General features: G+C 40.3%; 2 protein-coding genes across 3 annotated transcripts; one reads left to right on the top strand and one right to left on the bottom strand.

Annotated features, from left to right (window-relative positions):
* Positions 1–23,859: 23,859 nt before the first annotated feature.
* spp1 (secreted phosphoprotein 1) lies at positions 23,860–36,484 on the top strand. 2 transcript variants are annotated; one of them, XM_012877478.3, is made up of 8 exons: positions 23,860–23,990; positions 26,708–26,784; positions 26,903–26,947; positions 27,041–27,106; positions 31,494–31,556; positions 31,640–31,750; positions 33,373–33,699; positions 35,218–36,484. In XM_012877478.3, exons 2-8 carry the CDS (start codon positions 26,731–26,733, stop codon positions 35,626–35,628), a joined length of 1,077 nt encoding a protein of 358 aa, XP_012732932.2. In that variant the 5' UTR covers positions 23,860–23,990; positions 26,708–26,730; the 3' UTR covers positions 35,629–36,484. The 2 variants fall into 2 exon arrangements, with proteins under 2 accessions (XP_012732932.2, XP_012732931.2); XM_012877477.3 differs by having other exon boundaries at positions 33,373–33,705.
* Positions 36,485–47,738: 11,254 nt separating this feature from the next.
* Positions 47,739–50,194, bottom strand: LOC105936592 (ran GTPase-activating protein). Its single transcript, XM_012877503.3, has 3 exons — positions 50,157–50,194; positions 49,915–49,996; positions 47,739–48,289 (listed from the first exon to the last, which is right to left on the bottom strand). Exons 2-3 carry the CDS (start codon positions 49,975–49,977, stop codon positions 47,876–47,878), a joined length of 477 nt encoding a protein of 158 aa, XP_012732957.2. The 5' UTR covers positions 49,978–49,996; positions 50,157–50,194; the 3' UTR covers positions 47,739–47,875.
* Positions 50,195–72,089: the final 21,895 nt, after the last annotated feature.

Raw genomic sequence — 72,089 nt, 5'->3', positions numbered from 1 at the left:
AATCTGTCCTCGGCACAAGCTGCATAAAAACAAACACGACGAGAACTAAACATGTTTACAAAGCTGAAAGGTGCGTATTTCTCACTGGTTACTGATGTTTTTTTGGAAAGCATGACAAAAACCCACCAAAGGAAAAGAGTCGTAGACACACTGGAGCTGTGTGGAGGTTTTCTGAAGGCCGGTGAATCGGTTTGTGGCTCAAAACAAGGCAGAAATACGAGGAAATAACAGAAAAACAGCGAGTTTGTAATTGCTCAGGGGAACTATTGCTAGCTGTGGATGCTCAAATTTGATTTTCTAGTAGATTTTCTCCAATTCACACAAGATCAGTTTCTGTTTATCAACTTTTAAGCATTCCCAAGTGGACAAGCCAACACTTTTTTATCCTTAGATGACACAACCATTGAGGTATTTGGCCACAACAAGAGGAAAAGGTTTCCATATCCAAGAATACTAAGCCAAGCCAAGCATGGTGATGGCAGCATCATGTTGGGGGGGGGGGGATGTTTCATTTTATCTTGAAAAGTATTTGATGCAGTGTGTTCTTCCCTAATTCCACCAAATCAGCAATCACTTTTAATGACTGATGTTTTATTAACGTGAAATGTATCCACAAGACATAAATATGTTTACAATACCCGTGTGTCCATCAACGTTTTAATGAATGCAAATTTTGAAGTATTGCATTAGAAAAGGTTGATGGAAATTACAAATTTCTAAATAAATTCCTCAGTTTTGCAAAAAGAAAAAGTTTTTATACTCGCTGGGGTGCTTTTTGGCTTTTCTGAAAAAATAACGAAAGTGCAAAACAGGAGCTGGAAACACATTTTCCCAGATATGTCATGTTTACACATTCCCTGATTGACCCAGAAGGTTTTTGTTTGGACTTTTCTGGACTGAATATTGTTCCACTCGTCTCAACGACCGGCCACCATCCAACCAGCTCCACCTGCTGCAGGTAATTAAGTGCTCACCTGTCTCTCTGCCTAGTTATACCTGCGTCACTCATCCACTCCCTGCCGGAACGTCTCGTCTTGTTCACCTTCCTGCAGGTGTTGTTTGCTCCAGCGGGTTCCCATCGTGTGTTCCTGTTTGTTCCCCAGAGTCAGTCCTCGCTAGTTTACCTGCTAGCGGTTCTGTGCACCGCCTAAAGGTGTGAGATTCTGCTATTCGCTCTGCTTATGCTGGAAACACATTGAATATAAAATAAATAAAAAAATAAATAAATAAATAAATAAATAAAAAACAAAATAAAAGCATAAAATAAAAATATAATAAATAAATAATAATAATTAAAAAGGAAACACATCGGTGGCAAAAAAAAAAAGTAAAATAAAATTAAAATTAAAATGAAAAATAAACAAAAATAAAAAATATATATAATAAATAAATAATAATTACAAAGGAAACACATTGGTAGCTTAAAATAACAAAAAATTAAAAAACCAACTAAATAAATAAAAAACAAAATAAAAACATAAAATAAAAATATAATAAATAAATAATAATAATTAAAAAGGAAACACATCGGTGGCTTAAAAAAAACAAACAAAAAAAGTAAAAAAATAAATAAAAATTAAAATAAAAAATAAACAAACTAAAAAAATATATATATAATAAATAAATAATAATAATTACAAAGGAAACACATTGGTGGCTTAAAATAACAAGAAAAATTAAAAAACAAAATAAATAAATCAACAAATTAAAAAAAATCTAATAAATAAATAATAAGAGTCAAAAAAAGGAAACACATTGGTGGCTTCAAGTCAGATTATTGCAGATACCTGCAGTTTCTGGACTGCAGCCCATTCCTGCCTGCCTCCCTCTTTGCCTAGTGTTCTCTCTTTTTTTCTTCAACAAACCTTTTAAAATGTAAACTCTAGTGTTTGGCTGGAATATCGTGTTCTCTAAACACTTTGCTTTACAGAGCGCAGTACAGTGAAAACGATTTATTGAGGTCTGGGATGAAGTGGGAATCGGATCGGGGGTTGGCTAACTGGGAAAGCTTTGGTGGCAGAATGTGAGGATAGGAGTGAGCGAGATCTTGTGGCGGAGGCTGACCCACAGATTGGGTGATGAGCCAGAGAGAACGATGCAGGTAGCGATCACTGCGGGTTGACTGGGACGTGGCTGAGAGAGGAACAAGGGATTAGGCGATGGGAAACAAGCAACAAAGCAACAAAGGAGAAACTCAGAGCTAGGATCTGATCAGACGCCGTCTCCAGCCGCCGTAAAACGCTCGTCCTAATCGAAGCAGATCTAAAACTGTCACACCCAGGTGGAAAAAAGATAGGAACACATCACACCTCCACAGCACAGACAGGATAAACCCATAACGCTCATAGAGATGCATTTTTTTTCTCTTCGTCTCTGGACAGCATGTAACATTTCTATTATTATAAATTACAACGTGCCAGATAGCAACACATTCCTGAAAAACTCTCTCCCATTTGTCTCCCAGGTCATCATGCAAGTTTGCAAACTCTGCTTTCTGTTTATTGCAACCATGCGTAGCTAAATTCTGTTTTGCGTAGCCTGGTTAATGCGCCCAATAATGGCGTACCGCTAGCGAGCTATTTTTAGAAACGTAACGTCACGATGACGTCACATCACGTGGTACGCAGTGGGACAAGCTCGCATAGTCCGTCGCTGTTTTGCTGTAAAAGAGACGTGCGTTACCCTTGGTTTTACTCGGTAAACGACTGCTTTTTCCAAATCTAAGACCATGGTTTTTAAACATTGTTGCTATGGAACGTGCAACAGCGACTCGAGGTACGCTGATCGGCCGCATATGAAGGATGTTTTCTTCAAGACTGCCAAGGAGAAATGTGTGCGCTGGGACCGGGGCGGTCGGCCTACACAACAGTTCAACCCGGAAAAAGTTACCAAATTCAAGTACATATGTAGCAAGCATTTTGTCGGAGGAAAGGGCCCAACCGAAGAACATCCTGACCCAATTCCAGCGACATCAAGTAGTGAACAGGTAAGAGTTTTTTGGTGTTCTATTGAAGCTTAAATCTGATCATACGTCGAACAGCTCACGACGAAACGAGCCATCCTTTGTTACACTTTTGTCATGTCTGCGTGTCTATCCTGTCTCGCGATATTGGCTTAGGTCCCTAAGTTGACCACGATTGTTTGTTTTGTCATCATTTCAGTCAATTTCTTAAGGGAAAGATTCTGAGATGTAAACAGTTGTTTTGTAGCTACCTATTGGCAACATATACCGATCCCTGGACGGTGATTACAAACAGAAAAAAACGGCCGACGACGCCACGACCGCCGCGCAGGAAAAAAAAACCAAAGCTTACCGTTCGATCAACTCGGCCAGTTTTCCAGTCTTTTTAAGCCCTCGAACCTCAAGCCATCGTTTGAGCTGAAGGTTGGTGTGTTCTTCGACAGTGCGACCAGTAATCCGTGCGCCTGGAACATCGTCTTGCGAAGGTTTAACAGCTGCAAAGTCGGTCATATCGCTGTTTCTGTTGCGCGTGTAATAGCTGGTGGCTACGGCGTTCTCTACCTGTATGCCCTACCTAAGCGGCAAAAGGGGCGTTGCTCTTGAGATAGTGACGTCACGTGCGCGGTACGCTATTCACATTTTCTCTTTTGCAACATTTTTAAAAGTTTGCTCAGAATTTGCACGACAGCCGAACGGAAACACAGCCTGAGACTAAACGAAGCTGCTAGGCACTCATCTCCCACCTGTCCGCTCTTCCAGGGGTTTTCTGAATGAAGATCAGCGCCAGCGGTACAAAACACAACGGAGACTTCTTGAAGGAGGCACCGCCAAAGTGGAGCCGCAGACAAAAGCTAAGTGCAGCATCTTTAAAAAAAGCAGTTAAACCTCAACATACACAGAGACAATTGTCCCGTCAAATCACTGTCGCGCTATTGTCTTCACCCCGCAGTTTGTTCACAGCCTCCCAACCTGCTGATTGTACAAAGAAGGGGGTTTCCGACTGTATGGAATAGAGTTTACATTGCCGGGTCGCAGGACAATGGCTGGGGACCTGTGGCTGGCGTAGAATATCCCACAATGACTGTGGATCGCTCCCCACAGTGAAACTGTGTCTGTTCTGCCAGGTTCATTTAAGCCACAGCCAAAGCAGAGAGGCTTGTGGGAATAACGTTCACCAGATGAGGTTTTGTGTTGCGCTGATGTCTTTACTGTAAGCAAAGCCTCGGTTTTTGATTTTTTGGACCTACAAAAGATCAAAGAAACTCTTAGAAAGATGTTATAAAAGTTGCAGGAGTCCAATTTAGTTTGTAACCTTGTTTGTGCTCCATGAGCAACATTTTAAGGCAAATGCTCCACCTATTTTTTTGCTTCTCGTTGCCTTTTTATTTCCCTCCTCATTTGTTCTCATTTTTACACCTGCCTACATCTTCTCTGACGACAAACTGTCTGGTCGGATCAGAGGGTGACCGCAACACGGCCACAGGCACGGGCAAAAATAGCCCATGTGGCTCCACCCTGGGACAAATATAGCGCCGAAAAGCCACAGGCAAAGAACGGGAGGTCTAGGTTAATTCCCCGTTTTACTGCGCTGTATTCCTACAGTCACCGGTAATAAGAAAGTACATCCTCTTTTGATTCTTGGCTTTTTGGGAATCTGGGAATGATAACAACATCAACAACAGTGAATTTCCCTTATAGAGCAGCTTTTAACCAACCTGTCTGGGTGATTTGATTGAATGGACTTTGCAAAGAGCCATGAGACGACATGCGGTTAATTGGCACAATAGAAATAAACTGAACTGAACTGACTTGAACATCTCATGTCCTGATCTGAAAAATAAATAAATAAAGAACAGACGAGAAACAAAGGCAGTGACGTCCATCAGTCTGGAAAGCGTAACAAAGACTTTTCTGAGGCAAAACAATTCAAAACAAGTGCATCGTATCTAAAATCTAACATGGTGAAGGTCTGGGGCTGATTTGTTGTTGTTGATGGACCATGAATTATGAGTGGCCAAAATGCCTCCACAGTGATGTAAAAGCCTCATTGCCAGCTATCCCAAATGCTGGCTGCTTCGCTGTTGTCAAGGGTGGAACAAGCATTTTTTTTTTTAGCTTTAATCACCGAATAAATGTGACACAAAAACAGAAAAAAACGGTAAGCAGATCCTCTTTCCCAGGTCCATAAGTTCCTCGAGTCACGACTGTATCTAGACTCCAAGGACAATCATGCATCTAAAGTTTGTCATCTCTACTTGTGCAAGAGACGTTTTTCTCACTTCGCTGCTGCTCGGAAAAATGACGCTTTTTATCTGTGAGCAGAAACGATTAAAAACATCCATGAACCGGCTGCAAGAAAGTAGCAAACATGACATGAACACTGCCATCATGAACCGAATGATGCGCCAACCCCTGACTGCGCAGAAGGATGGATGAGATGAGTGTGGTGGTCAGAGCTTTTTCTGGCTTTTCAGCTGAACCACCACAGAGGCCTGTGATGAGTTTTCAGCCAATCCCGTGTTTCTAGCAGGCAACCACAACACAAACCACCCTGCAGACACAGCCTGAACCCCACATTAACTGCTGTGAGAGCATACACCAAGGGAGGGCAAGAATGCTTCCCATGAGACCAGTTTAACCTGAGCAAAGTCATTTAAGGAAACACGGACGCTCCGCTTAGGTTAAATGGCAGCTTGCAACTCTTGGATGACTGCTGTTGGCATTTATCACGTATCAAACTCACGGCCCGCGGACCGAATGCGGCCCGTCAAGGCAATTTATCCGGCCCTCAAGAGCCAAAAAAGGCACATAATGTCATAAAGTAGAAGCATATCTCCTTTTAAAGTGTATAAAGTGTCTAAAACTGGGCCTCCTGTAGCGAATGTTAATTTTGTTCAACTGTGTAGTAACAGCATCCTGCCACTAGAGGTCAGTTTTCCCACAACACATTATACCAAGCCAGAAATGTCCAACAAGAGAAAAAGTGATGCAGAATAATGAGTTTAAAGTGTAACTCACCCTAATATCAACTTTCTTTTGCAGATAAACTGCATAAAATGGGCCTAAGTTGCTACTTTTATGTTACTGTGCATTTTTTTTTATATTTCTATGTGAACTGAAAAGAAATTCTGAAATCAAAAGTATAATCTATACACGAGCAACCGGCCCTTTTAATGACTTCATGATGCCAAAGTGGCCCAATATACACAATAGTTTGACACCCCTGGTGTATATGATGCATTGATCCTTTAACTGGCGTGCTTTATGGATGCCAACAACTGAGATATCACCACCAGTTCTTTAGGGGGGCTGTGTGTCGTTTTGTCTGTCCTAGGTTTTTAAATTGTCATGGACAGGCGCTAAACTAAACAGGAACAGTAAAAACAAAGAATATTTAATCATCCTGAATGCATTTAACTTCTGAAACAGTAACAATACGAGTGATTTAACATTAAAAAGTTAAAGGAAAGCTTAAAAAAAAATCAGGCAAGCAGGAACAATGGAAAACATGAGGGCACAGAGCAGAGTACAGACAAATCGGAGGAACCAGCAAAGAATCAGTGGCAATCAAATAGTGTATGGCAAACCCCAAATGGCAAAAATAACTGAATAAAACAAGACCTATGGAACATAATAAGCGACTAGGAATGTGCCAAAAAAACTGTGTCCAAGTCCTGCATGTTTCAGGCGTTTGCCTGGTTCTGCACACCTGAATCCAATAAATGATTTGGTGCCAGGCCTCTGCAGAGTTTGAGGACATACTGAGGAGGTAGTCCGACTTACTGAATCAACTGTCTGCAGGAACACATGCAAAGCATGTTGGCCCTTGAGGATCGAAGCTGGACACCTCTGCTTTAGCCCTTTCCATGCCTTTGAGCTTTCACAAGAGAAGTGTTGGTGGTTGTGTTGGATTTGGACTTAAATCCAAGCCTGATGAAGGTAATCTTGCGATATAGGTGATTTGAGTAAATAAAGAAACTTACAGGCATGGCTAGACAACACAAAGAAAAGTCCTGGATATTGCTGATTGAAGCTACGACTGGGTGAAACGGCCAGTCACTGTGGTGAACTGAAACACACAGGCTCCATCCGAATACCTCTAATTACAGCTGCTATCTCCTGCTCTTTGCTCCTGTTTCTTCACTTTTCATGCAGGCAACAGTAACAACTCTATCATAGAGATGAAAGGAGCTTCAGGCTGCTGTGCCGATTTCGGACGCTCTTCCGCTTTGGCCGAAGAGTCCTTACCCAATAAGGATATTCGAATGGAGCCAAATCAACATTTAGAGAGGCATTCTGGTTTAATAAGTAGGTTCCAATAAATGTACAGACCTGCTCTGGCACCTTTCCCAAACCTGAGGTGACCAATCTCTAGAGCCAGATTATTATACCCAAAACACCCCAAAAGCTTTAAAAGTGAAAGGTGAAAAGCTTTCTTTAGAAAGAAGAGTGTTGATGTCTAAATATGGTGGAAAGTAATCTGTTCTACATCTAATGTAGAACAGATGTAGATCAATGTGTGCTTCTGGGCTTTTTTGTCTCTCTTGCTGTGTTTCTGCTCTGTCTTCTGTAACCCCAGTCGGTCGAGGCAGATGACCGTTCATACTGAGCCCGGTTCTGCCGGAGGTTTTTCCATCCCGCTAATGGGGAGTTTTTCTTTCCACTGTTGCTTCATGTATGAGGGATTGCTGCAAAGCCATGTACAATGCAGACGACTGTCCCTGTAGCTCTACGCTTCTCCAGGAGTGATTGCTGCTTGGCGGGACTTTGATGCAATCAACTGGTTCCCTTATATAGGACATTTTTAATCAATTTGTATAATATGACTGATTTTGACTTTGTAAAGTGCCTCGAGATGACATGTTTCATGAACTGGTGCTATATAAATAAAATCGAATTGAATTGAATTGAAAGATGTTGACAAAGACAGACAAGCCAAGTTCAACCTTTACCATCTTTTTTTTTTTAAACTAAACTATGATGGGATCTACAGGATAAAAAAATATCCCATTTTCAAAGCATTTTCCTTTCTTAAAATTAAGACAAAGACTGGAAATATCCATGAAAAAGATTTCCATGGATGTCCAATGTTTTGAGAGGAATGACATGACAGTCCTTGTCCTAACACGCAGCTGACCAGCTCCTCTGCAGGATGTTTGCTTCTCATGGAGACTGAGACTTCTTCAGGAGGTCCAAGGTTTGACCACAATTATGCTTTCAGGTAAGCGAAGGGACGGCACGGCCTGCAGTATCATTAGGATAATGAAAACCCTTCAAGTTTGTCAAGTTGGTGATTCACCTAGAAACCTAGAAATGCAATTTATTTCTACTTTATTTGCAAGAAATTATTAAACTTCAACGCATCATGTATTGTTTTATGGTAATTTACAGCAATCAAGTGCTATTAAGATTAGAGAATGTAAGGTTTAAGTAAAATGAGAAATAAGGGAAACGCATTATTGCAGGTTTAGGGATGTTAAAACGTAATCCTGAAGTAGGCTAAAAGTAACCAAGTCTTCAGTGGGTCCCCGTTTTCTTAACACACACAGCAAACGATCGACCTCTCAGGTTCCTCCCATTTTCAGTCTAACTAAATCAGGCTCATTACTGCAACTTGGCTGGCAACGAATATGTAATCGCATCGACCTCTCTTCAATGGACCAGAACGGCTTCAATCAGTTCCTGCAAAATGACCCCGAGGTAAGTGTACCTGTGCTTCTCTGTTGAATTATGAATGATTTTAAATGCCACCGAGCCAATTAAATGTCAAAGTTATGAAACTCCACAGGGCGACTCATTAGTCTTCTAACCAAAGCAGCTGCATCCGTTTTTTCCAGCTGAGTTTATTTTGATCATTAACTGAATAGAAAACCTGTTTACTTTTTGCTTCAATTGTGAATATAACTGTTCACAATTGGGCCATTGATAATCTGTTTCCATGCGCTTGGAAATGCTCTCTAATATTGGCTGAAGATGTAATTCTAACATCGGCACGATACCTTCTGTTTTAAAGCATATAAAATACTGAACCCCCAGGTCCAGTATAAACAGCTTGAGGTGCAAATGCACAAGGGCATCCTGCAGAGGCTGAAAAATATTAGGAAAAGTCTGGAATTTCATTTAATTATTTCCAAGTTTTGGATCTGTCTGTCCATTCAAATTGGAGGGGTAGTATAGAATGTTGCCTTACAAAATTTGTGCAAACCCTGAATCCAGTGTTGACCTAAACTATGCACCAGTCTTAAAGCTACAACAATCATCTTCTTTAATAAAGGAGAAAAAACAACAATAAAAAATTGCCTTGCTATTTGCATAAAAAGTCTAAAGTAAAATGAAAAGAGGTTTTCTATGACAAATACGTGTCCTAATCGTGTTGTTTTTTTGGAGTAGGACCCAAGTGCAGACAGGAAGGCTGGATAAGCAGCGTGATGGTTTAGTAAGAAATAAAAACGTACAACATGGCTGAAGGAGATGACAGGACGGAGAATGAAGCAGAGTAATGGACCCTCAGGAAATACAACAGAAGGAACCAGCAGGAAAAATAAGCACAGAGGAGCATTTATACAGAGGGACGAGTGGAGAATGACACTGAATGCAGGAGAGTTAATCAGGAGATGCAGGGAGGCTGTGGAAGGGAGACTAATTAACATGAATAGAGACCTAACACTACCCAGACACTATCAAACAAAAAGGGAAAAAAAATGATGTAAGAGAAATAAATCCAAATGTACCAAGAACAGAAGAATAAACCAAGAGAATAAAAAGAAAAGGAATTGCTTTTCAAACAATAATGAGCACAGAGAAATTGACTGAATAAGATAAGACCTAAACATCATAATTAACAAGAAAGGTTAAAAACACAAACACAACAAAAAAACCCAATCCAAACCACCAGAGATCCTGAAATAAAGACTAATGTGAAGTCAGTGTCCTCACCCTGTTTCCCTCGCTAAGCTAAGTGTTATTTTTAACAGTTTGTTTCATTTAAGTTACGCGTCATGAACTTACATTTTAATCTAATATTGGAATCATGCAGGAACTTCTCCCACAATCTGTGACGAATAAAAAAAGAATGTCTGCCGTCCTCCATAATGACTAAACAACCCTTAATATGACTAAAATGTATTAAAAATAATAACTGAGCTTGTTTGCTAAGTGGTGACCACACATCTAAAAAAGAAAAAAAAAAAAGCTGCCACAGAAACCGCCTGCGGGTTTTATCATCATTTATGAGGAAAAATAAAGAGATTTGACGATGGAAAGAAATGTTTGTGATAACAGCTACAACAATTAGAGGGAGCAAAAACACGTTTAATGACTTGATAAGACTTAAACATTTCCACCATATTAAAAATACCAAAGGGTTATTTTCCAGCCTGTTTTAAAATATAAAAAAAGTGTTGCTGAGTAATATTTACCGTCTGGTTTAGCTCTCTCATTAACCCTGAAGCCCCTTTTCAAACAACAAGCTTCCAGTGAGTTCATGTTAATACACAAACTGATTAAAAAAGTGAAACATAAGGATCCCTACAGTGATGCATTTCAGGAACATTCCTCTGAGAAGTTGGTAAACCGTCAGTTGTTGCAATTTCCTTTAACACAAAATGAGTTCAAACGGTTCTCCAGACTTCTAGTTCATCATCTTATTAACCTAAAACCAACCCCAGCTTCTGCTTTCCACATGTTATATTGTACGATTCGCAATATCCTCTCCACAGTTCATGGGTTTAGCTTGCACTGATGTGGTTCTGGTTATTAAAACATTTTCCTTGCAAGAGGCCCCAGTAAACCAAGCAGAGCTGCATGTGGGATCACAGTGAAACTCTCACATTAGCAACAGTAGGACAACTCTGCAATTTATTATCAAAGGCTTTACTTTTACCATTTTAAGTGATTCTGCCGGGGCTGTAACCTGATCAATATGATGGCCATGCCATGAATGAACACATACAAGAATAAATAAATGCAAGTATTTATGCATTGATGTATTAATATGGCATTATGGACATACAGAATTAATAAAAATATATCAACTGAATAACAAATTAAAAGAACAATATGTAAATGGGCGTGTATGTATATGTACTGTATATGTATATGTAAATAGTTTGTACACATATAAATACTGTATATTCAATTCAATTTTATTACACCTGTCATCTTAAAAGTTTCTTTCCAAAGTCAGACTCCATCAGATCCTCCAGGTTGGTGAGAAAGTTTCCTCTCTAAGGAAACCCAGCAGGTTGCATCAAGTCTCTCCAAGCAGCATTCACTCCTCCTGAAAGAGCGTAGAGCCACAGTGGACAGTCGTCTGCATTGTTGATGGCTTTGCAGCAATCCCTCATACTGAGCATGCATGAAGCGACAGTGGAGAGGAAAACTCCCTTTTAACAGGGAGGAGAACCTCCAGCAGAACTAGAACCAGGCTCAGTGTGAACGCTCATCTGCCTCCACCCACTGGGGCTTAGAGAAGACAGAAAGCTCAGAAGCTCACATTGACCCAGGAGTACTTTCTATGTTAGATGGTAATAGAGGATGATCTGCCTCCCCTGATGATGTCACAGCTAACAGAACGCCAGACCAGGTGTACCTTCTATGAATAGAAAAATGAGAGAGAACAAAAAAGTTAAAAGCTGAAATAACAACAAACAATGCAAATTGGAGAGCAGTAGGAGAACTCAGCAGAGTGAGAGAAATAGACCCTGATGTCCTCCAGTAGCCTAAGCCTATAGCAGCATAACTATAGAGATAGCTCAGGGTAACATGAGCCACTCTGACTAGAAGCTTTGTCACAAAGGAAAGTTTTAAGATTAGTCTTAAAAGTAGACGGGGTGTCTGCCTCACGGACCAAAACTGGGAGTTGGTTCCACAGGAGAGGAGCCTGATAGCTAAAGGATCTGCCTCCCATTCTACTTTTAGAGACTCTAGGAACCACCAGCAGACCTGCAGTCTGAGAGCGAAGTGCTCTGTTAGGAACATACGGGGTAATCAGAGCTCTGATATATGATGGAGCTTGATTATTAAGAGCTTTATACGTTAGAAGGAGAATTTTAAATTCTATTCTTGATTTAACAGGAAGCCAATGAAGGGAAGCTAAAATTGGAGAAATCAAATCTTTAATCAAATTATGCTGCACACATATGTGTATGTATTTGAAGATCTGTCTCTCTGCAGACCAGATTGTTTGTTGCAGTTTTATTTTTGATGAATAATAATAATAATAATAACCGTATGCATTAATTATTATATTATGCATTAATTGATGCTGTATGATTTAATTAATCCATAAACGATTGACATTGGACAAATGGATAAATGAATCCAAACAATAAAGAATGCCTTAAAAATGTATGCATGATGCACATATGAATGACTGAATGCAGGAAGTAATACAACTATGCAATAAAATTGAAATTCATCGCAGAATAAAAAAAAAATGTTGATTTAAAATCAGCTTATGCAGAAAGGGGACTTTTTATTCAAACAGAACAAACATTTCTTCAAGCGGGCTTTTCTTCCCCACTCTTCAAACAAAGGTTGCATTTTCCTCTTTTATTTTAGGACGACTTTACTTTAGGGCTTTAAACATATATTTACCAGGGGTGTGAAGAACGGGCAGAAGGTTCCATTTAAGGGAGGTGGGGTCCTGGTTGAGTGATGCACGTTTAATAGTAGCATGTTGTAGAGTAAACTATATTTATACAGTAGGTAAATAATTCTTGGAAATCTTTCTCCCTTGTGTTAAAACACCCTGCTGGTCCGCCATCCTCCCACCTTACACCCCCCCCCCCCTTAGTGGTGCCGCTGAATGCAACTTGTGATGACTTAAAATCTATGCAGACCAGGCTAGTCGCTGCAGCCACAGTGTCACACAGTGACAGCACCATAAGCGTCGTTGCACAATACCTCCCATCTGTCTATGTGGGAAGTTAATATGAACCTAAATCCAGTTCCACCCCGGTTTGTACCCAAAATACTAAAATTACATCCTCAGACTACAACATCAACAAAATACATAATTTCTTGTCTGAAATACAAGCCAACCCAAACACAGTACAGGGTGCAGTGATTGTAGACCGTGATGCGTCAGCCATTAGGTGAAATGTGGAGCTTCACATGTGGGTGATGTTTAACTGTTTTACAACCCCCCCCCATCCAACAGACACGTGTTCCACTCACGCTTAATTAGAAGAGGAATGTCTGAGAAAGGTTGTGAGGGAACCACCCTGACTTCTTCACACAGACAGGAAGCTGCACATGCAGTAGATCTCAGACCTGTAATTCTGCCTGGGCTGCTCCGCTCTGGATATTTCTGCAGCGCGCAGATCCCTGCAGAAAGAATAACTTCAGCTGAGGCTTCTGTGTTCTTTCAATTTGTCATGAAACCTTTGAGAAAAGAGAAGAAATACAGTCCCTTTCTTGCAAGAGGATTATGACACCTTAAACTATTAGCCTACAACCACAAACCTTGATGTATTTTATTTGAATTTGATATGCATAAAATATCTGTAGAATGGCAGGACGATGAAAGTCGGGTGCTTCCGACGTCAGTTTATGACACGGTCTCATTAAGAATTAAGCTTGACTTTTTAAGAGTCAGACATCTGTTTGTAAATGCACGTTTTACATATTGTGGCCACGTTTAAGTAGATCGTGCACACAATGTTCTATAACCATGTTCACTAAATTGTGCTCTCGTTTTAATAAATTGTGCCCTCGTTTTACTATGCTTAAAATGAGAGCTCAAATTAGTAAAATGAGCTCACACTATAGTAAAACGAGAGCACAATATAGTAAATTGTGCCCACGATTTAGTAAAACGAGGGCACATTCTCTCAACATGCAAAACATTTTGCAATGACCCCTCTAGGGTTCCGTATTACCAGGACACTCTTGTAAAAGTGATTTTTAATCTCAATTTTAATCTTCATTTACCCATTAAAGGTCATAAAAAAGCCAAATCCAAGGAAGATCTGGGGAGAAAATCTGTTAGAGTCTACAAAAGACTCAACCCTGGGACAGAGGTTCACCTTTCAGCAGGACGTAGAACATAGAGCCATGGCTACAACGGTTCACTTCAAAACAATATTGTGTCTTAGAATGGCCTAGTCAAAGTACAGACCCAAATTGAACTGGGGTTCTGTGGCAAAACCTGAAAAGTAATGTTCATAGTTGCTCTCTGTCCAATCTCATGTACTGTGAGCCTTTTTACAAGGAAGAACAGGCAAAATTCAACCTATTGATGCTTAAGTTTTGGATTTTTGCTTCCAATATTCATGTTATCTGAAGACTTTAAAGGTCCCAAAGATTTGCACTTTTTGAATACTTTTGCTTTGAATAAACTTTTTTCTAGCATTTACAGTTGACATGACCTCGAACCCTCTGTTTATGTTGCAGCACTGCTGTACTTTCATGCAGGAATGAGTTCATGAAGTCAGACTCATCAAACCTTCCCGGTCGTTGTGCAGAGCTTTTGTATCTCCTGTGGTTCAAAATGTTTCTACAATAAAAAAAAGCTAATTTAACACAGAAAGATCTACTTTATTTTTAATACCTAAACAATAAATATTAATATCTGTTAGGTAACAGACTCTAATAAAGATAGCTACTAAGTCATTCCATGTAGACATGCAGATGTTTCCAGGAAGTGACACACTGGCACCAAACCAAATACAGGAAGCTGATGGACGAGTAGTCATAGTGGAAAGCAGAGGTGGAGGCTAAAAATACTGCAGATGTTGTTGGTGTGCGCGCACGCAGCGCCTTGTTTGTGACCCCACGGCTGGCATGAAGAGTCACAGCAGGAAGCGATAAAAACCGTGTAATAAACAGTTTTATTTTGCTGTTTTGAAAACACGTTTTACTTTAAGCTTATTGGTTTAATTGGTTATTTTATATTCCGTTTGGATCGTGAAAACAATGTCCTCTTTATAAGCAATAACAGAAATAAAAAAACAAGTTTTCTTTTTGTTGCTTGTTTTTGTCTGTGTTCGGCTCGGTTTGGGAGCTAAAGGTCAAAGTCTTATATTGTTTAGCAGTTTTTCCAGCAGATTAACTGTGTTATTCTCACTGAGCATTGTGTTTGTGTCTTAGAAAACCAACAGCTTGCTGTTCTGGACACTGTGCAGGCCACATGAAGCTCAAACTGTTTTTGCACAGCGTATTTCTTCCCCTGCCTCAACAGCCGCAAATGATCCAAACTCTGTTTATCAAAGACGCAGAAATTAGACGGAAAAGCTCCAAACTGTGGCCAGTTTCATCATCCTGTCTGGTCTTTTAGTAAAACAATAACAGAGAGAGTTTACAGCAGCTGCTGTTGCTTTGGTGAGCTGAGGGACAGCAATTTACTGACCTGATTTTGACCTAAAAATAAACCTTTGCTTTAAAAGCTGAGAGGTTGTATGTGAGCCATTTCACTCACACGGCTATCAGGTAGGAATTAATAATAAGGCAGCTGAAACTAAATGCTCAGCTGTTGTTTACACCCAGTATTTCTGAACAGAAGACATGTTTTAAGAACCTGCAGAGGGAGGAACCCTTATTAAATGCTGACATGATTTCCACCTTATTAGACTCCATTTCATATTGTACATCAAAGAATAGCATAGCATAGTGCAGTATAGGATAGTAAAGTACTGCAGAGCACTGCATATAATAGTATAGCAGAGCATAGATTAATATAGCATGTAGTACAGTGTGTTATGGCTAAGAATAGTTTAGGTTAGCTAAGTAAATTCTATATAGAATAGTCTTGTTTGTACTGTATGGTGTAGTATAGCAGAGTAAAGTATATCACAGCTGAATATAAAATAGCCTGAATTGTATAGCATGTATAGTATAGTAGAGCATAGTACAGTACAGTGTAGTATAGTATAGTATAGTATAGAATAGTATAGTACAATGTAGTATAGTATAGTACAGTACAGTATATTATAGAATAGTATAGTATAATATAGTATAGTACAGTACAGTACAGTGTAGTATAGTATGGTATTTATAAATAGTATAGAATAATAAAGTACAGTGTAGTATAGTATAGAATAGTATAGTACAATGTAGTATAGTATAGTACAGTACAGTATATTATAGAATAGTATAGTATAATATAGTATAGTACAGTACAGTATAGTACAGTGTAGTATAGTATGGTATGGTATTTATAAATAGTATAGTATAGAATAGTATAGTACAGTGTAGTATAGTATAGTACAATGTAGTATAGTATAGTGTAGTACAGTATATTATAGAATAGTATAGTATAGTATAATATAGTATAGTACAGTACAGTACAGTATGGTATTTATAAATAGTATAGTATAGAATAGTATAGTACAGTGTAGTATAGTATAGTGTAGTATATGTAGTATAGTACAGTATAGTATATTATAGAATAGTATAGTATAGTGTAGTATAATATAGTACAGTACAGTGTAGTATAGTCTTGTATGGTATTTATGCATAGTATAGATTAGTATATTATATTATAGTATAGTATAGAATATTATATTATAGTATAGTATAGTATAGCATTGTATAGTATATTATAGTATAGTATTGTATCAGAAGTGGGTAGAGTAGCAAATAAATTGTACTCAAGTAAGAGTACTACTACTTCAACATATTTTTACTCAAGTAAAAGTAAAAAGTAGTCAGCCAAGAACTTACTCAAGTAAGAGTAAAAAAGTATTCAGTTAGAAGGCTACTCAAGTACTGAGTAACTTATCATGACAACTGATAATTTAATATTTAAAAATAATGTAATCGGCCAGACAAACATATTAGGTTATGTGCAAATTCTGGTATTTTAAAGACAAAAGATGTTTCTCAATATTTTTTCAACATTGAACTTGAAAGCAGTACTAGCAGTTAATGTATTACCGTATGTTAGAACAGTGCAAAGTACTTCCAATGACAGTATCTACTGTTTACTGTATGTTCATTTGACCTCTAAATGGAACAACATTAAAATAACAAAGCTTGTGTACAAATAGGAAGTCTCACTTTAACATAAACTCTAGGTTTTTGTTTCTGGGGCATTTTTGGTTAAAACAAGCATGTTCTTTATTCATGAAGCTACTCGCAGTAAGTAGAGTAGCCAGAGATTTTACTCATCACTACTCAAGTAAGAGTAGCGATGCTTGAGAAATAATAATACTCAAGTAAAAGTAAAAAGTACAGTGCAGTAATACTACTACTAAAAGTACATTGTGCTCAAAAAGTTACTTAAGTAAATGTAACTGAGTAAATGTAACTAGTTGCTACCCTCCTTTGTATAGAATAGTATGTAATATAGTATAGTATAGTATAGTATGGTATAGTTGAGTATGGTATAGTATATTTGAGTATATTAGTCATAGCCATTATAAATGCTCTGTCAGTCATTGGACAACCTAAACAACCTACAGCCTGGTCAAAGGGGGAGATGGAAGCCTCTGATATCCAGAAACCCTGACCGTATGCTAAGCCAAGAGAGCGAGGCCAAGGACTGGTGAGTACCATAAGATGGCATCAGGAAGATGGCGCCTGGCAATAAAGTAGATGATCCAAATCCTTGCTCTCATCTGCAGGCCCGGGAACCTTCTTAAAGTGCATAATATCCTGAGCTATTTGAAATGCTAGGACATTTTAAACAAAAGTCTGTTGGACTCTGCCAGAAAACTGAACATGGGTCATCACTGCTTTTAGACATGGTCCGGTTACCAGTATCAATATACCAAGGTGTGGCGTCTCTGCATGTGGGGCCAGTGAGGCCAGGCCCCACCAGATGTCGCTCTGGAGCTCTATGTTTGCAATAATCAGTGGGACAGGATCGTTCTTCACAGAGAAGTATTGTAAAAAAGGCAGATTCCCTTATAAACAATGTTAGAAACATCTGTGTCTATATATCTAAGTCTGCCAGAATACCAAGCTCAGTAGGTAAATCCTCTTGAGGCGCCTTGATATTGGGGCCGGCCCACCAACGTTTGTTTAAATAATGAACATCTGAAATTGCAGTGAGCATGCCCAGTACGCTCTCAGTAGACAGCCGTGGGGCACAAATCCTACGGCCCCAAGCTCTGATCGTCCAATCAAAATACTGGAAACACACGTTTAGGTTTTGCTGGATAGTGTGCAGCAATCTAGTATCGGTTGTCCATACTAGTTAATTAAAGGATTGATGTGAATCTTTTCTGTTCAATAAATTAACAATATTAGTGAGTCTTTATTTGTAAATGTATAAAAATTCAATTTAGCTTATATAAAATGGCATTTCTAGTGTGTCGGTTTATGCTAATTTATCTGTTTAACTTAACATTGATCTAAGTCAGGTTGTATGCATAAAAAAATAAATTAGTTGCTGCTAACAGGTGTTGAGCTTTTGTGCCCCACTTAACTTATGATGCCAGAGACGCCACTGATACCAAGGATTCAAAAAGCTGCAGAACTGCTAAAGGTTTTCATCATACTTTGGTTAAAGTCCATTAAAATGGTGCTGGTTTGGTTCTGAGCGGACCTGAAGGGTACCGAGCAATGATCTCTCACATCATTACACCACCGCCAGGCTGAATGTTTGATACAGCCATGCGTTCGTGACGTATACAATCAGTTATTGTCCAGTTCTGGCGAGTCTGTGTGCATTTTAGCTTTGATTTCCTGTTCTTAGCTGACAGGAGAGGAACTCAGTGTGGTCTTCTGCTGCTGTAGCACATTCTCTTCATGGTTCGACATGCTCTCCATTCAGAGATCCATACCTTGGTTGCAACCATTGTTCAGCTCAAAAACTCTTACCTTTCTAACATCTCGAACCAGTCTGCTCATTCTCATCTCACCTCTGACATCAACAAGGTGTTTTCTTCACCAAACAACTGCCAGTCACTGGATATTTCCTCTTCTTTGAAGCACTCTCTGCATACTCAAGAGGTGGTTATGTTTAAAAACCCCAGACGGTCAGCAGATTCTGAAACATCAAACCAGCCCATCTGGCACCAACCACTGGGCCACGTTCAAAGTCACTTCAGTCCCCTCTCTTCACCATTCTGATGCTCAGTTTGAACTTTGGTAAGTCCTCTTTTCCACATCTAGATGTCTAAATGCATTGAAAGCTACCATATGATTGGCTAATTCAATGTTTGTATGAACAAGCAGTCAGGCAGGTGTAGTTAAGTATTGTCCTGTTGGCCGGAGAGAGAGGTGCAACATCTTCACAACAGGGTGTGCTGCGCCATATTGCTCTTCATACAAAATCTAAATACAAGAACTTTAAGGTAAATTGTGTCAAAAAGCTGCAACAAAATACGTTTTGTCTGTTCTCGTGTGTGGAAAGTTGCCTTTGTGTAAATCCATAACTACGTTAACGCACAACAGAAAGACACGTGCAGGTCTGGAAAAGTCCTAATGAATGCGGGTTTCTCACTTTACTCATTTTATGTCATATTCCACTGTCTGCAAGTCGGTGTTCCAGCACATTTATAGCCTGGAAAGAGTGCGTGTTCGCGCCCGCTGCTCGTCTGTGACAGCATGTGAAAGCGCGTCTCCACCGGCATCCAGACCACGTCTCCATCTCCACCGGCAGTCCAGAGGACAGCTCTCACTGCGTTTTTATGATGACCAAACTTGATGAACGAGCGTTCTATTAAATTTTTTTTTGCTGCACTTTTATGAACACGCAAATATCCTGAGGTTGCTGTTAAAATGTACAATTCCACAATGTCACATCGACAATGGGCCTTCGCATGCGGAAAATAACAAATAGCATCAGCTTTGCAGCAGACTGACCAGGCTAGATGATCACGGTCAAAATTTTAAGTTTCTTTCCATAAGGAGATTGAAGCATTGCATATATATATGCACTTTATATGCACTGATCTCAAAACTAAAGGGAACATTAAATAAACGCATCCTAGGTATATGAATGAATTAAATATTCTCATTGAAAAACTATTATTAACACAATGGAATTGATTGAGGAAAAAATAACAAAAATCGTCAATGTAGATCAAAATTATTGCATTTGGATTCATGCTCAATATGAAGGTGGAAAATAACATGACAGACTGATTCAGCGTCAGTGAATAAGCCGTGTGGGGCCTCCACCTGCCTGTAGGACCTACCTGGGCAGCTCCTGATGAGGTGGTGGATGTTCTCCTGAGGGATCTCCTCCCAGACCTGGACTAACGCCACCAACTCCTGGACAGCCTGTGGAGCAACGTGGCGTTGGTGGATGGAGCGAGACATGATGTCCCAGATGTGCTCTGCTGGATTCAGGTCTGGGGAACAGTCTGGCCGGTCCATAGCATCAATGTCTTCATCTGGCAGGAACTGCTGACACACTCCAGCCACATGAGGTCTAGCATGTCTTGCATCAGGCGTACCCAGGGCCAACAGCACCAGCATAAGGTCTCACAATGGCTCTGAGGATCTCATATCTGTACCTAATGGCAGTCAGACTACCTCTGGTGAGCACATGGAGGCTGTAGGCCCCCAAAGAAATGCCCCCATGTATCATGATGTCTCAGTGACAGCACTACCAAAATGAAAAAGTGACTAAAAGTTAAACCAGAAAGGACGAGAACAGAGAAATGATCAGTGGTCACCTTCTTCTTCTTCTTCTTTCGGTTTTTATGGCGGTTGGCAACTAAATTTAATGGTGCATTACCGCCACCAACTGGACTGGAGTGTGGTACTGGAGTCTAACCTTTCCTAATAGGTTGCAAACAAATAAAACAAACAAACAAACAAACATAACGAAACAAACCAATCAAAACAAAACAAAGTGATCACCTCCTGCAGAATCCCTCTTTTATAGAGGTTGTCTTGCTAATTCCCTCTGATTTCCAGCTGCTGTATGTTCCATTTGCACAGCAGCAGGTGAAATTGAATTATAATAAGTGTTACCATCTAAAAGGTGACAACGATTCCACAAAGCTGTGACTGATTTGGAGTTACATTGTTTGCTTTAGGTGTTCACTTTTTAAAATTTGTGGAACAGTACAGATGACAAGTGAAAACGCAGAACAAATAGCTTGTTTCGTAAAACCTCTTTTTTCTATATGGATTTATTAGTTTGTCACATCGTTGTGACAAACTGATAATAGCTTGTCTAATAATAGCTAGTTTTGTTTGTACGCTTCACTTAGTGTTTTGAATGCAATTATCTTCAGAAAACCATTGAAATAAGTAAAGAGTTGTCTAATAGGTAAAAAAATCTGAATTTTGACCAATTCAAGATGTATTATGATCTGACTGAAATAGACTATATGTATGCATTCCTGTAACCCTGTTGTGCATATAATGTATACGCACCTGGCCTGTGGTGTCTGCTTATCAAATCTCAAGAGACGCAGACATTTTATTGTAATTGCAGGTCTGAAACCTTCCAAAATCAATCATGTTTAATGATCCTGTCGCCTCACTGAGTGTAAAAATCATAAGAGAATTCAAAGAATGCCCGTCTGTCTGGATTCAACCATAAAGTCATCCTATATTGTCAGTTTATGCTCATCTGATGTCAGTGATGAATGTGCTCTGAGACAATAAAGCTGTGTGATCAGGCGGGGAAATGTATCCTAACTGTGCATGGGTTTGCAGGAATAAAAAGATGTTTGCCAGCAAATGAAGTTAAATAGTTCTACAAAGAGGAATTAAAGCAAATACTTCTCTTAAAATGTAGAATTAAATGTCATTTTTTGTGATTAGAAATAAAATTCAGAGGAAAATCTTTGTCACAAAACCATCACAAAACAATGCATGTTCGTTCCTATCTCTACTACTTGTTTTAATTTATTTTTAAAAGGCAGAGCAGTTCTGAGCCGTCAATATTTTACCTGTAGTAAACAGTCAAAGTGAATTGTGGTTAGTTTCACCTTAGAGATGGAACAATCCCATTTGAGACAAACCAGACAAAAACACTTTGTAGCAGTTCATGCAAATGCTAGTTCGGGTCATTTTACTCTTCATCAGCTCATATATTAGACAGATGATTGTCACTATTTTCTCAAATAAACAATGTTGTTGTTGCTGTGTGTGTACCTGCAACTGCTAAATATTTCACCTGTGACGGCTACAGGCTGTAAAGTCAGAGATTAAGAAAAGAACAGACAAAGGCAGAAAAGTCATTTTTGGTCATAGAGGGAATAAAGTGTTGATTAGAGACACGGAGCACAGGACTTCTGTATAATATTGTTCCAGATTCTTTTTCTGGACGTGTGAGTACCACCCCCTCCCCCCCCCAAAAAAAAAACTACAGGAGAAAAACAGTCAGGATGAAGCTTACAATGCATGGTGGCAAAAAGTGTCTGGATCTATTTATTTAGTTTTTAAAAATGTTTTTAAATAACACTTTTCTCTTCCTCGGCATCTAGATCAGACCTAACTTCAGAACCATAATGTTCATAATATCAAGTAATTAAATTGCGACTCCAATAATAGCCAAGCAGCCACTGCTGCAATTGAATGGCTGGATTTCCGTATATATAAAACTTTTAACCAGCCTGTCTGGAGGATTTCAAATAATTGACTTTGTAAAGCACTTTGAGATTATTTAAAGTGAAATATTTGAAGTTTAACGGAAACAAGACAAAGTCAGACAATGTGGGACAAAAATCATGAAAACTCCACTGTTGTTGTGTTTTCTAGCTCAGAAAGCTTTAATGGGCAACGTACTAAGTTAGCCTGTTAATAATTATATATATTGATGCACACATGGACCATACGCCAACAAGCAGAGTTTTTAAAAATCTCCACTTTGAAAAGCTTCTTCTTTAAAAGAAAATGTTTTTCTCTTTGCCAAAACCCTGTTTGCTCATGCGAACGCAGCAGAAAGTATAAATATTGGTTTCAATATCTGTGTTAGTGTCGACATCTTACGAGGCTTTATGACCATGGTAACCTACCGTATGCTAGGAGCCTCACCTGCAGGTTTAGCTTCCTCATTAGAGACCAATACACCTGAAAAAAAAAAAAACCTCTGAAGAAGAGTTTTAAATAATATAAACCGCATTTCGATAGCACTACACGACAATGTCTCCTCTTCTCCTCCTCTGAACCACCCAGGCAGTTTGTGCATCACAGATTTATACAGAAGAGAAAATCTTTTAAGGCCGACCATAACATGTCTGAGGTAAAATAATAGAGCCAGGGCGGCAGAAAATAACTTGGATATTTAAATTCACAGAATCTTTTCCACCATTTCTGGATTAAACGCCACAGTTGTTGTGGAACAGTGAGTCAGAGTGTTGGGCTGACTTCTTAAACAAACACGCCGATGAAAGCCAGATTTAGTCAAATATTCTTTTTATATATGTGTTCCAAAACTGGTTCCTGAATAGCTAGAAGAGATTTGAGAATATTGCACAAATATTGAGTTGTTAAACTGCAGGGATTTATTTTTATTGCTGCAAAACAACAGTATAGCCAAACACTCTTTCATTATATAGTATCGGCATCCAGAGAGAAATGAGGAGCTAATGTTCCCAATTATCACAAATTGGTCTGGGTTTTGTAGACAAATTCCTGACTATGTTGAAATACGGTAGACAGACGTTGTTCTTCTGTCTGTCAGGAAACTGAATCACAGTCATGCCACCTACATCTATCAGCTGCTGTTTTTTCCCCTCAGCTTGTCCGAACATGTGCTTAAATTAACTTCACACACAATCATCATGAGAGTGCGAAAGAAAGAAGTAAAAAAAAAAGGAGTGGATGCGCATGCTTACGTCTGGGTTTTGAGTGTCTACATGTTTTTTTTTCTTTATTCCGTTTTGTGTGTTTGTGTGTGTGTGTGTGTGTGTGTCTGCCAGCACACCACCAACCACAGGAAGAGTGGGAGAAGAGAGGAGAGGTGGACCGAGGAGCGGTTAACCTCATGACATCACAAACTCTGCTCTGATTGGCTGCTCCTGCAAGGTTCCAGGGTTTAAAAGCCGAGCAGGAGCCTCGCTTTCAGCAGCAGCATCCATCGGACAGCGAGTAGCACGAGAAAAGGCCAGGAGATAAATTAAAGACTACCACGTCTGCTGGAAACCTGCAGCTTCTGTTGACTGCGACCAAGGTCAGAATGAATGCATGAAGGAGTGATGGTTATCTTAACGATAAAAGTCTTTCTGCTAAGGTGCATGTGTGATTCCAAAGTGTTTTTACTCTTAGGGTGCAAAACGCCTAAACTTGCATAATGAAAAGCTGAGCTACAGTATTTCTAAGGTTTCTTTCTTAGTATAGCCATTAATATGCACATGTATTAATACTGACTTTACAGCTAACCTAAAAAAAAAAAACATTTGCACGAATACTTCTCTTGCAACAATAGCAAAGGAGTTTTCACAACGGCACTAGCTATACAAGTAACACATAAATCAAAATGTGGTTTATTTTGTATATTATGGCAGTCTCTTTCAGGGTAAACAGGAGTACCACACTGTCAAAGTGCAAGCTATGGACCAGTTCAGTGTTATTTCTTCTTGTGCCAGAAGCTAATTTCAGAGTACAAGTTCAGAATTATGTCAAAAAACCTCAAACCAAAAGTGCAAAGCCTATCATAAAGGGAAATGCCTATGTTCATTAAAAGCATATTGTGATTATTTTTGCCCTGAAAAGCTGTCTGTAAGATTTCATCTTGAAACCATCTTTTAATATCTGAATGTGCTGCTAAGAAGTTAATCTAAAAAACTGTTTGATGTAATTATTTCAGTTCAAGCAAATTTCTCTTTTAACAAATTTATGAGTATGAAGGCCATTTTTCTAGAATAGATACATTTTCTTCCACACAGGTCTATAATTACCATGAGATACATTATGAATCGGATTTACATTAACTAAGACATATCAGCTTCAAACAGGTGTAAATTCGGTTTTGTAGTGTATTACATAATTTCTTTATGTTTTTATTAGTCACATTTAGTTATATTTACTTTCATTGCTCAATTTTCCTCTTCAAAATTAATAACATTTCAGATGTTTTAGGCCTACAGTACAGGACATAGTTCAGGATATTTTTTATTGCGAGTGCTTGATGTCTGATTTTTTTTTTTTTTTTGGACAGTCATAGGAAGCTATCAAACATCAAATACATGTTAAAATAAATCCGAGGGGAGTACTTGATGCAAATCCTTTAGTTAAGGAAAAATTATTTCTAAAATATTCAGAGCTTTTTTTAAAGTAAAAATAAACCTGTTAGCAAAGCTTCCCAATGTAACAACATTTCCTTTCTTTGTAAGTCTTCTTTAAAAGTCCAATTTAAAAAGATGGAAAAAATGGTCTTAAAAAGTAAACACACACACACACACACACATACACACACACACACACACACATATACATATATATATGTATTCACGTTGCATATTTTTAAAAATAAGGAGTAGCTAATAGCCGGTTAACTAATAATTGTAATGTTTCTATTAGCTCCTAGCTTACAAGGAAGGACAGTTTTGTTTCTTTTTAGGTTTTATTACAGCTCTACTATCATCAGGACTGGACAGACGATAGCTTGGAAGTTCACAGCTAAATAATAAAAGCACAAACATAAATATGTTTCGCTCAATTCTTTTAAGTTAAGCTATATCTAGCTGTTAGCATAGAAAATGCTAAAATCTGTTAGCTGCTAGCTTTCAAAGTAGAAATGTTTTCTTACCTTACCATGGGTTTTATTACAGCAAAACTAACTTCAGAACTAACTATCTTAAGCAAAGTTGTTTGGTAATTGTGTAGGTTTTTTTATTTAAGTCACCGGCAAGCTATGCTATGCTAATCAGCTAGCTTTAACAGCAAACTAGGTCCTGGCAGCAATAGTTCGCTGTCTATCACACACAGAAAAGTTGTGTCGAAAACAGCACTTCATTTTCAGTCAGTTCAACTCCATATGTCCTCATGCTAAAGGTCGTACACTCGCATAGGACAAAGATAGACATTTAAAAATATCTACGTATAGTCCTAAGGGCGTCTGTCAAGTTTCAGCTGCGCTGTGGCTTTCCAGTTATAACCCAGTAAATACACACTACATGAGGAGTCCATCATTAAAACATACAAGCAGGCAGACTGATCCTCCCACAAGGAAGCTAGTTACAGTGATTGAAAGTCAAAATCTTTATCCAGTGTGTCCATCAGATTCACCGAATCTCTGGTTAAGCGAGAACTATGAGATTTAGTGAAAAATCTCTGCTCTCTAAATTCTTTATTCATCATTAAGCGTATAGTGTGAGATTATTGTGAATAAAAAACCTGCAGGAGATTGATTTAAACCAGAAAATTCAAAGGAAAACACAAGCATGACTTTTACTAGCTCTAAATGTTTTCACCCCTTTAATCTGCTTTACAGCAGGACTATTTTCAGAAATTCCTCTTTCATACCTATTATTTCCTCACATCTTTTGGACCCGATTCAGCCAGAAACCTCCAGTCTCGTAGTTTGTAAAACCACGCCCCAGAGCGGTCTGATTTTCTGGCCCTGATGACAGAGAAAATGCTCAAGTGTTTTAATCCAGGGACTCATAACTGCTTTTTTGGGTCCCTAATTAAGGCTTTAATGACTTCCGGTGACATACCAAGACTAGTTAACAGTCATGTGACCATGCGGCCTCCTTTTATAGTAAGGAATCTTGGTGAGAGACGAGGGAGCTGATGTTAAGTTTGACATGTCATTGTGTTTCCTGTGAAGTTATGGCCGTCTGACGTGTATTTTGGTATCTTGATTGTGTTGTATAGTTTTATTTTGTGGCACAGTGGTGTTTGGCTGTTTGACTTCAACCTGTGTGTTTCTGGTTGTGTTCCCAGTTCTGGTACTAAACTGTGACACGATGAAAGTGGCTGTTGTTTTTGTCCTGCTCTTCGCCACTGTTCTCTGCCGGCCGGTGAGTATTGTTCAGTTCATGAGACAAACATTTATAAAACTTGCAGTTCATGTACTTTTATCATTAGATTGGGTTGATGCTGGCACTGAGTCTGGTTTTTGCATTCTTCTTTTTCCAGGCGAGAAAAGTTTCTGATAGCGATTCAGACAGCTCGGAGGAAGTGGTAGGTATCCAGAGAGCGTTATAAAGTATCAGGTTTGTGGTTTATGCAAAAAAATAAAGAAAGACTGCATTCTTAATCTTATATTATCTGCAGGTGAGAAGACCAGCGCCTCCAGCCGTCAGAAGACAGCCATTGGTTCTTTCTAAGTCACAGACGCAGGTAAATGCCTTTCCTACATTTTTGGTTTTAGTGTCACACCTTCCAGCTTAACCCAAGCTATTCCCCTTCTTCCACAACTGTCCTGAAGTCCCATAACCCACATTCGAGGGTTTTAATGGTTGCATTAAGATCAATTCTTATCCTGACATCCCTATTCAAATGCTGTCCTTTTGTAGTCCAAGCAGTTTGCAATTCTCCTAATCTTTAAAAGTCGTCTGAAAGCAGTAGTGTCAAACACCAGTGCTTGAGGGTGGGTGTCCTGCAACCTTTAGACGTGTCTCGGCTTAAACACACCTGAACCAGGTTTTTTTAAGCTTACAAGCAGAGCTGGACTGCATGCTGCTGAGGCAGGTTAGCCATTTGGAGCAAGGAGTTGCACCCAAAAGTTGCAGGACGGCAACCCTCGAGCGTTTGAGTTTCAGACCACTAGGTTTGTGACTTTAGCTGTAATATTACCCATTTACCTTCTAAATCATGCATCTTACCATTTTCAGAGAAATATTTAACTTATGCTGCGTAACCATTAGATTTTAAAAGGTGTCCTAAACTAAACTGAGAATAGATGGTTAGGTACCTGGTAGTTTGTTTACATCTATGAAATAGAAGGACCAAATGTCAATGCTTGGTGCAGAAATTGACCTGGAGCCACTAAAACCCACTAAAACCATGTTAATACCAACGGTTTGTCAAAAAGACGTAACTTTCTCCCAGTTGATTTGATTTAAAAAAATAATTCTACAATAACCACTATAGACTACAGTTTGTCATGATAAAACTGGATCTTATGTACAATGTCAAGTTTCACCTGAATGTCTTTGGAAGAGGTACACCAGCTATCAAAAAGTTTTACCTAACAGCCAAGCGTCTTCTCTACTGATGAGTTTCACATTTCATAATCGGTGTAGAGCAGGGGTGTCAAACTCAATTTCACCAAGGGCCACTTCAGCATATTGGCCACCCTCAACGGGCCACATTGACTGTATAAATCAGGAATGCCCAAGTGCAGTCCTTCAGACTGCAACTTTTAGATGCGTCCCTGCTAAAAACATACCCCAGACAAAAGGTTGAATTCTTTCATTAGGCCTCATTCATAGGCCTCTACAGCAGGCCTATGAATGAGGCAATGATCCAGGTGTGTTAGAGAAGGAACGCGTCTAAAGTTGCTCTAAAGATGTTAAAAATAAATTAAACAACACCTCATATTGTTAAATAACTGATTTTATGTATTCAAGTGTTAAATATTACATTTCAGTTTGCATGGATGTAAAATTACTGCTCAGTTTAAACATTACAATACTTAAATCAGTGTGTAAAGATAAGCAGAGAAAGAACTTAAACAAGTTTTGATATTAACTCTAAACTTCACAACGACCATGTAACAAAACAATTAGGTGATGTTGCCTGTCCTTGAACTCAAAGCTGATCCCTCTTCACCCTGTCACCAACTCACACACATCCTCATTCACCAGCTGTGTTCTGTAAATAAACACAAAACATGTTTTGTCCATGTTTGGTGCTTCCAAACATGGACAAAACACGGGCTGCATGGAGTCGAAGCTGTGGCATCAAATCAGGGGGCAGTAGATGGTAAAAGTCCTCGATTGAAACATCACAGAACTTTGCTTTCAGGCCACTGTCGCTTTGAAGCTCAATTAACTCCATCTGAAGGCGGTGGGGCGCACTGCAGACATCGGCGGTGAAAGGATTGGCAAAGATGTCAAAAGCAGAGCGCTGCGATCTAAAGTCAGAAAAGCGCCGATCAAACTCGTTTATTAACAGAGTTAGTTTGGTAATTAAACGAGCATATGAAAAAGCACCAGGAGAAGAAGCCGAGATGATCTGACAAGCAGGAAAGTGGATGAGATTGTTTTGTTCCACCTGGCACTTCCATAGTTGAGTTTGCGCTGGAAAGCTGTGATCATGTCGGACATCTGTGTGATGACTTGTTTACGTCCTTGCAGTTTTTGATTTAGCTGAGCAAGATGCTCAGTGACGTCACATAACATAGCAAAGTCACACAGCCATTTCGGATCGGACCGTTCAGACAAGGGTTTTCCTTTGTTCTTCATCAAAAGATTAATTTCTTCTCGAAGTTCAAAAAATCGTTTGAGTACTTTGCTCCCACTCAGCCACCTTACTTCTGTATGGTACTGCACATCTTCAAGCTCTGAACCCACCTCCTGCAAAAACATCTGAAACTGGCAGTGATTTAGGCCACGCGCCCGAATAAAGTTGACTGTTTTCATGACCTTGGTCATCACATTATCCAGCTCCAGAACTTTTCCACACAGCGCTTCCTGATGGATAAGGCAATGATACGTGATGAGCGGCATCTGATTGTTGCTTTTTTGCATTGTTTCTTTCATTAGTCCAACCAAGCCTGTTTTTCTTCCACACATCGCAGGTGCATGGTCTGTAGTTAGTTAGTCCCACCAACCTTTCCCACGGCAATTTATTTTTACAGACAGACTTCTCCACTGCATCAAATATGTCTCGACCAGTTGTGGTTCCATGCAGCGCCACTATATCCAGGAGCTCCTCAGTTACAGACAGGTCTGGCTTCACCCCTCTAATAAAAATGGACAAATGCGCTGTATCCACGTCGTCTGTGCTTTCATCCACAGCTAATGAAAAAGCCAGACAGTTGCCCATTTCTTCGGCCAGCTGTGTCGTTAAATTTCCGGCTACCCTTAACTCGTTCCGCGATGGTATTTCTTGACAAACAGACATTTTGAAAAGTCTGTACTTTGTCAAGGCACACCTGCTCACACACCTTTAGCATACACTGCTTCAAAAAAGCATCCTCCGAAAAAGATTTTGAAACTTGCCGATTTCTTCAGCCACAATAAAGCTTGCTATCACCGCTGCACATTTTTGGCTGTGGCTTTTGTAAACAATTTCTGCTGCAATTGCAACCTGCCTCTTTAATCTGCTGCAATTTTTTGTTTTTCTTAAAGGCTAAATTTTGCGTACTTAGCTCCGTGTTTGGTTTCAAAATGCCGACGTATATTGTATTCTTTCACAACGGACACTGTCCCAGAACACAAAAGACATACTGGTTTTTCACCTTGAAGTACAAACAGATATTCGTTTTCCCATCGTTCATGAAACCAATTTGTGCTCAAAACCTATTTTAAGTCTATCAATGAGCTTGTAAAATGGTGCTGGGGGGGAGAGGGCCACATAAAATGATGTAAAGGGCCACATGTGGCCCGCGGGCCTTGAGTTTGACACATGTGGTGTAGAGAGATGAGAGTTGTCCACAAGAACTTAAAGTTTCCGATTTCACCCTAAATAAACCGCCTTTGGCAGAGTTGATAAGAACATTTCTCTATTATCTAAACCATAGTGTCCAAGGGTTCTTTTATGGTCAATGGAGAATTTTTTTTCTGTACTCTTATTATTTTTCTCCCCCCTTTTTAATTGAGGTTCTGCACATTGCAGCCATGCTTGGGTTTTGTAATCCCCCTCAGCTCAAATCAACAGTGTTTGGCACCCGCTAGATCTTTCCCCCACTGAGCTATATAATACACTGGAGTGCTGATTTTGCCAAAAAACTGAAGTCACTGGCCGCCATCTTGCTACTCCCTACTCTCACAGAATCCCACAGGATTTGGTTGCAACAACAAGCAGTTTTCTGGCTGAGTGAAAACGTTTCACAGATAATTCTACAGTCAGTGGATGTATTAACACTATCAACTACTAGGAAATTAGGTGCTGAAATATTTTACATGTAATTTATATTAAATATATATATATGTATATATAAGTATGTGTATATGTATATATGTAGATATATGTATACATATATGTATACATATATGTATACATATATTTACGTATATGTATACATATACGTAAATATATGTTTTTGTATATTGTTATTTATATATTTATAAATGTTATATATATATTTAAATAGATAAAATGCAAAATATTTCAGCACATGACTTTCTCAGTACTTGATAGTTTTAGAACATAGCATAAAAGTATATGGCATTTCACATTTTAAAGGTTTTAAGCCCCCCCCCCCCCGAACATGAGAAAATCCCCATTTACTGGGGGGAAAATAGGGAGTACCAATATGGCGGCTGGTGGCTTCACAGTGACTCGTTCTAACAGCGGGCGATTAGCACTCCAGTGTATTATATAGATCAGTGCTTTCCCCCCCAAACCCTTTTTGAATTAATGTTTGAAATGATGTAACAGTTTGTGTGTGTGTAAAAGTTTTTCATCAAATGATTTTATGTATGTTTACAGGATCCTTAAATGTCTTATACAATGAATACCTCTCAGTGTAATATAGTTGAAGTTTTTAATAATAAAAAAAAATGTGCAAGAGGTAATTGAACAAAAATATATACATTTTACTGCTCTGTCTCTGCAGAACGTTGTAGCACCAGCTAAGGCCGGTTCAGACGAGAGTGAAGATGCCTCAGATGAAGTTGAGGTGAGAGTCTGGTGATCAGCAGGGAAATCGCTCTTAAACTTTACATAAGATCTTTTAGTTCAACCTGTTTTCTGTTCATGCAGGAGGCACCGGCGGCTGAGGCTCCGGTAGAGGTCAAAGCTTCACTTCCAACTGCAGACACGGGATCTGAGGACAGTGATGATGACCATGATGATGATGACGAAGAGGAGAGTGTGAGTAAAATGTTACTGTATATGTATATGTATATATGTAATGCCAAAAATACTCCTTAGATCACTGTAACCATATTTAGAATATTTGTTTGACATTTAAAGAGTGAGGATTTGTGATCAGTTGTGAGTAATAAATATCGTATAAACAGTAGACAACTGTCAAACTGACCCTAGTTTGGAGGAAAAATGCTCTGGAAACAGGTACTTAAAGTTATATACACTAAAATACAAATTTCCATCAAACATAACCGAGCCACAGAACTTCCATCGTAGTGTTAATTAATTAATTAATTTATTACTGTGTTAGAGTTTATGGAGAAAAAGGTTTGCTTTGTCACAAATGTTTTAATTGGCAGAGTTGGTAAGAACATTTCTCTATTATCTAAACCAAACAACTACTTTTGCATTGCTAAAAAAGAGCTTTTAACATTGTAATTTACCCATAAAGTGTCCGTATGTCTCTATATGAAAACAGAACATTTCCATTGCTTTTACTAAAACGTGTTTTCAATTGTTATCTTTGCGTTAAGATGGTCAAAATAATCAGTTTCAGGATATTCACAGGATATATTGAGAAAGCGAACAGTTAGGCAAAGCTAGTTTGTCTGTAAAGCATCATTCATTCAGCAAAATAAATGAACAGAGGCAATGAAAGTTACAGTAAAACAAAAAAAGGATTTTACATTTCAATTGAAATTCAAAATTGAAAACTAAGCACTGCTTCCTGATGTTAGTTTAGCCCTGAAACACTGAATAAGGGGTCTATCAAACAACTCTGAAATCTATTTAGGCTAAAGAAAGGTCAGCGCCTCATGGAGCAACAAGACTTAGTTTATTTTATAATAAACACCATCCAGCGCAGTGATATCATACATTTTCCTGCCATTGGTCAGGATTAAGGTAGCAGCATTTTGGATCCGGTTTGGATTTTTACAGAGATGGATAGAGCGGTATCCTGCAGAGCTACCACTGCAATAACCAACCCACTGAAAATCAGCGGATTTAATTAATAGACTTTTATGTAGTTGATAAAATTTACCTTTGAGTCCATGATGACACATTGTTTTTTTCCCCCTTGCTTTGTGATTTTTGTCTCTAACATTATTTGGTCATTATTTCTGCATTATTATGGACACACTGGCTTACTGACTAGGAGTCTGTGGTTATGGGGTGACAAAAAAAAAAAATCAAGTTGTATCATCAGTGCAGCAAATGTTATTATAGTAGGGAGCCTTGAGGAATCCCAAATCTGTTTTGTGCTTGATTGCATTTCTAAGAGCCAAATTATAGAAAGTACTCCTGGTCTGCAAGATAAGAAATGAGCCGGATTGCAGAAGCAGAGTTCCAGACAATTGCTATAAAGGTGTGTTGTGGTCAAAAGCCAAACAAGAAAGCACTGAAGACAAAATATTCCTGTAATTTGTCATAATTGAGGCATCTAGATTATATTTCTTTAGAAAAGGATTGATCGCTGCAGATTTCGCGTAATATGAAAAAAGGAATCAAATTCCTCCCTGATTCTTTAAATATAGACCCCCCTGAGTGCTTCTGTTTGTAGAGACTAATACTTACCATCATAAGTCATCTTAACCGGCTCATACGTGTCACATTTATAATCACAGGAAACAGAAGAGGAAGAATCTGAGTCAGACTCACAGTCTGGTGAGTCCTCCACCCCCGCGCCTGTCACCGTCACCCCCACACCTGGAATAGTCGAGCCAGAAACCACTCCAGAATACATCGTGCCGACCATCGTCACCGACCCCGATGCTGGCCGCGGCGACAGTTTGGGAGGATACCCTGATGACTACAAGTCCATCGTCTATGTGGAGGAGAAATCCTACCACAAGGTTCCCAACCCCTACAAGTCCTATGAGCTTGTCGGAAAGAAGGTGGCCTACGACATGACGCACGGCAACGAGGTGGAGAAGTCCCAAAAAGTTTACAAGGTACAGGTCAGTCCTGCTTCGGGAAAGTGGCAGAAAGTTAAAGATCCACATCAGCTTGTAACGTCAGTCCACGGCATCCATTCCCAACGTTCCTGGCGATCATTATGATGTTTTTAGCCAATCTTGAGATCAGCTATTAGGTTCTTTTTGGCCAGAGGTCGTTTTTGCCATGCATCCATTGTTTCCAGCGAGGCAAATAAGGCCTGCAGAGCTTTAGATTGATGTTTCTCAGTCCTGATCCTCACAGTCCACTGTCCTGTATGCTTTAGGTGTTCCCTACCAGCCACAAAACCAACCTAACTGTGTTTAAACCACGTCATAAGCTTATAGAAAAAAAACAAAAACCGTTTGATTGTGATAAAATAAGGGTATATATACCGAGCCTCCATGCTGGTAATGTTTTGATGGTCCTTTATGTGGATGAAAATAGCCCCAGCACCAGGTGAGATTAACAAATATAAGCCGACATGGCGCCATCTAGTGACAGTATTGCAGAACTATCATAATTAATAAACCAAAATTATTAACCGAGCCTCACCCTCTGAAATGCCTCGCAGTAAAGCAGCAGCTCAGTGTGATTGATATAATTTAATAATTAAATAAATCGATCCACAGCAACTTTAAGAGCCTGATATCAGAACATTTACTCACGTCAGTCAACTCTGCGTCACATCTGAGCCTCGGCAGGTTTAGCGTCCGCTTCAGTGAACACCAACGTTCAGACTGGATTCCTAGCAACAGGCTTTTCCCTCTTGGAATCATATATTATTTTATTTATTTTTTTACTGGATCTTGGACCTCTCTTTGTTGTTTCGCTGGGAGATGCTAATAGCGTTAGCCGCTTCCTTGTTTTATTTGACGCTGTGCATGCACAGTACGTACCTCATCTATTACTATAAATAAACACGAAAGGCTTTATTTACTGACAAAGTGAGCAAAAACAAAATAACAAGTAATACGCCAACAGGACGTGACAAAAACTTCATGTACAACCAGAGTTTCCTACTGACTAAAGAAAAGTGAAACAACGTGGCTATGCACCTTTTAAAGGCATCTGCAGCACTTGCTGGAGGTAATGCAATCCTTTGAATCAGGTGTGCTGGGACAGAGAGAGACATCTAAAACATGAAGGAATATTAAAGAAAAGGCCCAGAGTCAAGAAACACTGCTTTGGCTCTTGTGCTGTGGTTTTTAGTTCTTATGGGACAAACTGGGGGAGTCGTTGATGCACTCTTGGAGTCATTTTGATAAGCTGGTGAATAATTGGAAGGTTCCCAAAGCCGTAGAAATGGCTTTATGACACTTTCCAAGCTGACAGGTGTCAATCCACTAGTTTCTCACTTGTTCTTGGATTTCTTTTAATCAGGACATGATACATTGTTCTTTGAGACCTCTAAGCCTGATTGATGCTATCACAGGTTTCGCTACTGTTGCTAGCGTGAAAAGTGTCTGTATCTTTGTATGTGTTTATAGTTGTTTCACGCAATTTAAAAACCGTATCCCTCTCGTGACTTTCAGGCTTTTCAGATCCACTCTGACCTCGTGGAAGAGGACACCAGCACCCCAGAAGTGGAGACCCAGGGCCTGGATGCCTCTTCTGGACTCCCTCAGGACCAGGACGTGAGCCCCCGACAGGGCGCCCTTCCCGAGGAGGAGCAGAGCGCCAGCAGCACTGCGTCCACCGCCAACGAGAGCGAAAGCAGCAGCACTCCCGAGGAAGAGGAGGAAGAGGAGGGGGCCAGCTCCCCCGACAGTGCCAGCGCAGAGTCCGAGGATGAGGAGAGCCAGAGCAGCGAGGAGGCCACCGCCACGCCCGGAGCCGCCGACAGCGATTCAGACGAGGACGACAGCGTGGAGGGCGACTCAGACGAGGAAGGGCCGGGGCCTGACGCCACCACTGACCTGCCAGTAGTCGTCACCGCCAAGTAAGGCGAACAGGAAGTGGGGTGGACGGTGGCGTAATCGTCACAAAAAGAGCTGCATCCTGGAGAAAAGACCTCCCCTCTCTCCTGTCCTGAGGCCACTAAAACTGCAGGGTCACACAGGGAAAACCACAGCTTTACTATTATTACTATCATTTCTAATATTCTTCGGCATTATTTATCTGATTATTTCTGACCATCTGCATGAAAACCGACGTTCCTGCTGTGGGTTTATTTAAACAAAGCAATACCTCCTGCAACCTGTGGCGCGTCGACAGGCGCCATGTCTGGTCCCTGAGGGCAAAGCACAGAGGATGTTCAAGATGGCGACCGCTACCTGCTACAGGTTTCCCCCGAGCTCACGGTCTTCTCTCCCCATTAACCCTATTACCGCAGCGGTCTAAAATAAAAACTGCATCAGAACAAACAAGCTTAAACCCTCTTGTCTACACCAGAACCCGATGCAATCAACATTTCGTAACTGCTATTTGCAAATTATGGTTATTGCGCTTTATGAGTAGAGGAAATAGAAATAGTTCTGTTGAAATACTTGGAATATTTTGAGTGTAATTGAAGAAAAGAAAACTTGATTTTTTTAAAGCCACACATGTGCAGCCAGTGTGGCTGAAGCTTTATTGTTCGCTGAATCACATTTTCTCCTGGCGTAGATATAAGGATGCAGAAAGGTTAATTTGCATTGCAGTGAAAATTCACTATACATACATATACATGCAGCACAGTCTTGTCTATTTGCACAGTTACTACCTTCATTACATGGTGTTTTTCCAATGTTGTTAACTGTAATGTAACATATTGTACCTTTTCTAAAATATGAATAAAGTTCTTTTTCATATAAAAACTAAGTTGTCTTTCAGTCATCTTCATTTTGTGCTCACTTGCATGAGAAAGTCTTTGAATTAAGATCAGAGCTTTGTTTACATCACATTAAAGAAATGTTTGTTACTTTAAATTTGGAGCTATAAGCCAGTCTCGCTATCGCCATTGTATGGCCATAACTGGTATACAAGGTAATTTGTTTCCTGATTGTTATCTGAGATCTGCATTTAAAACAGAAAAAAGTTTTTTTTGGTGATATTTATGGAGCATCCACCACAGTTGGGACTCCTTCAACTAATCAGTATGCATATTCTAGTTATTAGAAGGTTCCTCTCCATAGATAGATAGATAGATAGATAGCTTTATTGTCATTTGTATGCACAAAGTGTGTACAGAACGAAATTTCGTTTGCATACAGCTTGAAAAATCCCTCTAGAAATCCCTCTAAGAAATCACAGTAGATTGCACTAATTTTCAGGATAAAGATGCAGCAGCGATTTATGTAAACAATTGAAATGTAAAACACTGTAACAATGTAAACAATGCATGGGAAATAGACAGTGTGCTATTCACGTGTGATACAGAGTCCATTTTGTGGCTTCAGCAGTTCAACAGTCTGAAGCATATGTGCAAATGTGTAAATGTGCAGTATGTAAAATGTGGTACAGAGTCCAATCCGGAAAAACTGAAGAGCGACATTTATATTAAGGCCCACCGTGAAAGAAGTGGGTGAAACGAAATATGACTACTATTTAAAACCATTAACCACGCATGACGGAAAAAAGAAAACGGACATGCAGACACGACACCGAGGCTTTCTCTCATTTTACACACATCCGTCGTGCGCGATAGAACGCAGAGCTCCAGTAAGCTGGCCGCTCCTCTGACCAAAGATCTCTTAGTGTAAAGATGTAAAATCCAACCTACAAGATACGTTTAGAAACGCTTTTGCATGATTACGATATTCTCGTCCCTCCTGCTTGGCTGAGGCAAAAATATCATAAATCTCTAAATTTTACCCCCGCGAGGCAAACTTTGGAGCAAGTCAAACAGCCTCTTCTCCCCTCTCCACTTCTGTCTCCCTCACGCACATAATACCTGTGCAGGCAGACAGGCTGTCTTGTTTTACTGTTAGTTTAAGCTGATGTGTGCTTGACGAGGCGACCTGTTAGTTCTTCCTCTCTCATTCAGTAAGGCCCGCCTCACCCGGTTTGTACATTTGGCAACAAAGGAAGAAAACAATTATCAGAGACAAAACACTTATAATATGCATATACAGTATTTATTACAACTGGAGTTCCAAAGGGAGACAAACACTTACGTTACCATAAAGCTTCATTTAGTATATTACTGAAGTCCCGCTCCACAGCTATTTTAAGCGATTTGTTTGCCTGACATTACCCGAACGCATCTTTAATAGACTGACCGGCCCCTTACGTAATGTCAGGGGAGGGGTGAGGGCCCGAACACAGTCTCCAGGCACCCATCCTCTCATAAGCAAAACAGATCCTCAGGAACTAACTTTTAATTAATAGCCCAGGTGTTTTTTTTAGGAGTTAACCGAGATGGCCATTAAGAGCCATGAAAAGGCTTTCCAACCGTATACCATTTTGAAAGGTCCCCCATTAAACTCTGGTGTCTCTCTGTGCCTGGTCTCTACAAGAACTTGAATGAACCTCCCCCTGTGTAGACTCCAAGCCACAGTTTTAGTGACAACAAGGTAACTCTTTGCACTTTAAAAAATGCCTGATTAATACAACAACTTATTATATATTCGATAACATGATCCAGATATTTATCCCGGCTGATTACTTAATCCTTGAAAAATATCCAAGACAATCTTGCATATACAATTAACATTATTTGTTTCTTTTATAATGATTTTTTTTATTGTCTACCATTTCTCGCAGATTTCTATAGATTATCAATGTCGCAAACAAGACGTGGGGCGTGGAGGACAGGGGCTAAAGTAAACAATGTTAGGAGTAGTGAGGAGGAGCCTAAGAGCGTCTGAAGCAGGAAGATGGTGGTAACAGAGAGATCTGATTGGCTGATCCACCACCTGAACAATGGAGGAAATGAGCACATAAACTTCTATAACAATCAAACAAGATATGTAGAGAAGATAAACTTTATTTCATTGAATTTTGGTGTCAAAAGCTGCATTAAAGATGATTATTCCTGCTTTTATTTCATCACGTCTTGACGAAACAGCCTTTTTATGTGTTTAAAAAAGAAAGACATTGGCCGTTTGCAGTTAGTGCAGAATGCTGCTGCACGGCTTTTAAGAGATGTAACAAAAAGACAACACATTACCCCAGTTTTAATCTCTTTACATTTGCTACTGATACATTTTAGAGTTCATTTTAAAATTTTACTTTACTTTTAGAGCTCTGGAGCCAAGCTTCAGCTTATATTACCAACCTTTTACAACCATATTCCCCTTCTGGTAGTTTGAGATTTTTCAGCCAAAGGCTGTTAACGGTTCCAGGAACTACATTCAGGACCAAAGCGGGTTGGTCTTTTAAAGTTGTGGCCCCCAGACTGTGGAATGTGTCGCCTTTATCTTTACCCTGTCCTGAGTTTGTTCATTATTTTAAGAAGCCGGTTAAGACCGATTTGTTCCAATTGGCTGTTTACTAGTTTTTAACTAGTTTTATGCTATGATGTTGCATTTATACTGTTTTACCTTTTTTTTATTTTGTGTTGTTTAGTGGTTGTTTTTATTGTGAAGCACTTTTTGGTTTTTATCCGGTGAAAAGTGCTATATAAATAAAATTTACTTACTTAATTTCTGACTTTATCATCTTCATAGGGGGAAATTAATTTACTGAACGGTGCAGCTTGTAATGTAATTTTAATGAGGATAATTAAATAATGGGAAAATTTTTGGATCGTGGATAGAAGGTAGAAAATGTACAAATAATGGAGTAAAGACTGTAAAATGCTCTCAATAATAAAGATTCTAAAATAATTAGAAAAAGTTGCAGAAAAATATATAGATAAGACACTTTAGGCCAGATAAAGTACCAATGCCTTCTTTCTGCCCACAAGGACCGCAGCCATTATTTCAGGCAAGTTTACACCTGAGTTTTAAAGGTAATAAATAGGCTCAAAAACTGTGGCCACTCTCAGTTTCAGCTTTAATAAATCGCTTTGCGGGTGTTAAGTATTTACATTTGAATATCTCCCTCACATAAATGTGAGTGGCTTGGTTATCAGCGTGTGATCTGTATATTCATGAAGACACACAGTAGTAAGTTTGCACATGTTTTAATAAGTGAAACCTTTTGAAGATCGTTTTCTCCTCATTCTGACAGTCAACCAGATTCAACTGTTCTTATTCTTGGTCTATGTTGGCAAAATGTGTTGTTTTGAGTGCATTTATCATTTACTAGATGCCAAAAATGACATAGAGAGAAGCTTTTATTATTTTTCAATTTCAATTCAATTCAATTTTATTGAATTGAATAAATTTAATTTAATTTAATTTTTAAAAGGATCTTATTTACACCATGATTAATTCACATTTAAAGAGCTTGGGTTATCACAAATACCGATGTCATGGCTTTTTTTTTTTTTAGCTTGTGATTAATTCACATCATTATTCAGCAAGGAGTTGGCAACGAACACTGATGAAGCGAAGGCAGACGTCACCAACTTCACCAACTACAGAGTCAGTCGCTATAGACCTCCAAACCTCACTTTGCCTTCAGATTAGCACCAGAACAGATTATGAAGTCCTCCTTACGCGGACTCTCCTGATCTTCAGCTGAGCTTTGACCCACCTCCACCCCATCCTCCTCCTCCGCTTTCACAGACTCCACCTAGCTTCGTTATTAACATCTGGCCTCCACCACCGGGGTCCGGACCACGGGGGGAAGACTTCCCTAATCCTAATCCTAAAATGATCATCCAAACTCATAGACATTCGCAACTTTCACGTCTTCTGCCAGGATCTGAGCTCCAACAAACTTTCTAATTGCCTCTTCTGTCTGTGTGAGTCTTTCCAGGTTGAATAATAATAATAATAATACTTATATTATTATTATTATTACTATTATTATTATTATTAGTAGTAGTAGTATTAGTAGTATAATAGCTGACCATTTGCCCAAAAATGCTTTTAAAGAGAAAAAACACTTTTTTCCCCTTTAAACACTTTTAAAGGAAAACAAATCAAATGCCTCTTTTTCCCCTTATACTGACCACTTTTCACAACTGATTTAAGATTAATTAGCATCACATTAATTAGAAATCTATGTAGAAAGATGTTAAAAGCCTGGTAACCGTGAAGAAACCTTAGAGAGCACAAAGATGTTTGTCTGACTGCAAATAATCCTGTACTGTATAATAATACTGTGTACTGTATTCGTTTTAATCCCATCCATTGCCATAAATTTAAACTGGGTCATTATAAAACTCTATGCAGTTAGTTTTGCTTGCAGAAATATTGCAAACAACCGGGCTTTTGTGTTGACTTTATCTTCCCGTCTTTTTATGAGATAAAGGGGAGATCAACATAACGCAGACGCATAAAAACTTCACACAGATTACAGGGTTCGTTTTGTTGAGTCCCAGAGGCAGAAACCCCAGACAGACAAAAATGTCTCAAGAAACATGTCGGATGACGAGCAGATCTACGGGTCAACTTAAATCAAGAAAAGCATGGTTCAGCCATCTTTCTGCATGTTTTCTTCCCAGCATTTTGGTTTATCTGCAGACAAGAATAGGATAAAAAGTTAATAATAACATGACTCTGTGACAGAAAGTATGACGGATGATGAAAAAATGTCATGAAATTAAACAATGTATGAAATTGCTGCGGTCAGACAGCCTAGACAGGCAAAACTTGAGTGAGTCAGAAAGACAGAAATATATTGATTTACATAATTTTAGTTTATTTTCCAGCTTGAATCAAAAGCATGAGAGTGGCTCTTCCATGTGGTCCACATCCGCCTGGAGTACCTTACTGCAATACCAGGTTTCCTCCACTAGATGGAGATGAATCATCAATGTTCATAAAGCCTTGAATCCACTTGATCCACTTTATAACTCATGACAAACAGTGACTTTATAAAACAACTGGAAGCTTAAAAAAGGGGGACAGCAGACGGTGGATTCAGCCCTCATATGGGGATATTATAGAAGATTTGTCTTTATTCTCACTCGGTAAACTTCTGCTGATGAGAGAACAAAATCTACCGCTGGCCGAGCTCCCAGGCTGTTTTAGACGAGCTTCAACCTCTGGAAGAGTCACTTTTCATTTGGAGGTGTCTGGAGGAGCTAACAATGTAGAAATTAATCAAACTCACAGCAGAATCAGGAGGCCTTCCAACCTCAGACTCATCATGCCCAAATACAAAATAACACCAGGGGAGACATGCAAGCAGTTACTCTGTAGGTAAAAGAAGGATTGCTGTAATCCTGTGAAGGTCTTTCTATTTATTGTTGAGACGGGTGTGTAAATGACTTTCAATATTCCATTTTATATAACTGTAAAAGAAAAACAGACATCAGAAACAAACTTCTTTTTTTTTTCTTTTTTTTTCCAGTGTTCTGTCTAGCAATGTGGCAATAAGAATTGATGTCTCAATGTCAGTTAGAGCTCGACAGATTTTACTTTCACAAGTGGAGCAAACAGCTTTCCCCATTATGCTCCGCTTGATTTGTGCATGTAAATAGCTTTATTGTGATTCCTGCAGGGAGAATTTCAAATTATATGGACACTACAATGGGAAAGTAGGAGAGTAAAAGAAAAACAAGAAGAGAAAAAAAAAGAAAGAAGAGGTGAAAGAAAGAAGAGATAAAAGGAAGAGAATGATAAAACGTCCTCTGTCTGCTCCATCACCTGGAAAGAGACACAAAAATAACAGCACAACCAACAGACATAAAGCAACAGATACAATCGTGTAACACCTTGATACCATTGCTAAATCATATGTATTATTATTTAAGCTGACATGTGTAATGTGATACCTAAAAAAGAAAGTAAAAGAAAGTAAATAAATAAATTATAACCTAGAAACAAAAACAGAAACAAACTTCTTACAGCTGAATGAAAATCATTTCAAATCTAAATCTCAGTTTGGATAATTTGCGGTTTAACTTTAATGTGTCTGTCCTTTGTTAATAAAAGAAAGAAACACCCCTGTACCCACTCTTCTGGCTGGTGATGGCCTAAAATTCAGTCTTGGTTCATCATTTTAATCAACGAAAACAACTTTTCAACAAACCCGCCCAGTAAAACTTGAAATTGTGTTTGAAAATTATAGCTATTTCATTGTTAATAATGCTTATGTTTAGATTAGGATGTCTAATAATTCAACATTGTTTTTGGAAAATTGTTATTTTAATTAACTACTGTCAATATTCCAGTCTTCCGGGGTCCATAACTTTATTTATTTGAACCAACATCTGCTTTCATTCAAGATTTTAACCCTGAAAATCTGTTATTTGCAGCATGTAGCAAATCGTTTTCTAGCTCATCCCAGTAGAGAAGAATTACCTGCAATGTGAATTTCAGTCACACATTTTTTAGAAGCTGACAAGAAAAGTATTAAGCTGTGAGAAGACTACCTGGTTGCATCTTCACTACAGCATCCCTAAAATATTTCTGCATGTCAGGATTTTCTTAAAAATAAGAAACATCTGAGATCAAATCTACAGTTAGGCCCTAAGGGGCCCGGCTGCTCACTGTGCACCAACGTGCCTGCTGGTTAGAGGTAATGCAACATCAGCATGAACACAATTACCAAAATGTTTATTCTGTGCAAAGATGTGACCGATGCTATTATCTGAACCCCTCAGTGGTTGTTCATGCTGTGACTTGTGCGTGTTGTTATCCTCAGATACTTCTGTCCTCCCTGTCAGCTGCTGCAAAAAGCTGCTGCACGACTGTTAGCTGGAACAAGGAGGAGAGAGAATGTTACCTCCATTTTGGCTGGCCTGTCCGTTTTATAGTTATTTTTAAAACTATTTGTTTCTTTAAATGGTCCTGGCCCTCGCTACCTCTCTGGGCTGCTGCACTCCTCTTCTCTCTGATCAGTTGACCATTTATGGATCGCAGAGTAGAAAATCCTCTTCACCAGACATTTTAGTTTGGGCTTTTAACTAGTAAAAGTGATTGATTAATTTATATTTTCTTTCTGTCTATGTTGTAATGGAGCTTAAGCGAAAAATTCAAACTGAAGAAACTCTATTGCCTACCTCCATCAATCAGAGACTCATATATCATATGGACTGAACAAACTTTGTTTATCTCCACTCCACCACCAGTTTCAGGCCTGCGGGGGAAACATCCCTATTTTCATACGTCTGCTTATGCATATGGAAGTATAATTGAAGTATAATTCAGCGTGAATTTTTTCCTGCCGAGGTCTGAGCGCCAAACTCTTATAATATTGTATCAATAAAATTCCTCTAATGGCCTTTTCTTTCTGTGTGAGTTTTTCAGATTGAATTTTCATGTTGTTAGTTTTGCTTGAATTTTATTTCCACTTTTGTAGATTTTATTTGTTTTGTATTCTAATGTATTATTTATGCATTTGAAGGGATTTTGTTCAGGCTTTTGGACAGTGCCTGCTGTTTGTGAAGCCCTGTATGAATGAGGTTGGCTCGACCCTAGAAGTTGTTGAAGATAGAAGTTGTTTGGTACCATTAAGCACACAACCACAAAAACAAAGAGTTTTACCGCATATTAAAGCTGTAGCTGGTAATCCTATTCAGAAGCACTTTTTGTTATACTGGGTGAAATGATCCTTCCATCCTGACAGTAGTTAAAACATTATGTATTCAGAAAAAGGAAGTTAATAGTTAGATCTATGTGAAAACTCTGTAAAAACTCTGACCAATCCCTGCTGTGCAGTCCAAAAGACGGATTGTTCAGAATTTTGTTCCTGCTTTCTGACCTCCTCTGTCCCTCAGGTTCTGGGTGTATCGCGTCTATTGGTTGTCCCACATGTCAATCATTCTGATGCGCTGACGTACCGCCAGTGTGCGTGCTCGTTCCTTTTTATTTATATTCTTCCACCACCTCCACTTCTTCTCCCATGATGGAAATCGAGTTTGATCCAATCCTGTTTCTCCTGAAATCTACTTTGTTTTGTTCACATTCAGGATGAGATGATTGTTTCCACACCATGCCACAAAGTGGTCCACCAGCTCTCTGTACTCAGCTCCTTGTCCATCTCTGATACACCCAACAGCTACTCACTCATCTGAGTATTTCTGTAGATGACAGAAGCCTGACTTGTGCTGGAAGTCTGAAGTGTTCAGAGTGAAAAGGAATGGTGAGAGTACGGCGCCCTGTGGTGCTCCTGTGCTGCTGATCACCTGGTTAGACACACAACCCTTCAGTCTCACAAACCGTGGTCTGTTTGTCAGGTAGTCTCAGATCCAGGCGATTGTTGAGGCCTCCGCCCGAGTCTTCTGCAGTTTCTGACAATGCGAATCAGGCTGAATTGGGTTAAATGCACTGGAGAAATCAAAGAACATGATCCTCACATTGTTGCCAGCTTTGTCCAGAAAGCAGGCAGCTTTAATTACACAGCTCCTCCTCAGAAGCTGTGCAATTAAAGAAGTCGCCTTACCAGATCAAATGTCAGTTTTTAGTCTTGGATTTTGTGAAACAAATTTCTAAATAGATGCAATTTATTGTCTGGTGCGAATTATGCATGTTTTTTTTCCTCTTTAAGACACATTTCTTGATTGATGTGACTGAATTAATTGCTACTTATAGTCTGACGAATATGGAAATGGCCAAGTTGACTCCTTCTGAAGGTATTAGAAGATACCTTGCAAAACTCTTCATAATGTTAAAACCACAAACTTTATTGGGACCTTAGATGATGCACCAACACAAAGCTGGGCACTTAACTGTGAACTGGAAGAAAAACAACCAATAGTTTCTTGCATCTCCCTTTAATCCGGCACTGCTAAAATAAGTCCAGCACAACTAACTGCCTGCAAAAGTCCCCTGACTGAAAATAGAGTCCACCGTCAATCTCAATATAAACACAGCTGTAGGCTGAACATACCATCCCACCTGTGGAACAAGGTGGCGGCAGCATCATGATGTTAGATTGCTGGTCAGAGTCAGTGAGAATGAGATGGAGCTGAATACAGGACAATCCTGGAAGAGAACCTGAGTTAAGACTGGAGCAGAGGACCACCTTCCAGACGGACAACAGCCCTAAACGTACAGAACCACAATGATATGGCTTACAGGACTGTCTCAGAAAATTAGAATATTGTGATAAAGTTCTTTATTTTCTGTAATGCAATTAAAAAACATGAAATGTCATACATTCTGGATTCATTACAAATCAACTGAAATATCGCAAGCCTTTTATTGTTTTAATATCGCTGATTATGGCTTACAGCTTAAGAAACCCAAATATCCTATCTCAAAATATTAGAATATCGTGAAAAAGTATACTAGTAGGCTATTCAACTAATCACTTGAATCGTCTAATTAACTGGAAACACTGCAGGGTTTCCTGAGCCTTGAAAAACACTCAGCTTGGTTCGGTAAACTAAATCACAAGTATGGTAGTGGTTAAGAGACGACATCAGATTCTCACAGTAACTGGTGTACTGACCATGGCATTACTGTCCTTGATTGGCCTGCCAATTCCCCTGACCTGAACCCCATAGAGAATTTGTGGGCTATTGTGAAGAAGAAGCTGAAAGACACCAGAGCCAACAATGCAAATGAGCTAAAGGCCGCTATTGAAGCATCCTGGGCATCCATAACACCTCAGCAATGCCACAGGCTGATTGCCTCCATGCCACGCCGCATTGATGCACTAATCTGTGCAAAAGGATTCCCAACCAAGTACTGAGTGCATTAATGGACATTTTCAAATGTTTGATTTTGTTTTGCTGTTATATATATATTTTTTTTACTTGGTCTGAGGAAATATTCTAATATTTTGAGATAGGATTTTTGAGTTTTCTTCAGCTGTACGCCATAATCAGCGATATTAAAACAATAAAAGGCTTGCAATATTTCAGTTGATTTGTAATGAATCCAGAATGTATGACATTTCATGTTTTTTAATTGCATTACAGAAAATAAAGAACTTTATCACAATATTCTAATTTTCGGAGACAGTCCTGTACATCTAAGCATATTCATGTGTTAGACATTACAAGCCACTGTGTGTGTCTGTTTCAGGGCTGAGAGCACCTCGGGAGTCGCCATGAGAAGCTGGAGAGCGCTGCTGTTCCCCCTCCTGGGGGAGAATACACTAGACTGCTCAGCATGTGTTGTGTGCAGATGTGAAGATGGCCAGATACTGGATATTACTGGAACAAAGGATCGGTTTTAGTTGAATTTTTCCTGTCTTTACTCGTCCTGTAACGTTACATCTGCTGTAATTAAAGTTCCACATTTAAGTTGGGAGTATATGTAATTTTTTTCTGTACACAAACATAATTCCTGTGTCCCATTCAGGATCCTCTAACCAACTAAAAACCTTCCAAGTTAAAAAAGAAAACCAACATGTTAGCATTGTTTGGACCGTCTATGTTGTGTTTAATCAGGGTAAAAGATAAATTTACAACCCATAATCAACACTGTGGCAGGAACTCCACGTCGGTGTTAAAACCAACAAGCTCGACACACCCGCCACCGTCTGTAACAAACACCCAGCTGCGGTTTACATACCCTGGAGGCCGTTAACACAAGTAGATGTTTTCTTACCCTTATACATTTATATACTCATAATCAGGAACTATTTAAGGAAAAACTTCTGTTTATTCACTTTTATCATGATCAAAAATGACAATTTGTCAAAAAGTGACACGCAAACACACAGATGTGTCATGCTAAAGCAGGTCGTACAACACAAAAGCAGCCATACTGCTGGACAGAGAAAGCACCGTTAAAAAGAGAGTCAATAACACATGTAAACCTTATAAAGCACAGATTCAGTGGCAGTGAAGGTCTGGACATACATTTACGTTCATTTTCATTATATCATTGGGAAGAATTTTCCTCCCGTGTCGCACATTTGCACTGCAAAAATAGAACTAAAAATAAGAAAAATCTTCTTGAAATGAGAGTATTTTTCCTTGATTTGAGCATGTAAATAAGATTATTTGCCAATGGAATAAAATTTTTGCACTTAAAATAGGGACAATTCATCTCCATCATCTTATTTCAAGTGGTGTATATCTAATTATCTTATTTTAGGGGTAAAAAATCCTCATTTCATTGGCAGATAATCTTATTTACCTGCTCAAATCAAGGGCAAATACATTCATTTTAAGATAATTCTACTTATTTTTAGTTCTCTTTTTGCAGTATGGTCATTTCTTAAAAACACGTCAGGAAAAACAACAACCAAGCAGCCTCTAGTGGACTGAACGTTAACCATCTGAGAAACAAGAAGTCTTAATAACTAAGTGTTTCACATGTCCCCCCTCATTTCTGTAGCGCGAACCGACGTCTGAATCACATCCGCCGTGGTGACGTCGGCGGTGTTGACCGTCACCGCCGGCTCGGGCGTCTTGTCCAGCACCATGATCACCGGGCCGATCGTGTTCGCCGTGTCCGGTTCCGGTTCAGGGGCGAGGGTGCTGCCGTCTCCGGAGGTGATGCTCGTCATGGAGTCGGTCGTCGCAACCAGCAAGGGGGGGACGGTGACGGCTTCGGTCACATCGACAACTCCTTCTTCTTCTTCTTCGTCCTCCTCCTCTTCTTCATCCTCGTCCTCCTCCTCAGAAGACTCCTCGGAAGATTCCTCGGAGACTTGGGAAAGCTCTGCCAAGTATCTCTGCGGCTGGTGCTTGTCGGGAATGTCGGCGTCGTGCCTGTGGCGTATCTGCGGAGGCAAAGCAAAAAAAATAAAGCGCTTTACTTTTACTCAGCTTTCTGACGTTGTGGTCTTCAAACTTTTTTTTTTACTTTTTGTGAAAAAGTGGTGGTCAACCACATTTGAATCGTTTTTGACCAAAGGCGAAACAGATACGGGAAAGCTGTGTGGTGTGTTTTAACACAATGCCAAGGCAGAAAGACAACACTAATGGCCTCTGAGAGGACTTATAAAGGCTTATAAAGGCAGTTTTATATCTATCTCAAATTCATCATTCTGCAGAAAGAAGTGGAAAACATTTCAGACAGTTGCACCACTTTCCCGGAGTGGACGCGCTAGTTAAGCTACTTAAGTGTAAAACAAGAATACAGTTAATGTGCTAAATGTTAGAATTTCCTGACAGGACACTTAGAAAAAGACTGAAGCCTTTATGACTGTTTGAAATGACCCAAGTCTGACTTTTGTCTTTTTGACAGATGGGAACATAGTCAAGATGTTTGCGCCTCACCATGTCTGCAGAAAATCCAACCCAACACCTTAATCCACCTGTCAAGCATGGCGGTGGAGGTATGGTGATTTTTATCTGTTCGAGACCCGGACATCCTGCAATCGCTCAGTCTGACCAGCAGGAAAAACCTCCTAATAAGCAGTTTTGTTGCTTCAGGTCTACATGTGTGCTAAGGTTTCAGGTCAATGGACCCAAGAGAAGCAACTGTTGCTGCCCAGTAACGTGGAAAGGCTTTTAAGCCCGTTCCCACGCGGTTTGATTTGCACCATCCAGCAGAGAGAAAGATTATTCACAAAGGGAGCCATTAAAGACACCTAAAACCAGCAGACATGTATGCAGGTGGAGGTGTGACAGTTTGGGCTTGTAGCCTCAGGACTTGGGCACCAAGCTCCTTTGTTTACCAAAGCTTGGTCCAAACCGGGTCACTAACAGGACGATGATTTGAGACACAGCAGCAGATCTATAACCAAATGGCTGAAACACACTGAAGGTGTTGCCATGGCCAAATCAGTCCAGATGAAATGTCGTGGAGGGAGCTTAAGGTGAAACTCGTGTGTGCAAACCTCAATGAAGGTCTAAATTCCTCCAACACCCCAGGAAGTCCAGCTAAAGGCCGTCATAGAGGCTTATTTGTGTTTTTTATACGCTTACGGTTAGATTTACCTGTACTTGGAGATGTAAATGTCGCATCACCCCCAAATGTGATAGCAAAAAGAAGAAAAGGAAAATAATTGAGAACGTGGAATGCATTGAAACTGATCCTCAGTAGTGATTACTAAACAAAAACTAACGCAGTAAAAGAGGTGGTGTCTACCAGAGGTCGGACCAAGTCACAAGTCTCAAGACGATGCTGTCAAGCCCAATAGTTTAACCTTCTAGTCATTACCAAGTCCTAATCAGCTGACTGAGTGACATGAGGACGCAAACGAGCTGATCAGTGTTTTAGTGTTAATAATTGTTTTACTATGATAGATATTTGAAGGTCAAGTAAAGACGATGGAGTCCAAGTCAATGAATCCGGACTCGAGTCCAGTCATCAGGAGTCCAGACCAGTGGCGCCCGGCAGAGACAGAGAACAACAACACATTGAACCGCGGCAGCAGGAGGGCGGCTGTGGTCGTCTTACTGGTTTAGCGTCTGTCGTCGTGAGAAGAACGGCAACGACGAGAGCGACGTTCAGAAGCCCCATCTCTGGTTGTTCAGCGTCTCTGAGTGAAACATGAACCAAAGCGGTGCGGTCATGAAAAAAAAAAACACATTTACTCTGAGCAGCTGATAAATGACTGCTGTCTCTAACCCTGCATGTGAGGAGAAACATTCAAACAAAACTTTATCTTATTAAACCTGAGAGAGAAGGGAAACCCTCACCTGTGCCTTCAGCGGGTAAACTCTGTGTTTCAGCGCTGAAACGCCTCTGAGCTTCCTGCAGGCGGCTGCTTCCTTTATGCCGCCCGGGCTCAGAGGGAGGGGGGGGGGGGGGGGGGGGGGGGGGGCTGGTCTGGGCAGGGCTGTGATGGACGGGACACCCGGGGCGACGGTTGTGTAAGATCGGTTTTCCCGGGGCTGACGTGCAGAGGAGGAGCAGAACAGGAGGTTTACCACACCGTTCAGAATAAACACCAAGCCTTTTTTATTTTGTTCTCCTTGACGTGTTGTGACTTATATTATGAAATACAAGCTGGAGATGTTTATTCTTTATTAGGAGCTGTGGCCTTTAAGAATAAAAAAAAAATGCAGAGTAAGTCATGCAACTTTGTGGTTGTTATCAAATGTGTCAGCTGCACTGAATATAATTTAACTATTTAAAAATTGACACTAAATGTCAGTGTTCAGTTTTAGCTGTTTGCCAGAAATGACTCACTTTATTTGTTCTTTTTAAAAAGGAAATGTAATTACAAAATATGAACATCAAGTTTTAATATTGCATTGTTACAGAAAAATAAAAATATTAAAAGGTTTATTTTTTTATCATACCAAGGTTTATTCCCATTAGTTGAATTGTCTGAAACAATACAAACAACAACTACAACAAAACACCTTAGTTTTAAATTCTACTAAAGCTAAAAGTGGATGTTTTATGAACATGAAATGGGACAGCTAAAATATCTAAGCTGATTAAAAGTTTACATTTTATCAAAACTTCATTAGTGTCCCATCAGTTAATTCTGTTATAATACCCAATATTGGAAGGAAATTAGGAGGCAAAAGAAGGGATAAAATTTAAAATGTCTGAATCATCACCAGAACTGGCAACACAGAACAAGATCAGGAAGTCCCAATCGTCCCCTAATTATGATTTGTTTTCTGAATTTCTAAACCAGCCAAATAATTAAACTTATAAAGAAAAAAATGAAAAGATATTCAGAGATGTTTTTTTTTTTTAAGGCATAATATGTTCTAGATTTTTTCTGCATGTTTGGGCCAAAACTAACAGGCTTGCAAGGTCATACAGTTTAACTTTTAATTTAGCTTTTTTCAAATGAATGAATCTTGTGTGTAAATGTTCTGTGTTTTTTTGCCACTGTCACACCTGACTTTCCCCACTGTGGGACAAAAAAGGTATTTCTATTCCTTTTAAAGGAGCATTTGGAGGAAATGGTCAAAACTTAGATCTGTAAGGTTATGTTCACCAGGAGAGCGATGATTGATGTCAGGAAGAGTGGGAAGAAGAAAACATTCTTTTTTTTTTTTGGCTGGAAACATGTAAATTGTCTTTGGAAGGTTTTTGTCACACCAGGTTCACATGTTCTTAATCAGGTGGAGAAGAACATGCTAAAACTGCACAGTCAATAAAAAGGAGATGTTTACTACAAAAATTACATACAAAAATAAAAGCCTTTGAAATAAAAGTTAAGAGTCCAGCGCAAGCAGCAAAGATTCAGAAGAACCTTCACGTCCTCTTTGGACTTTGTGTGTTCCATTTGTCCTCGGTAGTCGGCATTCAGAACCTCCAGGTCAGAAAATAAAGGTTTTTCCTCCCTGTTAAAGGGGAGTTTTCCTCTCCACTGTCGCTTCATGCATGCTCAGTACGAGGGATTGCTGCAAAGCCATCAACAATGCAGACGACTCTCCCTGTGGCTCTACGCTCTTTCAGGAGGAGTGAATGCTGCTTGGAGAGACTTGATGCAACCTGCTGGGTTTCCTTAGAGAGGAAAGTTTCTCACCAACCTGGAGGATCTGATGGAAGCTGACTTTGGAAAGAGCCTTGAGGTGATGGGTTTCATGAATTGGTGCTATATAAATAAAATTGAATTTAATTGAATTAAAATTGTTATCAGTCGGAAACTTGGTCCAACAGGATGGTACCCGACATTGGTATTCATGATGGCTGCTCCTCGCAGCAACATTGTGTAAAACCTCCTACTTTCACTGTTTTTACAGCTCTCTGTAATTTTTGTAACATTTAGTCAGTCGTACATGTGCTACCTTTCAGTGTTCACCAGACGGGATGTTTCAGCTCTGTTTATTTGCACTAAATACAGCCCAGAACAGCGTTACTGTCATTGTTGTTGTTCTAACAACATAGCAAGCGTCCATGTTTTTAACTACTGTCTGACAGACGGAAACTGGAACGCAAAAAGGCGGAGATGACGTAATCAACGAGTTCTGACCTCCGGAGCAAAAGAAACGCACCATTAGTCCTTCACCAGTGTCTCTCCAATCCTTCCCTCAACCAACCATGACTGGTTCCCTTCTGTGTCTCCTGTAGCACCGTTGCTGCTGGTTTTGTCCCCTATCCCCCTTCCCTCAGGGACGTCATGATCTCTCATCGTCCCATTTCAATATCTTTTCTTGCTACCACTAACTGTTTCTTTTGTTTTTGCCAACCTTAGACTTAGACTTAGACAACTTTATTTGTCATTTTGTATGTACACAGTGCATACAGAACAAAATTTTGTTGCATACAGCTTATAGGAGTATAGTCAGATTCCAGGTGGAATAAGGCAACGTTACAATATAAAGTGCAGCAGTGATCCAAATGTAAACATGTAAACAGTGCAGGAGAAAAACAGTGTGCAGGAAAATGTTCAAACCATTTTTATGTGCAAAATAACGGTGCAATGCTGACTCCCTATTGGTTACTCAGGTCACCAGGTGTGCCTCGTTCAGGGATGGAGTAAAAAAAAAAAAAAGGAAATATTTACTATTGAAAATCATACAAATAAAATCGGACAAAACACAAATATGCAAAAAAAAAGTATACAGTTTTAGTCATTGTGACACTTTCCCTACAGGGAAATAGGTTTAAAAATATTGACATCGGATGAAATGCTTAAGCTGTGATCAACTTTTCTTCACAAACTCAGCAGAAACTGGACACGACGACCAGAAATCTGACCGAAGGCATGAATAAACGGTCCCACAGCAGGAGATTTGTGGAGTCAGTGGAATTTTACAGTTCAGACGGGGAGAAGCCACGCTTTGATCAGCTGCGCCACGCCACCGTGTTACTTCACCGTTCTGAATCTTTCCCCACCTCTCTTCCTCTCCGCTGCTTGTGAAATTCCTGCGTCTAACTCATGAATCAGTCAGAGGACGGCTTCGCAGACGTTTCATGCAAACCAGCACAAAGAATGCACAACCGTTTATAAAACTGGCAGCGCAAACACCACACAGATACACAGACACATTTTACCAAACACCCTAACACCCACAGCGATGTGTCCCCCACTGCAGCTCAAGGCTGGCGGCCCAAACTAAACCTACCTGGAGTCCATAGCTTTAGGTGCCAACTTGGAACAGGAGAGCAGACTCCATCCTGCAGACATGGATTATGTTTGGTAATAATGGAAGAAGAACTTTCAGGATCTGCTGGATCAAAGCTCCTTGCCCAAGAAGGACGTCTGAGAAGGTTCAGGACAATATATGCTGCAAAGACTTTTAATAGAAGAGCGTCTAAATCCATTAGAGCTACAACGCAGGATATTGTGACAAAGTGAAAATGTGACTTCCTTCTTACCTGTTTTGTATGTTTTTACAAGTTTTTACATGTTAGCTGATGGTAATGATGCTAACTACATAATTATTAATAATTTAGCCGTATATCAACGCACCAGCTAGCAATTAGCCCAAACATGTCTCTGAACAATCAGCCGCCACGTCTCCACTCACTTCACTCACTTTGGCTCTCCAACAAAAACACCCTATATAGACTTTTGGCTCACTAACATGATCTTTGCAAAGATCGAGCCTGAAAATAGAAATAATTCATAGTGTCTATGATCACATCTGGTCACAGCTGCACCATTTCAAGCACTATAATGAGTATTTTTAAATTTTTGACAGTCTTAAAGATGAGATCAGATGTGCTGAGCTGATGAAAATGTGGGTGGGAGTATATATATATATATATATATATATATATATATATATATATATATATATATATATATATATATATATATATATATATATAACAAACTGCTGCGTAAATCTACTGATAACATAAAAAAAGAACTTCCTTGTGGTGACGGCAGAAATGTTGCACACAGACATTTTTTAACTCCAGCGGCAGGATGCAAACTGACTTCCTGCCGATAATCTGGCCTCAGTCACACAGTCCAGTCCGTGAATAGACACGTCCGAGTCAGAATGACAAATGACACAATAAACTCCTTTAACATTATTCAGAAGCTCTTGGTGGGGAAAATCCCAGTTCTGTTGTGATGATTATCACCCGACTTGTCTGTGGTCAGACTCAGGAAGAGCTTAAATTATATTTAGGCATGCAAACAGCGACTAAAGGTGATTTAAGTTAGATGTTTGCTTGTGGGTAAAGTCTCTGTATATCTTTAAATTTCTAAATGAATAGTTAGATATTTATATATGATCAGTTTTTGACAATGTTCTCATATCTTCCATTTTTAAAGGGGCCTAGTTGTGAACTATGACTTTACGAATTTCTACGCCAGTAGCTAACTCCGGTTGCATGCAAACCTTTTCTGATTAAATTACTGTGCCTGTTGGTTTATTATATTTTATTTCTGCATTTTACACTTTTTTTAAGCTCTATTTGTTGGTAAATTAAGTGCTTTACAAAAGCAAGACCCTGTGACCGGGAGTACGACATTGCGCAAGTGAGCAATGAGTAAACAAAGAGAAGCAATGGAGCTGAGCGAGTCCACAGAGGTGCAAAAAGAAAGAATAAGTAACCCTAACCCTACAGATGGAGTTGGTTTTGGACTATGGCGACCTATCATTCTACTCTGAGGCATTTCAGGATGTTCTGCTGGCTCTTACGGTGTGTTCACGTTGGCGCGACAAAGTTGCCACTTTTGCTTGCTGTCGCATTATTTCCAGCCGTTCGCACAGACCGTGACAGCAGCTACACAGCGGGCGATGAGTCAGAAATACAGCAGCACAATGGCGCTATTGTAGTTTTACTAAACTTAACACTCCAGTCTCCTCATTCACTTGGTCCTTTCTGAACTCGTCTCGGTAGTAATGATTGGTTGAGTTAAACAACTGAGGCCGACCGCAGACGGCCATTATCAGCTTTTATTCCACGTTGAATGAAAACAGCTTCGTCTCCGCCGCAGTCTTTCACCCCACGTCACAGCCACATCCTGCTCCTGATTGGTTGCTGCAACGGGACAAGACACAAAAGTTCAGCTTTTTCAACTCCAACAACAGGTGCCTCGCATCCATCGTAGGTGTAGTGTTGCTCTGGCTTCGCTTTAATCGCCAAAATCGCACGTTTTGCGTCACTAGAATTGCCTCTGTGGTCTGGCATAGAGGCGCTTTGTGACGCCTCGCTCTCGTATTGCACCTGTGCACAGGAATGTCATGTAAACCGGTCGCTCGGCTTCAGACATTCCGGCTCAATGTGAACCCACCTTTATTTCAATTCAATTCAAATTTATATATATTCATGCGCCAATGTATGAAACATGTCACTTCAAGACTTTTTCCAAAGTCAGACTCCATCAGATCCTCCAGGTTGGTCAGAAAGTTTCCTCTCTAAGGAAACCCAGCAGGTTGCATCAAGTCTCTCCAAGCAGCATTCACTCCTCCTGAAAGAGCGTAGAGCCACAGTGGACAGTCGTCTGCATTGTTGATGGCTTTGCAGCAATCCCTCATACTGAGCATGCATGAAGCCACAGTGGAGAGGAAAACTCCCCTTTAACAGGGAGGAGAACCTCCAGCAGAACCAGAACCAGGCTCAGTGTGAACGCTCATCTGCCTCCACCCACTGGGGCTTAGAGAAGACAGAGCAGAGACACAGAAAGCTCAGAAGCTCACATTGACCCAGGAGTACTTTCTATGGTAGAGAAGACAGAGCAGAGACACAGAAAAATAAAGATGAAAAATCTTCATCTGTACATGTTTTAATGAGTGACATGGCTCACCCCCAACATACCCCCCCCCCCCTCTTTTTCCTTTCCGTTTCCTGTGTCCATTGAATTTGAAATAATCCCACAATAATATCCAGTAAAGTTTTTTTTTGCATATACATCAAGCGGAGCACTATTGCAAACACAGTAATGCTCCACTTGTCTAAGCATATCTGTAATGCTCTCTTTGGTAACCTTGCCTACAAGCCCAATTATCCACCTTGTCTCGATCAATCGTTTTGGCCCAAACAAAAAACGGTTTGGACCGATCATACTGCAGTATCATGATTTAAGGAGGGACATACCAGCTGTGACGAAAGCAGGAGCTGCTGAATCCACAGCTGAACCGACATAAACATGGCAGCGCAGGACAATACATGCTTAGCTGCTGCTATCACGTCTGTTTGGTCAGAATCCACGGTTTCTTCTATGAAAAAAAGAACAGCAAGAAATGCCTTGACCAGCGTAACTTGTTTTAGTTTCTCATGATGCGTCCTGCTTGCATTTTCATTTGATGCCGTGATTGGCTAAAACCAACCTTTGGTAGGCGGGCACTAGGTATTACTTCGCCCAATCAGCTCAGAGTTCTGCTGAACGTCCCCCACTTTCTAAGCAATTCTTAGTGCTACACTGCCAGACAGCACATGTAAATATAAAATTATAAATCACAGTTGTAAATCCAGATATATTTGCATAGCGTTGCAAGAACAGCACAAATAATGGATTTCTCCATCAAACCTCTGCTTGTGCAAAGCAACAGTTCATTTTGTTCACACCCGGAACCAATTCTGGCACTTCTGGAAAAAAAATGTTGCAACATTTTACTGATCTGCTGTCAATGTCAGTTTTAGAAAGGTACCTCCTGAACTCCTCTGTTTGGACTTGCTGATGAAAAACTAAAAATGACAGAAGCAGACATGTTATGTGGGTTAGAGGAATGTTTTCATTAAATTTAATTAGCAGTCTGTTTGGGCTTGATATGTTAATCTTTGCTTACTTTAACTATGATAAATCGTTTCTCCAAACAAGAAATAAGTTTCAGCTCCATAATAACATAATAATAGCTGTCAGATTCAGAAGATACAGCACCATCGTTAACTGAGGGCTCCCAGAAAAAAAATCCTCTGGTAAAGATAAGATCTTTGTGGGTACCAAAGAAAATTATGGAAGTCAGGCAGCTTTGAGGTCCTCAATCTCCTTTTTCTTTTATTTTCTGCAAAAATAATTAAAACTGCAAGTGCAAAAAATGAAGTGCATGGAGACATAGCAGCAACAGAGCATCTCAATGAAAGAAATGAACATATTTTAAAGGGTGCAAGCCTAACTAGGTAAAACAATTAAAACCACTAGGGATGTATAATGACATTAGCTCTATTAAAACCAATGTAAAACTCCTCCATTAAAACCCAACAATAAACCATGTAGAAATAAGACACCAACTAAATTTGAAAAATCCTAAAACCCCAAATAAAGGTCAGTAAAAACAACACATCACACAGCGCTAAAATCTTTTAAAACATAAAACATACACTACACACTAACACTATATTACTAAAATCACATATTACACAAATGATTCTCAGAATTCTGAAATTAAAGTCAGAATTAAATAGACTTTTAGTTTTTCGAATGGCCCTAATCGTCTTCCGTATTTCGGAGTTGACTTGGTTGCTACCAAAGGAATATTTAATAACCACTAAAACTAGACAGATCTCATTTAAAGTTTATTCACCTTTGTTATCCAGTTAAAGCTTTCTTGATAACGAGATATGAATGGGACTTTATGTACTTTTTGTAAAATTCATGAAGAAAGCGATCTTCATCTGTTTTGGGACTGTTGCTACACTAGAATATTTTGAAAAATATTACAAACTTCTCCTGTTGAAGAAACTTAACATTACTTTTACAAATGAGAAGGTTTAGTTTGGAACGGAAAAAAGTGACCATAATAATGCAGACTTTTCTGTTCTCAAAATTTTTGTTATTATTTATGGTAAATATGATGTTTACACCTCCAGATTTTCACTACAAAAGCCCAATTTCCAGATTTTGTTATGTAAAATTAACATCTTTAAAGAGTCCTTAGAATCAAATACGATCACCAAAGCCATTGAAATTATATCTGGCCCCGAAAAACTACAACCCTCGAGCTTCAGTTTGATTTTAACGTTATATTTGTTTTTTATTGCCCATAGTTAACATATGTATGTATGTATGTATATACTGTGTTTTTCTTATTGTTTCTGTGTTCTTATGTTCTCTTTTTGATGTTCTTGACTCAACAATAGGAAAAAAAAGACGCTCAACAAGAGAAACTAAAAAAAAAGCTCTCACTGTTTCAGTTTCAGTAACGTTGGTGCTTCCTGACATCTAGTGGCGACAATAACCAGACGCAGCCAAATGTGGATTATTGCATACAAGATTCTCCAGTAATCCCTGTTTAACAATAACTGTTTACCCCCCCCCCCCCCCCCCCCCCTTCATAATGGTCACACTAGTGTAGATTTTGTGCTGCATGCCTTCATTCCTGTAATTAACATACTGTATACACAATAATTATTTAGAATTGATGTAAATATCTACAGTAACAATTATTCTATGGACATATTTGTAAATAAATCCACACGTTGCTCTGTAACTATGTGTAAATATTAGCTCTTCACCCTTAAGGGGACATTCTATGCGAAATCCAATGATTTTAGCCCTTAAATTCATTCTGTTGTGTACTTGGAGCCTCTATGAGTTAAGAAAAGTTGAATGTAGTCTGTCCAGGTGCCACGTAGATATCCTTATATTCTGTTTGGGTCATATTTTTAAAGCCATAAAAAAAGTGGAGAATAAGAACTAAATGCTGCTTCTCCATGTCTGGTTCTGGTTCTGGTTCTGGCTCTGCAGAGCAGGCTGGAGCCAGAAGACCTGAGTGGTCTGGAGGGTTGATGCCCTGATAACAAGTCTGTGATTTCTTTACTTGCTTTTATTCTGTTTTTATTTTCCAATGGTTTAATCATGTGAAGCACTTTGCATTGTCCTTTTACTGAAATGTGCTACACCAATCTGCCTAGATGGTCCCACACTATCCAGCAGAACGTAAACATAACGTGCATTTCCAGCATTCTGATTGGACGATCTGAGCTTGGGGCCGTAGGATTTGTGCCCCACAGCTGTCTACTGAGAGCGTACTGAGCATGCTCACTGCGACTTCAGATGTTCATCATTTAAACAAACGTTGGTGGGCCGGCCCCAATATCAAGGCACCTAAAGAGGATTTAGCTACTGAGTTTTTCAGTTTTCTGGCAGACCTAGATATATATAGACAGAAATGTTTATAACATAATTTTATTGGTAAGGGAATCTGTCTTTTTTACAATATCACACTATAAAGAACTATCCTGTCCCCCTGATTATTGTGAACATAGAGCTCTACAGCGACATCTGGTGGGGCCCCACTGGCCCCACATGCACAGACGCCACAGTTCCTGCTGGGTTTTTTTTATGCACAGTTATACATGTGCATTTTGTACACTCTCAAATCACCTTACTCAGTTGCACATTTCATTTGATAACCCTTTCCCCAGACAAATTTTGAAAAATGCCACCAAAGTGGGCGGCGGCAAGAGACCCTGAGGGGCGGGGCTAAATGTTCAAAGGTTCGAAGCAGTAACCAATGCTTAACACTGTCGATCAATGCGATTCCAACTCCTGAGTCTACGGGGCATGAGTCTGACTGAGACGCTCTTATACCCGAACTGAGGCTATAAGGACGTAAGCCTAAACCGTTTGAACCAATAGGAATATTTACATCTTGAATCCCTTTAAGAATATATTTCAGAGGGTAGTTTCCAACCTTGAATTTGATCAGGGGGGTGTATGATAAGTTATTTTATTAGTGAGTAATCGTGCTTCAGCAACTTTAAACCTCAGAGGTGCCTCTTGGATTCAGGCAGTGTCACAGTTGTCTGTTTTTTAGAGCTGCTGCAAGCTTTGTGTAACTCCAAGAGGAAGGCGAAGAGCCTCTTCCTGTTTCTAGGAGCCTGATAAAACTAAATGTCGTCCAGTGCAGCAGCATCAACAAGGCTGCTGCGTCTGTTATTAAACTCTGGTGAGAGGTGTAAATAAGAATAAATCACAGTTATTTCTTCACCAGCGCAATAATTCAGACCAGATTCAGTCTGCATTAATTTCAGTGAGTCGTGTTTAACAAATTCACTTTGTTTAAATCTTTATATTGGAATTTAGCCAGTCCAGATGTTACTTCTGTAAATAATGGTACCACCCTCCCTGCAGTGTAATTATAAAGGAAACCCATATGGACACACGCTGAATAGACTATTTAGGGTCTGATAATGACAGCGCAGCATGAAAATTTGCTCCCTCTGTAATTACCGCTGCATAGTAATGGCGACAAATTCAGCGCGGTATCACTGCCTTGAATAAACAAGGCTACTTTTAGGTGACTTGACTTGAAATTGTGTTGTAGCTCAGTTTAGTAAACTCTGACGCATCATGAGAATCAATAAGTATGATCACCATACAGGTAAACCTGTGTCCTTGAAATCTCATCAGTTCTTACCTTTTTAGATCTGTCTTCCAAAAGGTGTTCATAAATTACATTTTTAATCAGACAACGGAAAAACAATAAAACAGTGGATTTATCAATTACCCATGTATCACTTTATTCTCTAATAACTTATTTAGATGACCACACTGCATTCTGAAATGCCTATACAAGTATTACAATTCACTCATTTAAAGTATTAAAAGACAAAAGCAAAAATAGTGATACTGTCTACACAGAGACCACAAATGGTTAATTAAAGCAAAAGATTATTTAGCCAAGATAATCGTCATCAATTAGCATAGATAATTTTTTTAATCTAATATTGGCAGTTATTTATAAAAGCACAAAGGAAGCAAACTGATCAATCGCTATTGATCACAAATTTTACTTAAACAACTTAATTTCATGCATTTAAAAAGCATGACACAATCAAAACAGATTAATTCTTCACACAAATTAAAACACAGCAACTTTTTTTAAAAATCACAATCCAAACTATAAACCTGGCTTCAAAGCAAAGTAAAATCACAGGTGAAAAAATCCTGACCTGCCTGATAGCATTTAATAAAAAAGGAAAAAACTAAAAACAAACAAAAAGACAGAATCACAATTAGAAGAGACTAAAACAGAAGTAATTCATCGATAAATGTGTTACTAAGTAAGATTAATGAAAATAACATGATTCATAAGAGACATTTGTTGTTTGCTTTAAGAAATATTCAGCATTATTCAATTCCTTATCTTTCATTTAGGTAGATAAACACAATTTACTGAAAAAAAAAAAAAAACTTTCAGTCTTAAAATTAAAATCCTTCCCTAAACGCTTTGACATTCATTTCAACTTATTCTGCTTTCTGGGCTCGTCCAGTAAGCAATAAGAAAGCTGTCAAAATGTGTGTATGATTTTAATAAATCATAATTCGGCCATATTAATATTTGTATTCCAATAAAATATTGTACAAAAAAATCACATTCAAAATGCCACTGTCATGTATGAGTCTGAACAATTTTGAGGGTTAGGATTGTTTTTATATGAGTATTAATCTAAAGCTGATTCCAAAATCTTGTGAATACAACTCTAATTTTTATGACTATGAGTCTGCTGTGGACATGAATTCAAGTGTGTGGGTATGAGTAGAAGGTGTTGAGTCTCTGCAGTGTGTTTCTTGTGGTGTGGGAGGAGTTTGACATATGGCTAAGATACTTTTTAAAAATAATAATATGTAACTTTTGACCACTAAGAGGCCTAGACCGGAAAGTTCCAGGTTTAGCGCCCCCTTTAGCCCCTAGCATGTGGTAGCTCTCTTGTTTAAGGGGTGCTCTTGGTCACATGACTTTCCAATTCAAAACATTAATAAAGTTGTTCTCAACAAAAAAAACAGCCACTTAAGCTGTGTTTAACAGGTTCCATCATCAAGACATCTATAAACCGACTAATAACGCCCTCATTGACAATCCTCTCTGTTTGTGGAAGGACTCAGTCTGCAGAATAATTTATTCTTCTAGGATCGGAGATCCAACATATCAAGGGTCTTACATGGCGTTGGTGAAGTTTCCTATAGTGCCATGGCCATTAGTGTCCAACAGGGGGTGATATCATGTTCTATTGTAAAGAATAACACAGTAAGGAAAGGAGCCATATCTATCAATAAGGGTGATTTAGTTTTGTATAGTTTTATGATTTACTCAGCACTTACCTAAACCTGTAATAGCCTACCATCCTCCCATCTCCAGGAAGAACACCAGAAGGAACATATGCACAATAACTGCAACGCTTCCTGAAGAGGATAGAAGACAGAGACAATAAGAGACAAGCAGGCTTTGGATTTAATAGTAAGGAGGGAGGAAGCTCAAACATCTTCACTGTTCCATGTACAAATGGAGGCCATTTCCAGCAACTTAAGAGTTCAGTCCACTCTTAAATATACAACTTAAGATACATAAGAAAAAACACCAAGTTCTTCTTGATGGCCAAATGAAATGTTGGGTAATAATATGTACAAATACAAGGAGAAAGGTGACATTTGAAAGCAAATACATAATGTTGTTGTGCCAGTTCAGACGTGACAGAAAGCGGTAACGGACTACGTTACCCATGATGCAATGTGGTCAAAATGGCCACCAACTCATGTGGTCAAAATGGCCACCAACTCCCATCACGCAACACGGCAAAATGGCCGCCGATCAAGGAAACGGCATCAATTCGGGACGTAACGGACTGCGTTACCCATGATGCAATGTGGTCAAAATGGCCACCAACTCCCATCACGCAACACGGCAAAATGGCCGCCGATCAAGATAAGGTTGCTATAGTGATGGCTATAAAAGCCGATCACACACGATGAGCTTCCTTCTTCCCTGGCTTTTGGCCAACCCGAGAAGACACACACGCACAGCTGATTCCCACGCCACGTGTTCGATTGCTCGCTGGACCGAGATTTTTCGACGCAACGGTTATTCCCTGCTTTATAACAGGAGGTCGACTTAAATAAGTACTTTTAAATTCCCTCTGATCAAAAGACTGAGAGACGTCGCATCTCCCACTGATCGAAGAGGACCCCGCTTTTGTCTGGCCAACAAAGCGACTGTTGAACCCGGAGGAAGAAACGAAGCAGCTTCTTCCCCGTCCCGCTGCAGCCTGTGGACAACTGCGCTCGTCGAAGCGCGTCCAGAAAGCCACACTCGGAGCGTTCCGGACCAGCCCCGAGGCATCTCAAAGTAACGGTTTTTCCCCTTTCATTTCTGTCTCACCAACAGGGTGTTTAGAAGTGCCTGGGCAGGCGGTAGAACTTTGTAGGTGTTGGTTAATGCTTTTATTCCACGACGAAGTTGGAATTACTTTGCTGAACATTTTCTTTGTATGTGCATGCATTTTACAATTGATTTGCTGTGTTGATTTGTGATCCATCAAGAACCCCGCCGTGGGTTACCGATTTATCTCTTTTCATCTTCTTCCCTGCTTCCCCCCTCTCTCTCTTTTCGCTCCTTATCAGTTTAATTTCTTTGTCCGAGCTCAAGTCGCGGGCTTTGCTTTAAACTCCTAGTTAGCCCCCCCCCTCTCGAAACGAGGCATTGTCCCATCAGCGTAAGCGTGGTTACGTTATTAGGACCTCCCCTCATACGTCATCGTAGCAGCCATCTTGGGAGGGTGACGTATATCTGAACTGTAGGTAGCTTAGCTGAACTAGCTTTGTGTAAGACATCAAAGCGTCCAGTGAGATTCCCGAAGCTGTTCTGTCTGTCAATGCTGATACGTGAAATGCCGATGTTTCGAGGGCGGTGTTAAACAACTTTGAGTTAAGATCTGCTAACCGCTCATTTTAATCCATTGTTTATTTTTGTTTTGTTCTTTATTTCCACATATATATTTTGCATGTTTTAGTTTAGTAATGAGTAAGAATTCCAAAGTTGTTTGAATCAGAGAATTACTGTAACAGGGAATTGCTTTTGGTTCAATAAAACCAACCACTGCGGAATAGACATTGTTTTGTGTTCAGTCCAATTCACAGTTGCCTGGGTATTCAGAAATCAGAGCTAACCTCCTTTGGAGTTAACATCTGACATTAATACAGAGACAATATCATTGGATGGTGATAAGGAATAAGGATTTAAACTCTAATTGCAGTTACATTGGGGTTCTCACAGCCTGCTGGATAAACCTGGTCGGTTAACAGTCCGACCTGATCATTTATTCCAGCATAAATTGAGTTCATAACAGCAAATTAACTAATGCATTAGTGGTATAAATACTTACAAGCTTATAGCTAACATCACCACCATTTGAACTATATTTGTTATAGCGGAAATTTGAGTTGAATGATTTATTATTTAAATTATAATACCAAATTATAATTAATAATAATAATAAGCATATTCAACCAGCTTATGGCATAGCATAAATTGGCTTTTTCCCGGTGTGGGCTGGAGTCTACTTATTGGCGTTCCTTTAGACTAAATCGAATAACCAGCAACTTGTGAATTGAATGAACACAATCCATATTCCAGCATTTTGACTGCTCACCTTGCCAAAAGGACTATTCAGTCATAATTGATTAAGGAGGTATCATTACTAAATATATACGTGTTTGTGGTGGTTTGAGGTTGTTAACCTGAGGTTTGAATATTGATTTCTGGACTGGAAGTCAGCTAGATTGAAATACACAGCAGCCAGCGTCTGCTACTTGTCAATCAGAGTCTGTGTCGTGTTCTGCTTTGAAAAGAGAGACCTTGCCTCCATCTGGTGGCCAGGATAGGTAGTTGCAGTCACGGTTTTAAAGACAGCTTAGATCGCTCAGTGTCCCGGAGGGACAGTTTTGAAAGTCAGTTTCTTTAAACTTACCTTACGGTTACGCCCCTTTGTCTTTTTTAATTTTATTTTATTCATTTTTTTTTTCTCTTCCTCCCTTATCCCCTTCTGCTCATCATAAGTGGTCAAAATTGAGCTGTGATTTTGAAACTAAGGTTGCAATTTAGCGGTTTTTAACTGTCATTCTTTGCCACCTCTGAAGCTCCAAGACACTGCTATTTTCCACACATGTGTAGAGCACCTGTTCTGAAATAACTTACATCACAAACAAAGCCACAGCTTTATCATTAATTACTGGCCGAAAGGTTAGTGGTCCATGTCACTCAAAGTTAATATTCTCAAAGTTAAACAAGCATATTAACCGTTCCTAAAACATAGGAGTTGTAAGTCGCAGGGTTGATTTTCCCTTGTGCAGCCTAATTAAACGCACGTATTTGAACCCACTTACTGCAGTTAAGTGCCAGTCATAGTGCGTGTTTGCTGTTAACAGTTAAAGTGAAGCCACTTAACAGTTGTTGTTAGCAGTTGTTGTTTAGCGCTGAGCTAAACTAAAGTGTATGCGTTGTTGCTTAGTGCTAAGCTAGAATACAGCGTTGTTATTTGTTGTCTGTCATTTAGCGCTCTGCTAAAGTACAGTGTTACTTGTTGTGTTGTTATCCATAGCTGACAAAGAATGGATAGTAGCGGTTCTTCAGTCAAAGGAGCTGAAGGTCCAAACCATTCCATTGGAATGGAGGCCCAGGATGTCATTAGCTCACTGCTTAAAATGACACCGGACGAACAAACCCGTCTGAATCAGTTTAGCATAGAAGACTGTGAGAGGAGAATTCAGGAATTGGTGGAGGAGGTCCAGAGCAAACCTAAACATAGATTGGTAGCAGATGTTTTGGGTGAATTAACTGCATTATACCACCGAAGGTTAACGCTAGAGACCAATCTGCGTAACAGAGAGGTTGAGAGGCGTGCTTTAGCTGAGGAAAGAATCAGGGAGCTAGAACAGAGAAGTGTTCAGGGCAGCTGTCATCCCACAGAGGAGCGAGAGGAGGATCGCATTAGCTTGCAGACAGAAGGATCTGAGTGTGAGAACTCCAAAGGAAAACATGGAGATCACACCTGGAGGACATTGGATGAACTGGGCCCTCAGACACCTTCTGAGCGAAGGGTAAGCGAAGGTCAGGACAGATATAGCAGTGTGATACGGAAAGAAATGCCTAAACAACTTACGGTGGCAATCAGGACTGATCCACATGATTTAAATCATGGGAAAACACCTGCTTCCCACCTGACCCCTGACACGGCCCGCTATGATCTTTCCCCCCCACCAGGGCGACGAGAGCACCGTTCCTGGGACACAGGTGAACCCCACTCCTCTGAACTGCGTCCACAGACAAGAGTTCATGACAGGGAGGGTCCCCCGGCATCCCACGAACGGCCGCCTCTGCCAGGTAGGTGGTCAGAACTGGAGCCTCCCTCCCATCTTGGTTACCACAGGCAAGAGTCGTCAGGAGAGGACTCAGATGGACCAGCTCCGATCCCTGAACAGGGACTGCGGATGCGTCAACTTGAGTCCCTGGCCCGAGACATAGAGCGTGTTGATCCTAGCAATACAGAATCCACCATTGATGACTATCTCAGAGAGGTAGAGCGCTGTCTGCTAGACTTATATAGCCCCTCAGCTCGAGAAAAGTTGAAGCTTATCTGGAAAACCACGTCCAGAAGTGTCCATGTTTTCATAGAAAGCCTCCCTCCAGCTACACGTGACCGTTATTCAGCTCTTTGTCAGGCTTTAAGAGAAGAATATTCTGTGTTTACAGACCCAGCTTCTGCAACTCTTGGAGCTTTTGCAATTCAGCAAAAGAGAACTGAAGCACCAAAAGCGTACTACCGTCGCTTGCGGGTTGCTTACTTTCAGGGACGAAATGCTCCCGGCTTGGAGGAAGACCACACTTTCAAATCTTTGTTCCTCCATAATCTTCATGAAAGCGTGCGTTATGAGGTTACCATGCATTGTAGAACCAAGAAACTTACCATGCAGGAAATCAGGAAATACGCGCAGGTGGCATGGGAAACACGTGTCCGGCCCAACAAAGGAGCCGATAGTGATAAAAAGGTTCTGCAGATTCAAGCCGAACCAGAAAAGAGTTTAGGTCTGGAGGGACATGAGATGCCTCCCTTCAAACCTAAAACTAGATTTGGTCCTAAGAAGCAACATGGTTTTGAGCCGCAGCAGAAGAAAGCTTCCCAGGATAGGAGAGGTCAGCATGGCAGCATGGAAGGTGAGAGGTTTCAAAAATGGCACAGGCCGGATCCAGCTCGATACGGTAAGCAAACTGACAGGCCAGAAAGGTCGAAAAGCACACATGACAACAAAGGCTGGAACCTGCGCATGGAGGAGTCAATGAGAAAGGAGATGGAGGAGACTTTTCGCAGGTCGCTCGCCGAAACAGTGCGTCAGATCGCGCCGCAGCCGTACCAGCCACCATCCAATCCTGTCGACCCTCCAGGTAAGCCAGGCCCAAAACCCCAGCCAGCATGACTAGGCGTGGAGCAGGCTTCCCCTTCTAACAGAGTTTATCTGATTAAGGGGGGGGACCAACCGAAAATTCACCAACAACCTTCTAAGATCCCATCAACAGGTGATCAGAAAGCCCCTTTTCTAAGGTTTTTAGGTGAGCTAAACCATCATGAAAATGCACACCGCTTATACTGCTCGACAGTTATCGGAGGATGTGTAACTGCAAATGCTCTTTTAGACACGGGTTCCGAGATCAGTCTAATGTGCTCAGATTTGTTTGATGAGGTGACCAGAGCTATGGTGTCTCTTGGGAAACCGTTCCAGGTGGAGACCTGTAACGTGGGCATCACTAGCTACACTCAGGATCAGTCATGCATCACCAAACGGGCGTGGTTAGACATCACTTTCCGTGACATGACCCTGGTGCACCCCATCTACATATGTACTTTGGACACAGAACCTTTTCTTGTGGGTCAGGACCTGTTGAACAGGTTAGCCCCACTCATTGACTGCTATCATGGTCATCTTTGGGCCCAAGTAGGGACTCCCAAGCCCCTCACTTCTGGAAGTGGACTGTCCGTCCCTATCAACCAGGTGACATGCTCCGAGGAGCCCAAAGAACTTTTAGCACCATTTCTGCCTTCCACAGAGCCGATTTCCAAATCCTCTGACACACCCCTGCTTGAGCTGAACAACCGCTCAGCTTACCTGTTAGTGGAGAATCCAACCCACATGCCGATCCAAGTGGTGGCGAAGAAACCTCTTGGGGTGCTCATCAAAAGCTCTTTCCACGACTTTGAGCTGAGCATTCCCGTCATCGGAGACCTGCCCTTATCCTTGACCGGCAGACAGGACTCTCCAGACACCGTGTTTACTTTTCCTTCCAACATGATCCAAATCAGGCGACATGAAGCTCGGCCTGCTGGATCCATTTGTGGTGCAACGCTTGAAGCTGAAGGAAATCTGTTGGTGTATGCGACAGCAACCAACCCAACAGAACCAGCACCAAATCAACCAGAGGACCGGGACTCACCCACTGAGCCCTGCCCTGGTTTCGAAACAGAAATCATGCAACAGCTGGAAAAAGCTGATGCACTGACCACTGAAACAGAGGAAACAGCACTTAAGGAGCTGTTTTATGAGTTTCAGCCCATTCAGCCCAAAGATTCAAACGAACTTGGGATCCCACTGACACACATCCATCACTCACCAGTAGGAGAACACAGAAGCTGCAAAGCTAATCTGAAAACTCTCCAACAGGTGGCGTCCCGGCCCTTAACGGCCCAGGACACCCAGGAGTATGTACAAGGCTGCTTAACCTGCAGCCAGTTACAACCCACACGACCACCAGACCAAGCCCTGCTTCAGCGAAGGGGGGTTATATTTCCGTGGTCACATTTGCAGATTGACTGGATCGGTCCAGTCCCCGAATCGTTAAGAGATAACAAATATCTTTTGACAATAACAGGCAGTTTCACAGAATGGGTCGAATGTTTGCCGGCACCGAAAGACACCGCTGTCACCACAGCAGCCCTGCTGCTAAATCACGTTTTCAGCCGGTGGGGCCTTCCCCTGTCCATCGACTCGGACAGAGGAACGCATTTCACGTCAAACATCTTGACCGTGCTTTCTGACATGTTGAGCGTGGAAGTTAAATTCCACATCACCTACCGCCCACAGTCATCCGGACAGGTGGAGCGAATGAACTGCACCGTGGTCAGCATGTCAAAGGAACATGCCAGCAGCCATGGTAGGAACTGGGATACAAAGCTTCCCCTGGTCCTAATGCTAATCCGCTCTACCTCACCATGCTCCACAGGGATGACACTTTTCCAGATGATGACAGGAAGACAAAGGACACTTCCCCTGAATCTCATCTACCAGCCCGTAGACGTCAGTGTGACAACCGTCTACACTGCACACCAGTGCGTCACTGACTTAAAAGACCGTCTCCGAACGACTTTCGCGTGGCCTCGAAAGAACCTAGAAGCCAGCGTGCAAAGTCCAGAGTACACATGGGTTCATGCGAACCAAATTAAACCGTCCACCAAACTCTCCTCACAGGGAACGGAGCCTAACTCCGCCCCCGCCGAAGAGAACAATGCATAGCATTAAATAGGACAAGTGCATGTTCAATCAGGACACTTTAAACATGCACTAATAAAGCAAGTGTCCATACATAACTTCACGTCCATAATTTCACACTCAGCCATAACACCATGCATTGCTTTGGAAACGCTCACAGAAGTGGTAAAGAATGACATGATGTATACTCAGGTTGTTAGAGATTTAATGCAGGACCTCACTCGAGAGGTTAGCTCATCCATAAATAGCCTTGTTGAAGGACGGATTCCTCCGTACCTGGTACCAATAGATTTGGTCGAAAAGGTTCTCAAATCTGCCTCTAGTGAAACACTGCAACCACCACAAATACACCTGGCGTACAGCCTAGGTAGTGCAATTCCAATATTTGTTAATCCTGACAACTTGGAGATAGGATTTATGCTAAACCTTCCCATCATTGAAAGAGCTAATGTGTATAGGTTTTGAATCAGTATTGAATGTCGGTTTTTGGCAAGGTGAGACCCACGTACACCTACAAACTCCCTCAATATTGGCCTATCATGATGCTGACCCCAAACTTTATTTAGTCCCTAATTTGGATTTGTGTACCGAAACCAAAGACATCCACTGGGTATGCCCAAGCAACCCATTTATCAGAGATTGAAATAATAGATGTCTTTAAGGGATACAATTTCAGCATTGATGTCGGCATTGAAAGACAGCTTTTACTCGCAGGCACGCAGCTGATTAAATTCAGTCTCACTCCATCAGAGTTGAGCTCGGTCCCTCTGCTTCGCTTCCCCAGAGCTACAGAGTCGACCGACACTCACATTATGACCATTATTGTGGTTCTCCTTGTATTTGGATGGGCCATCACTACTGCGATGGCGTATGCAGCATACAAGCAGATCAAACAGTTGCAAACCAGGATTGACGCCCTCACCTTTGTCGCTCCCAGGTTCGTAGCACCAGCTCCTTGAAGGCCATAAGCTGATTAAAGTACGAACCGCTGTCTCTTTCCTTTCCCTTTTTCCCTCTCTCCTTTCTTTGGTTCAAAGTTCAAACCTGATGACCAATGAATGTATTGACAATGGTGATTGTGAAGTTTGCATTTCTTTTTTTTTATTACTTTATTGTTGCCTTATTAGCCAATAGAAATGACTAGCTATAGCTTAGTCCTGCCCAGGCTAGGTCACTGACCCAGGCACAATGAATGCTTCGTTTTTCCTCCTCTTGGATGATGAACTGAACTGCATGAATCCCAATGGACTACTAGAAAGACTATTAGGTTGTTCCACTCATGCACAACGGATTTTCGTCACGCCAGAATGGACTTGGTTGTAGCTTTAAAGACTGTGACCAGCATCCCACTCTTCAAAGCTAAAGGGGGGTATGTTGTGCCAGTTCAGACGTGACAGAAAGCGGTAACGGACTACGTTACCCATGATGCAATGTGGTCAAAATGGCCACCAACTCATGTGGTCAAAATGGCCACCAACTCCCATCACGCAACACGGCAAAATGGCCGCCGATCAAGGAAACGGCATCAATTCGGGACGTAACGGACTGCGTTACCCATGATGCAATGTGGTCAAAATGGCCACCAACTCCCATCACGCAACACGGCAAAATGGCCGCCGATCAAGATAAGGTTGCTATAGTGATGGCTATAAAAGCCGATCACACACGATGAGCTTCCTTCTTCCCTGGCTTTTGGCCAACCCGAGAAGACACACACGCACAGCTGATTCCCACGCCACGTGTTCGATTGCTCGCTGGACCGAGATTTTTCGACGCAACGGTTATTCCCTGCTTTATAACAGGAGGTCGACTTAAATAAGTACTTTTAAATTCCCTCTGATCAAAAGACTGAGAGACGTCGCATCTCCCACTGATCGAAGAGGACCCCGCTTTTGTCTGGCCAACAAAGCGACTGTTGAACCCGGAGGAAGAAACAAAGCAGCTTCTTCCCCGTCCCGCTGCAGCCTGTGGACAACTGCGCTCGTCGAAGCGCGTCCAGAAAGCCACACTCGGAGCGTTCCGGACCAGCCCCGAGGCATCTCAAAGTAACGGTTTTTCCCCTTTCATTTCTGTTTCACCAACAGGGTGTTTAGAAGTGCCTGGGCAGGCGGTAGAACTTTGTAGGTGTTGGTTAATGCTTTTATTCCACGACGAAGTTGGAATTACTTTGCTGAACATTTTCTTTGTATGTGCATGCATTTTACAATTGATTTGCTGTGTTGATTTGTGATCCATCAAGAACCCCGCCGTGGGTTACCGATTTATCTCTTTTCATCTTCTTCCCTGCTTCCCCCCTCTCTCTCTTTTCGCTCCTTATCAGTTTAATTTCTTTGTCCGAGCTCAAGTCGCGGGCTTTGCTTTAAACTCCTAGTTAGCCCCCCCCCCTCTCGAAACGAGGCATTGTCCCATCAGCGTAAGCGTGGTTACGTTATTAGGACCTCCCCTCATACGTCATCGTAGCAGCCATCTTGGGAGGGTCACGTGTATCTGGACTGTAGGTAGC

This window comes from Fundulus heteroclitus, chromosome 8, assembly GCF_011125445.2.
Source record: "Fundulus heteroclitus isolate FHET01 chromosome 8, MU-UCD_Fhet_4.1, whole genome shotgun sequence".
Taxonomy (NCBI): Eukaryota; Metazoa; Chordata; class Actinopteri; order Cyprinodontiformes; family Fundulidae; genus Fundulus; species Fundulus heteroclitus.
Note: the sequence above shows the minus strand (reverse complement) of the source record. Positions and strands in the feature narration are given on the sequence as shown.

Excerpts from the sequence above, each read along its gene's own strand:
- spp1 (XM_012877477.3), top strand. The coding sequence starts at position 26,731 with ATGAAAGTGGCTGTTGTTTTTGTCCTGCTCTTCGCCACTGTTCTCTGC. Across the intron at positions 27,107-31,493 it reads TTTCTAAGTCACAGACGCAG|AACGTTGTAGCACCAGCTAA; the intron begins GTAAATGCCTTT and ends CTGTCTCTGCAG. Across the intron at positions 31,557-31,639 it reads ATGCCTCAGATGAAGTTGAG|GAGGCACCGGCGGCTGAGGC; the intron begins GTGAGAGTCTGG and ends CTGTTCATGCAG.
- LOC105936592 (XM_012877503.3), bottom strand. The coding sequence starts at position 49,977 with ATGGGGCTTCTGAACGTCGCTCTCGTCGTTGCCGTTCTTCTCACGACG. Across the intron at positions 48,290-49,914 it reads CGACGACAGACGCTAAACCA|ATACGCCACAGGCACGACGC; the intron begins GTAAGACGACCA and ends TTGCCTCCGCAG.